The sequence below is a fragment of the Brachionichthys hirsutus genome, unplaced genomic scaffold (assembly GCF_040956055.1).
Source record: "Brachionichthys hirsutus isolate HB-005 unplaced genomic scaffold, CSIRO-AGI_Bhir_v1 contig_1035, whole genome shotgun sequence".
Taxonomy (NCBI): domain Eukaryota; kingdom Metazoa; phylum Chordata; class Actinopteri; order Lophiiformes; family Brachionichthyidae; genus Brachionichthys; species Brachionichthys hirsutus.
Genome location: NW_027180539.1, coordinates 229 through 51,366, shown reverse-complemented (window position 1 = coordinate 51,366; position 51,138 = coordinate 229). Strand labels below are relative to the sequence as shown.

Sequence of the window (51,138 nt, the reverse complement as noted above, 5' to 3'; positions counted from 1 at the left end):
AGTATGCAAACCGAAGCACGCTCGGCTTGTTTTTCTTGTTTTTCTACATAAACAGATACACGTGGAGCCAAGAGACGACGTGTAGGGTCATGATTGGTCCACTAAATCATGTGGGCGTATTAGACGGAAAGGTTTTTACCACCACCACGTCAAGCCCTGCTTGTGCTGTCTCTACTTGATCCCCTTTTTCAAACGTTCAATATATTCCTTTTCACCGTGACCTCGGTGATCTTCCTCTCTTTTTTCTTCCTTCTTTTCTGTGCACCAGATTTGTGGCAACTATGCAAATTCCCGCTGTGCACGTAGCCAGAGTTGCCAGAGAGGGATCAAACCATTTTCTTCTAAGACAGGGGTCGATGTGCAAAAAGGGAAAACATTTATATTTACAAAAAATAATGAGTTTTAATTGGCACGTATATTTTGAATAAAAAATTAAGTTAAATGTAATATTCAACAATTCCATTAAAAATAACGAGGGGAATATTAGGTAAAGTAAATTAAGGGTCCCTCATGGACCCCTATGATTCTGAGGCCTGGACAACATACCCGGTTGTCTTTCTAGTTTCAATTGTAAATGATAGTTTAGAGCAGGGGTGTCAAACTCAAATACACAAGGGGCCATAATTTAAAATTAATCAAAGCCACGGGCCAACGTTGAATAAATTAACCTTTAAATGGACTCAAACAAGTTTTGCTTTAACATTGAATTGAGTATGGAACAAGCAACGCTTTTGTCATTTAATCATGAAGACATGCAAAATCGAATTCCAAATTAAAAAATGGCAGTTTAAATTGAAATTGTATGTTGTTGGTTTTTTTGCAGCCTTCTGAGGTAAATATGAAAATTAACTTTTTCCAGCTTTGAGAAAATGTAGCGCCTGAAACAGCCTCAAACTAGAAAGACAGTCAGAGATTGCAGACCCCGCCTCCAATAGACTATTGGATCTTGTGAGACAGTAAACAGGGCTTCCGGATCAGAGGGGCCAAACCTGCTCTAGCTTTCTGCTCCGGAACGTACTACAAGACTCCTTCTGGACTCTTTTTCCCATCATGCCATTCGTGTCCCTCCCTCTTAAAGTGGCAGTTTACAGCAGAGGCACGATTCCAGATGTAAAAATAATTCTAGAATCTGGATCCAGATCCGGATCAACGCCATTCTCGGGGAGGACCGAGCCACGGACAGAACCTTGCTTGTGTAAACATTTCAAGTCGATTGGGTTACTAGTTTTTGAGTTATGCGCTCGGACAGACAGACAAACGGACCCAATTGCAATACCCTCGCCTCCCCTTCGGCGAGGGTAACTAGAAGGTTGCAACACTGAAATGGGCCCCGTGCCATTTTATAAGACTTTGAAGACAGGAACCTGGGAAGTAACTAGGCCTCCTGAATGCATGTCTCTATCTCCGCTGGAGTTTGGGATGCGGCTGTCTGACTCAGAGAGTGCTAAATTCTTACCTGTCCGTAATGCTTTACTCAATATCAGGTAAACACGCCTTGGCATCTGGCGAGAGCTCCCTGAATGAGATAAGAGGAGGGCCAGAGGAAACGAGAAACTATAAAGGTCTGCAGATCCGGACACAAGCGGAGATACATTTACATAATGGAGAAATTTCAGGTCAAAAAGAAAAAAAACCCAAATGAGTGGATTAATAGAGAAATGATTGGTTGGAAGAGGAGCTGAGGAATGTTAATCCACGTTCATGATGGGATACAGAGCAACTGCTGCATTAATACTGCTATCAGAGAGAAGTGGCTGCGTCGGTTGTCATGGGAGATGCACGATGCTGTAGGGTGGAAAGGAGTAGGGCAACTAACTGGAGGCGGAAATTTGTGACACACGCAGGCATACACACACTAGAGCGCACATGCAAGCATGCATGCAGTAGTTCCTTCCTCCAGTGATCGCTGCAGCCATGAGAAATGGGAAAATGACATCCTGCAAAATAAAATACAAACACTGGAAGTCTTGTCCTCTAAGGGAGCAATCTGCGTCTCTGCAAAAACACAGATGTCATGTTTTACAGCCGCAGAGATAATATTCTGTTCTCACTGCTCTCCGTACTTTCCTGGATTTTCAATGTGAGGACAAAATGCACACGACTGTCCAACCAACATTTGGTCACACATTTCAGCTGAGTGCCATTAAAGTTTAAATTAAAATCACAAATGGACCCCAGCGCTGTTTACAGCTGTGGCCACGTGATTTGTACCTTAAAGAGACGTAAATTAGGCTGTTGCTGAGAAACAGCATGGTTTCCATTTTGTTGAATGTGAAAGCAAGGACTTTATCTTCCGGCATCCGCTCAGTGAGGCGGAGTGCATGGAAAGACACCGTTTTCAGACCAAGCACCAAAATGGTGCTAAAACGAGGTGTGGTCAGGTGCTGGTGACACTAAAACAAGGTGTGGTCAGGTGCTGGTGACACTAAAACGAGTTGTGGTCAGGTGCTGGTGACACTAAAACGAGGTGTGGTCAGGTGCTGGTGACACTAAAACGAGTTGTGGTCAGGTGCTGGTGACACTAAAACGAGGTGTGGTCAGGTGCTGGTGACACTAAAACGAGGTGTGGTCAGCTGCTGTGTCACTAAAACGAGGTGTGGTCAGGTGCTGCAGACACTAAAACGAGGTGTGGTCAGGTGCTGCAGACACTAAAACAAGGTGTGGTCAGGTGCTGTGTCACTAAAACGAGGTGTGGTCAGGTGCTGTGACACTAAAACGAGGTGTGGTCAGGTGCTGGTGACACTAAAACGAGTTGTGGTCAGGTGCTGGTGACACTAAAACGAGGTGTGGTCAGCTGCTGTGTCACTAAAACGAGGTGTGGTCAGGTGCTGCAGACACTAAAATGAGGTGTGGTCAGGTGCTGCAGACACTAAAACAAGGTGTGGTCAGGTGTTGTGTCACTAAAACGAGGTGTGGTCAGGTGCTGTGACACTAAAACGAGGTGTGGTCAGGTGCTGATGACACTAAAACGAGGTGTGGTCAGGTGCTGTGTCACTAAAACGAGGTGTGGTCAGGTGCTGGTGACACTAAAACGAGGTGTGGTCAGGTGCTGGTGACACTAAAACAAGGTGTGGTCAGGTGCTGTGTCACTAAAACGAGGTGCGGTCAGGTGCTGGTGACACAAAACGAGGTATGGTCAGGTGCTGGTGACACTAAAACGAGGTGTGGTCAGGTGCTGTGACACTAAAACGAGGTGTGGCCAGGTGCTGTGTCACTAAAACGAGGTGTGGTCAGGTGCTGTGTCACTAAAACAAGGTGCGGTCAGGTGCTGTGTCACTAAAACAAGGTGTGGTCAGGTGCTGTGTCACTAAAACGACTGTAATACATTATATTGTTTGACTGTACTTGTACTTGTATGGTCTGGTAGACTGCTTAAACTGAATTGCCCCTTGGGATAAATAAAGTTGTCTGAATCTGAAGTAATACATGCTCCTGTTTGACTGTACTTGTACTTGTACTTGTTTTTCTCATCACCTACTCTGTTTTCTACTTCATGTAGTTCACGTCCTGTGTGGCAGACAGTCTTTTGCTTTCTTTGCTGACTGGCACAGATTCCTGCTTGTAATTTCAGTTGCTTTTCTCACAAATCAGGTTGCATTGCCCTGACATGAAAAAGAGATGCATGCAATAAAAGCAAACGAAGAACGGCATGTGGAATCAGTAATCTGTAGTGCAGTCCAATCCTATCCAATCCAATCTAGTCCGCTCCAGTGCATTGCAGTGCAGTCCAATCCAATCCAATCCAGTCAAGTCCAGTGCAGTCCATTCTAGTACAATTCAATCCGCTCCAGTCTAGTCTATTCTAGTCCAGTCCAGTGAATTCCAATTCAATCCAGTCCGCTCCAGTGCATTGCAGTGCAGTCCAATCCAATCCAATCCAGTCAAGTCCAGTGCAGTCCATTCTAGTACAATTCAATCCGCTCCAGTCTAGTCTATTCTAGTCCAGTCCAGTGAATTCCAATTCAATCCAGTCCGCTCCAGTGCATTGCAGTGCAGTCCAATCCAATCCAATCCAGTCAAGTCCAGTGCAGTCCATTCTAGTACAATTCAATCCGCTCCAGTCTAGTCTATTCTAGTCCAGTCCAGTGAATTCCAATTCAATCCAGTCCAGTCTAGTGTAGTCCAGTCCACTCCAGTGCAGTGCAGTCCAGTCCAATCCAATCCATTCAAGTCCAGTCCAGTGCAGTACAATTAAATCCAGTCCAGTAAAGTCCAGTCTTGTCTATTCCAGTCCAGTCCAGTCCAGTGTGGTACAATTCAATCCAGTCCAGTCTAGTGTAGTCCAGTCCAGACTGATCCAGTCCATTCAAGTCCAGCCCAGTCCCTTCCATTCCATTCCAATCACAAACCAAAACCAAAAGGTGGTGTTCCAGGATGGCGTGAGAGATTGATGCAGGTTATTTAAATGAGCACTGGAAAACAGGGCCCAGCTGATGAGTACAGCGTTGCTGTATTAAAAACCTCTTAGATTAAATGGTGTTTGTCTGCTGAAATGTGTAATTATTAACCAAATCCAACAAAGTAAACACTGACATTTATTGTGCTTTATACGGTGACTAATCTTTGCAGTCTTTGTCAAGGATATATTTTTTATTTTGTCCATCGCCTAATGTCTGCGATTCTGTGAATCCTCCATGATCTGTTATGCATCCAAGCTTTCTGCTCAGTGAGCCTGTTCTGCCTCGATGCATCACTGCACTCTCCGGAATGAAAGCAGGGTCATCTGAGGAAGACATTTTCTTTATTCATGTCCCAAAACTTCAAATGGCCGTTTCCATCAAAAACCAAAAAAGAGAAAGAAAAAACTACATGTATGCTATATATGGTTAATATAGCTGTATATTGCCACGTCATTCAGAGGACCCAGTGAGTGGGTGATGTTGGAGGTGGTCTGTTACCCAATCAGAAGGATGGTACTGATATATTCTGATATATTCTGGACTGTTTTTCCACTAAATGACCAAGACAGGAGCTGCATACTCATATTTCAGTTATGAAATACTTTATTGGCTCAATACAGAATGTAAAAAGAAAATGTTTTTCTAAAATAATTATGACTGCAGTACTCTGACAAGGATGGCGGGCGTGGTCTATCACTGTAGGACATTGGCCAACCTGTGCTAGGCTCTGTATCCTATAGACTTACAACCCAGATGAGACCCACATCTACCTCTACTCTTTTTCCATTTTAATATATCCTCAAAATTAAACATGAAATGCATTGCTACCTCCGGCAAGGCGGGGGTTATTTAATCACTGCCGTTTTTCCGTCTTTAGGAAGATAACTCAAAAAGTTCTGGACGGATCTGGTTGAAATTTTCAGGAAATGTTGGGAATGTTACCAGAAACAGGCGACTACATTTTGGTGATGATCAAGGAGACACCCTGGATTATTGATCAGTTTGAAATTTTAAGTAACATTGCAGCCAATGGAGCTTCAAAATGTGTTCCACAATATCTCAGTTGATTACTGACCGATATTTATGGAATTTGACACAGTCATGTAGGGTGGGGTTCTCTATCTCACCACCAAATTTCACACATGTATATATCAAGTTTACTGTGGAGGTGATTCATGATCTGTTATCCATCTATCTATTAATTTTGCACTCCCATGTTCCAATGCTCCAATTTTGACATTGCCCATGTGAGCAAGCACAGTGGGAGAGAATCCATGTGAATTCCGACGTGAACATTCACACCGGAATAACTTCAGCAGGTGTCAGACACATGTGATCAGTATCAGATGAGAAAATGGCCCAAATTTCAAATGAAAAGTTTACGTTTCGCGTCCCATTCAAGTTGTGTCGGAAAAAATAATTTCAGCATCACGTAGGACAGAAAAATAAAGAGAAAATTGTGTCTTTCTAAGACATGTAAGTGAAATGTTTGTAAAACAAACATTTTTTGTGTTGAAATTTGCTCACATGCCACCAAAGTCTTCCTGAGCCTCGACCAATGCAGGAATCAAACCAATTTACCCTGGCTACAAGCAATCATTGGTGTGCATTTTAGATCATTAGCAATGTGTTCATTGCTGTTGGGGAATCAGACGTCCACTGTGAACAGGCAGCAGAACAGACTGTGCAGGGTTTTAGATTTAATAATGAAACCTCCGCAGAGGAGCTGGACTTCAATCTAATACAAAATAAACCTACATCAAATGAGGCTGTGTGAAATCAATACTTCTTAATACTGGCAATGATATAGTCCATTAGTCAGGGTCAGGGTCAGCTTGAGGGTCAGGTCTTCAACAACCTATTGATTTTCTTTTATTAGTTGTGTCACGGCTGTGCCGCTCTCCACACCCATTCCCCGCCTCCACATTCCCGCTCTGCAATCAGCTGATTCCTGTCACCTGCTCCCGTCACCAGCTGCAGCGCATCACCACTCAGCCCCGGCCATTACATAAGCCCCGCCCAGACAACACACCGATGCAAGATTGTAGTGTCATGTATGTCCTCATTTCAGCAACCTTCCAACGCCTGCCTCCCCGTGTACCGACCTTGCCTGTCCCCGGAACCCTGTCTGCTCGCCTTCTGTCCCAGACCTCTCTGCCCGATGTGCCTGATCACCCGGTGCCTGACCCTCGCCTGCCTCTTGGACCTGTCTCTGTGCCGGCCCCTAACCTGCTCTGTCTGCTACTCTGGACTGACCTCCTGGTAACGAACAATAAAGCCGTTTCTGGACTCCTGCTCAAACCGCCGCGCATTTGGGTTCTAACCTGCCTTAGGCCTGACAAGTTTTGTGGCTTCTGAATTGAATTTCCTCTTAGCTGGATTGATAAATGTGTGATGTGTGTTCGCTGAGTATAAATAGTTTGGGACTGTCTTAAATCATAAGCTCAGGTGTGACAAATGCAAATAACCAGTCCGTGGAGAACAGTGCTGTGGATGAGCATCAACAGGGTCCATGGAGAGGGGGGGGGGGGGGAAGCAACACACTCTTTTCATAAAAGCGTCTGTGAGATTCACTCTAAAAACGTCCCCTCTCATTGTTGTGATTTGTTATGTCACCGTGTCAGCCCGGATGTTGCACAAGAACTGAAACTGTCGCTGGTAGAGCGGTCTAGAGTGAATCGGCTTGATTGCCCTTGCCACCGGTTTCATGCCATCATCTGAATGTTGGAGATGTTTGGTGCAGACAGCCTGCTGGCAAAGGGTGCGGTGCATTTTCAGAGCGTCTCCTGCTTCCTTGCTGACAATCCACTCCGGTCGACTACCATAGCGGACGCACCAATGGTAATGATCCTAGCTCCTCTTAAAAGCATCTGTAGCTGTGTAGGGTCGCGTCCCTATCCCCCAGAATATCTGACCACATGCCCTTCGCTTGCTGTGCCACAATGTAGAGTAGCAGGCAAACAATCATGAACTTGTTTATTTATCACAAGATCAGTCAAGAAAAAATGGATTTCCAACACAGAAAAGTGAAACTTCCTAGAGTATTTTTGATGAGCTGAATAGCTGATTGGGCCTCCTGTCCACTCCTTAACCATTTACTGCAGGGATTGTGGATTCCGGGGTTGCTCGTCTTTCCCGTGACGGGGTTCAGGTCAGAGGAGTTCCCTGCCAAGTCGAGCCCAGTGACCCCACGATGAACGAAGCAGTTCTGAGCGGTTTGGCACTCAAATCTCCTGGTAGCGGCTGCATTGACTATCGACTTGTGTGTAGCGCTGTTGCTTGTTCTTGCTCCTTGTGCTAGTTTATACCAAAACTTAGTGACAGGCCAAGGTAACAATTATGCATGCTACTTCTAAAATAAAAAAATAATCTAAATGAAAAAAAGTGTGTAACAACTGTCCAGGTCGTGTTGAAGACTGTCCTGGTCGTGTTGAAGACTGTCCTGGTCGTGTTGAAGACTCTCCTGGTCATTGTTGAAGACTCTCCTGGTCATTGTTGAAGACTGTCCAGGTCATTGTTGAAGACTGTCCAGGTCATTGTTGAAGACTGTCCAGGTCGTGCTGAAGACTGTCCAGGTCGTGCTGAAGACTGTCCAGGTCGTGTTGAAGACTGTCCAGGTCGTGTTGAAGACTCTCCAGGTCAATGTTGAAGACTCTCCAGGTCAATGTTGAAGACTCTCCAGGTCAATGTTGAAGACTCTCCAGGTCAATGTTGAAGACTCTCCAGGTCAATGTTGAAGACTCTCCAGGTCAATGTTGAAGACTGTCCTGGTCATGTTGAAGACTTTTGCCACTCCTCTATGAGGCTGACTCGGTTCTAAGCAGCTGCTGGGGACTTGTGATTCACAGAACGGACCTAATTCTCCTTGACAGGCTGAACTTTGTCCAATATTCTTGCCAAGCACACTGTTGTGAAATGAATGGCCTACGTGTGCAGCAGCGCCCATTTCTCCTCTAACATCCAAACTTTATTCTGTGCTACAACACAGAGGTCCCTAACCGCCGCAGCCCGGTGCCGGTCCGTGAGGCATTTGTTACCGGGCCGCACAGAAACAATAACTAATTTATGCAATTTCCTTTGTATCGTTTATTAGCGTCTAAAAGATCTTTTATTTTGAAAAATGACAAGATTTTCACCTGTGAATTTTCTTGGTCACGTGATATGTTGCGAAAAAAAAAACCCCAGCCGTAAACTAGTGAAAATTTATTTAAAGAAAACAAACTAACGTCTTTGGAGAGCTTCTTTGCTAAGCGGGAAAGTCCAACTGAGGAGGAAGGAGAGGCGCCAACGACCTCCAAGAAAATAAAAGTCTTTTAACAGACAAACCAGGAGTCAGACTTAAAACTCGGGTTCATCTCCAGATGACTGGCTTCGTTAACGAGGCACATAGAGACCAATAACCTGGGTTTAAAGAGAAGAATGTGGAATTTATGAAAGAAAAAAACATGAAGGACAGAAGCAATTATTGAGACCTCAACTTATGGTGAGTAGATATTGGTGTAATACTTGTTTAACAGTTATTGCAAGTGCATAATATAAAGTTTATTGGTAAGATTATATTCCTCTTTTTTTAACTTAATTACCCCCCTGGTCCGCGAAAACATTGTCCGCCATGAAACCGGTCGTGGCAGGAAAAAGGTTGGAGACCACTGCTATAACAGATGGTATTATGCGCTGGATGTAGTGTAATGGATTTTTTTTTTTGAATTCAATCTAAAATAATGATGTCCAAATCCAATGGGAACATTTTACTGCTAAAACTATTGAGTTTTTTTACTCCTTTTATACACTGGACACGTTGATCTACGACACGAACCTTTTCACATGAGTTTTGCATTGGCAGGTGAAATTTACATTCCAATTACAACAGTCCAGAGTCGGAGATACTTCTCTGTAGAGTTATTCCAGTGAGCGGTAGCACGCGTACATGCAGTAATATATAGTTCACTTATCCGTCGGTAAGACTAAACACAATGTACAGCAGCGGTCCCCAACCGTTTTCCTGCCACGGACCGGTTTCATGCCGTGAAATCTTTTTGCGGACCGGGGGGGTATATGTTAGGGATAAAGTCTCTAACATTGTTGTAATAATTTTTAAACGCATTGAAATGAATCAGGCAGAGGCAAGGATGCTTTTTCTCTGACGCAGCCAAGACCGACTGGTCTGGCGCGCTGCTCAAAACCAACCCTGTTCCGCTTACGGAACACCTTTATTTATCACCTTCATAGCTCCACCTCTTGACCCAGTGACATCACAATACCTTCAGGGCGCACAACATCACTGCCCACCAGATGGGACTGTTCTGCACCTAACAGTTACATTAAACAATTGAAAATGAGCAAATTAACAGTATACCGGTAATTAAATTTAAAAAGAGGAATATAATCTTACCAATAAACTTTATATTATGCACTTGCAATAACTATTAAATAAATAATTAATAGTGACACTATCTACTCACCATAAATTGTAGTCCCAATAATTGCTTCTGTCCTTCATGGTTTTTTGTTTCATAAATTGCACATTCTTGTCTTTTAATCCAGGTTCTTGTTTTTTAATCCGGGTTCTGGTCTCAATGTGTCGAAGCAGGTTTGAACCCTTCATTGCTTGTTAACGGAGCGAATCAGCTGTTAAAACCCGAGTTTTAAGTCTTAGTCCTGGTTTCTCTTCTCGGAGGTTGTCGGCGCCTCTTCTTCCTCCTCTTCTTCCTCCTCAGTTGGACTTTTATCCTTAGTAAAGAAGCTCGACAAAGACTTTTGTTTATTTTTATTAATTTTTGCGAGTTCATGGCTGTTTTTTAGCAACGTATCAAGACGCGATTGTTACGTTGGAGAAAATCCGGTCGTTTTTCAAAATAAAACACCTTTTAGACGCTAATAATCGATACAACGGAAATTGTATACATTAGTTGTTCTTTCTTTGCGGCCCGGTAACAAATGCCTCACGGACCGGTACCGGGCCGCGGCCCGGTGTTTGGGGACCCCTGCTCTACAGGACACCACCAAGGGCGGCTGTGGCTCAGTTGGTAGAGTGGGTATAGTCCAGTGATCGGGAAGTCGGTGGTTCAAATCCCACCTCTGCCGAAGTGTCCCCAAGATACTGTACCCCCATTTGGTCTGGCAGCACCTTGCATGGCAGCAGTCGCCCACTGGAGTGTGAATGCGTGTGTGAATGAGTGAATGTAAAGCGCTTGTGTTACGCCCCGTTACCGGGGAAAATAGAGTGAGAATCGCGTGAATGAAAACTCCGACATGTTTACTTTCATTCAATGTATTCGTCAAACTGACCGCGCACTCGATCAATGTGCAGTACATACACTGCAGATTCGCCACAGAAATTAAAGACACAGCATCACAGATTCAACACAGAAATTAAAGGACAAAATCAGGGCTTGAAACATAACTTCTGCAATGGTATAATTATAACTGATAAATAAAGGTTGATAAGAAAAATAATTGAACACTCCTTACCCTATGTAACGTGAACAAACATGAACCATATTTTAATCCATCATAACCATGACATACTCCCCTTCAACACAGATGTCGTCCCCGACATCACAACCAAGTGAGTAACCAATGAAAGCACGTAATGACCATAGAACGCCACAAAATCAATCACACAACAACCCCTATACCATCACTCAACTTATTTAAAGTTCAGGAGTGTGTGTGTCACATGTGTAGCGCCGATCTGCCCGTCCCTGTATGTCAACACTTGTGAAACCGTCCCTCTGTGTGCATCCTTCATTCAGCGATCTACTGACACACCAGGCTGATAATACCAGGTCCATGTACTCGTCGCCAGCATGGCTCCATACGGTGCCAGAGGATAGTAGTACATAATGGTATTTGGGGGTCCTGTACTACAGCAACTTGGATGGCCTAACTGGTCATACGTGAAGGTCCTAGGGGGGCGTCTCGCTCTAACTGGTCGCTGGCTCTCATTTCCACTGTGACCATCGCTCGAAACAGGTGATTGTGCTGCTGGCGGTCTCTCCTCCAGTGCAATCTCCTGTTGAAGTGGCCTGTCCTCTTCAGACAGTGGATCCCTTAAGTCCTGCTCCAGCTGGTGCATTTCCTGGTGCTCCGGTTCAACATCCCGCACAAGCTGTGTGACACCTTCGTCAGCATCCTCTCCATCAGCGTTAACGTGAGACCGTGTCCCAGGTTGAGATAGTGGCCATCTTCATCATCATCACTATCACTGTCATTTGTCTCTTGATCTAGTCGATCCCTTCCTCGGCTAACCTGATGCGACGGTTGTCCTCTCTTTTTGGCTGGTTTCAACTGAATTTCTAGAGGCAAATGGTCACATGGCAACAGAAGGTTACGGTGCAGGATTCTACGTCCTCTCGCCTTACCATGTTCAGGGATCACTTCATATATGGGCATATCTTTCCCCACCTGACAAACTACTTTGTGGATGCAATCTTCCCAATGATTCCTGAGCTTTCCTGTCCCCCCCCTTGGTGTCATATTTCTAACGAGAACACGGTCGCCCTCCTGCAACACAGAGCTCCTGACTTTGTTGTCATAAATCTGCTTGCTTTTCTCACATTTTTTCGCATTGGCTGTAGCGATCTCATATGCCTCCTGCATTTGTTGTTTCCACTTTTTCATGTACCCTCAATGATCAGCAGTGCCAGTCTCAGGGGTCAGACCAAACAACAAGTCAACAGGTAATCTCGGTGATCTGCCAAACAGTAGGAAAAAAGGTGAAAAACCTGTGACCTCACTTCTGGTGCTGTTATATGCGTAGATGATCTTGGGCAATGAGTCTTTCCAATTGGACTTCTGCCTGTCCGTGAGTGTTCTCAGCATTTGTAACAGTGTTCTGTTTAGCCGTTCCACTTGCCCGTTGCCTTGTGGGTGATATGGGGTAGTTCGGGAGCCTATCACACCACAGTTTGTTTTCAGCTGCGTGAACAATTGATTCTCAAATTCACCTCCTTGGTCATGGTGAATTCTCAAAGGGAATCCAAACTTCAGCGCATAATCATTAAATATTTTGTCAGCTACCGTCTTAGCAGATTTAGATGTTGTGGGATAGGCTTGTGCGAAGCGTGTGTAATGATTTATTATTAACAAGATGTATTCATAGCCACCTCGACACTTGTCTAGATGCAGAAAGTCAATGGATACAAGCTCGAGTGGCTGAGTTGTAACAATCGGTGTGAGTGGGGCTCTGGCCTCTCTACAAGGCTTCTTCTGTTTTATGCATGTGCAGATCTGTGTAACATAGCGCTCTACCTCTTGCTGCTTGTGTGGCCAGAAGAAGCGGTCTCGGATGAGCGATGTTGTGCGTTCCACACCTTGATGTCCCATCTCATTGTGGAGCTGTCTCAAAACTGTGGATTTGAATCTTTCAGGCAGAACAAGTTGGGTCCGGGTTGCAGTCTTTCTCTGGAGTATCCCCTCCCCATCAAAGGTCAATTTCTCCCAGTCGCGGAGCAAACACTTGGTCAGTGTACTGAATGACTTCAACTGCTGTCTGGTAGGCTTTTCTTTCGATAGTTTACAGACAATAACTGGGCCAATAGCTTGATCATCTCTCTGAGCTTGACGGATATCTGCTCTCAAAAATGGTGTAGGTGTGTCTTCACCCATTTCTGCGCACTCATAAGCCATCATGGACAGCACTGTGTGCGAAACTTCACTTTCGGTCACTTGTACAATGGCTTGCACTGCAGGGGAGGACATCTTCTCTGTGCATTCCTCCATCATCTCCTCTATGTCACAGGGCATTCTGGAGAGACCATCAGCATCACAATTTTCTTTACCTGGACGATACTTGAGAATCAGGTCAAAGTCAGCTATTTCTGCCACCCATCTATGCCCTGTTGCATTGAGTTTGGCTGTTGACAACACATAGGTGAGTGGATTATTGTCCGTATAAACGGTACAGGAAGATCCAATCAAATAGTCTCTGAATCGCTCAGTAACAGCCCATTTCAAAGCTAAAAATTCAAGTTTCCCTGAATGAAGATGATAGTTCTTTTCTGCTTTGGTTAGTGTCCGTGATGCATAGGCTATTACACGTAGCTTTCCCTCTTGTTCCTGATACAGTACAGCACCTAAACCTTGGTTTGAAGCGTCTGTATGTAAGATGAATGATTTCTCAAAGTCTGGGAATCCGAGAATCGGCGGTTCAACCAAACAATCAATCAGTCTCTCCAGTATCCTTTGATGTTCATTAGTCCAGGTGATTGCCTTGTGTGACGGTACCCCTTTAAACTTTCCTTTCCCTTTTCCTGTCCTGGTGTTACCGTCCTTGTGTTTGTCCAGTCTCGGATCTGATTCCGTCAAAACATAAAGTGGGCCAGCGATGCGAGAGAAGTCTCTGATGTACTGTCGGTAATAGCTCAGAAGTCCCATAACTGCTCTCAGTTCACCCACAGTCTGTGGCCGTTTCTCCTTTAACGCTGTCACAGCTGCAGTATCAGCAGGATCCATTTTATTTCCCTCAGCTGATACAACGCGTCCCAAATAGCGGACCTCGCGTCTGAACAGTTCACACTTTCTGGGTTTTAACTTTATACCATGTTGGCGTAGTCGCTGTAGCACTGTTCTCACATGTTCAACATGATCCTCAAAGCTTCTGCTGAAGACCAAAGTGTCGTCTAAATATGGAATACAAATTTCATCCCTCAACCCCTCCAAACATTCTTCCATACAGCACTGGAAGGCAGCTGGAGCATTCATCAGACCGAAGGGAATCCTGATCCACTCATAAAGACCCCATGGTGTCACAAAAGCAGTCAGTGGTCTGCTCTCCTTTGTCACAAAACCTTGATGGTAAGCCTTCCCTTGGTCTAGGAGAGAGAACCATGAATTTCCTCCTAGGCCATCCATTATATCTTGCACTCTGGGGATAGGCTGACAGTCAGGGAGTGTCTTCCTGTTCACCTCACGGTAGTCAATACACAGCCGCATACTGCCATCTTTTTTTCAAACACACACAACTGGTGAAGCATAAGGGGAGGTAGATTTCTCTACCCATCCCTGGACAATAAGGTCACTTAAGTAGTCCTTCATTTCCTGGTACAATGGCTTAGGCACAGAGATATATGTTTTTGCTACAGGCTCAGCGTCCCTCAACGATATGCTAAGTTGCAATCTTTCTATGCAGCCAATGTCATCATCTGATCTTGAAAAGGAAGCAGACTCCTCTCTTAACATTTGACAAACTATCTCCTGCTCCGGCTCATTCAGGTGACACAGGTTTACAGGAGGGTCCCACCCATTGTCAGCTCGATCCCTTCCGGTAGCGATGCGAGTCGTGACTGACGTTGGATGGTGGGTTCTCTCTAGCATAGAAGCTGGAAACAGCGCCTGAACATGCTGGACACCGATAACCGTTCCCCCTGCTAACCCTATGTCATGATCTGTTGGGTTCTGCACACTTACAGTAATAGAGGGTTTCTTCCTGGCTCGGTTCATCTCCACAAGCGTGTCGCACAATTGAAGTCCCTCTGCCCAACGAGGATTCACATCAGGCTCAAAAATCAGAATGGCATCCTCCTGTGGAGAATCCATGTGGATGTAACACTCAACTTGAACTGATAGGTGCTTGGGTATGTTGATTCTCTCCCTTTTGGTCTTAACTACATACTCATTCGCTTGTTTAACACCAACTTGCTCAACAACAGCAGCTACATGTCTTACAAAAGCATCTGTGTGCCCTGGGAATGCTGCCCTCACTGTTTCACTCAGCTGTTCTCCATGACCAACGTCTGCTCGTTTCAACTCACTGTCAATAATGATCTTAATTACATTAGATCCAATGATTGGATGAGCCAATTTATCACCCTTCATTACAAGTGTGGGAACAATCACTTCTGTGCTGGATGCATCCCCGGAAGCTAACCTGAATGCTATCTCAACCCAACCTGTATATGGCATGCTCTCTCCATTTGCTGCCTTAATATCGAGAGCCGGTGTCATGTCCAAAATTTCAGAAATGTCCCTCAGTCTTGTGTCTGATATGTGCATTTCTTTCCACAACTCATCAATTATTGTCACTTGGGAACCCGAGTCCCACAAAGCCTCCACCCTTTGGCCTTGGATGAAGCAGCTCACCACATGTTTCTGTCCCACCAATGGGGCCCTCTTAGTCTGATTTTTTTCTTTTGAGGTATCATTAGCACTCATGCATAAAGAAGGTTTACAACATATTTTATGTTTAGCCCAATTATTAATCTGACATGGCCTAGAACAATAAAACACATTTTTACAGGATGCACATTGTTTCAGCATTACGTCTTCTCCCTTCTGTCCACAGTGAGCGCATTGTTGGGACCTCGCTGTGTGGCTGGTCACTCCCCGTCCCGTGGGAGTGACCTTCCCCCGTTTAAAGGCTCACCTCCATATTGTCTCCGCTCCCTTGCTCGACAGCCAGCAAGGAAATGTTCGCTGCTGCCACACCTGTAACAGTGTGTGCAATAATCCTCAGCTCTGCTCTGCTGACAGACGAAACATCTCCTCAGTTGTCCACGATTTGACGTTGGGAAGTTGCGTTGTGGGGCGAATCTTTGCTGGTACTGGGCAGTTCCACTTCGGTGGTTGGGGCCCGCGTTGGCCCAGTAGTTCTGTGATGAATCTTGGCTCTGCTGACCCGGGAATTGAAGTCCTGATCTGCCATCGGCTCCCTCTGGTGGTGGTTGTGGCCTGGGCGCCTGCTGGGGCTGTAGTATGGACTCCTTGATTTGAGACACTTCCACTTTCAGATCTTTCAGCAGAGCTATCTCAGATTTAATCTCCTCCAGCTGGGAGAAAACAGGAGAAACGTTAGGACTTTGGTGAGTGGATGGTTTCCTATTTTCTGCGGTAGGAGGAGTATCACTTGACTGTGCTGAGTGAATAGAAATAGATTTCTGCTGCCCTGCGGTCTTCCTTTTCATTTGTCTCTCCGTCTCATGGGCACAGGCGGCGTTCAGTTGCTCAAGCAAAAGTTTGTCAGAGCTCTCAGGTTGCTCCAAATAAGGCTGCAGATCCCGCTTTATGTTGTCACTCTGTAATCCACTTAGCACAGTATGAAGAAACATTCTTTGTACAAGTCCAGGATCATACTAAAGGCCTGACTCCTGATTCCTGTGAGGCAAATAAGATTTTCTGTCTCAGGTCCAGAGTGCGGATGAGGAAGTTCTGAGGGGTTTCTTTAAATCCCTGCACCTCAGAAATCAACTGTGTGTAGAGATCAGTCGCGCTTTTCTCCTGGAAATGTGAACGGAGGATTTGCCTCAATGTAGATAAGGTCAAATCCACTTTCCCCTCCAAGTAGCTGCGAAGCTGCATAACAGGCGACATAGCCCTGATCACTGCATCCACAATCTCTAGTTCTGGAAAGCCCTTGCTTAGTCCATGTTCAATTTGCCGTGCTAAGCTTGAAAATGTAAATTTGTCCTTTTGACCAGGTTCACCAATCTGTTCAGCAATTTTAAAGTCTTTGTGCCAGTGATGAGGTGGAGAGTTAGGGGCTACATTCTCTGTTACAGGTCTGCTGAGTGTGTCTCTTTCCTCCTTTTTGTCGCTCCCATTCTGTGTGTTTGCTGGCCTGAGCTGCAAAGCTTCAATCTCTTTTATGATTTTCTTCTCATCATCTTGTTTTTTCTGCTGCTGCTCCTCTTGTTCTGCTGCACTAGAGCTACACACAACTTGTAGCTCGCGGATTTTATCCTTCAGATGACGTAAGCCAGCCATACCTTGATCTTCAAGATCCCCCAACTCCTCTCTGGATGTAGCTTGAGATTAGCGTGATAAGAGCTATCCGTCCTCCGACGCTAGGTAGCTCAAACTCTGCTCCGGTGCTGATTAAATAATCACACAACTCCAACAAACTTTCTTTGGGCAGCAGACACAGTTCTCTTATCAACCCAAGTTGTAGAATTTCCATCTTGTTTGACGCCATCCTTCGAGAACGCAGGTGCTAGTAGCCGGGTGCTAACAACTAATCTCCGTAGCAGTGCTTAGCTGGCTTTCCTGGTACGTAGCAATACCCCGGATCACTAGCCGCCGAAGACCGTCGGGCTCCCGCTGCGGCCCGCTCCTCGCCCGCTCCGATGGTCCGAATTGTTTTTAAAAAGGATGTGTGACGGCTCGGGACACCTCACATAGATGTTTAACAATGCTGCAGAACAACATCCCGGACGAGCCCCCAAATGTTACGCCCCGTTACCGGGGAAAATAGAGTGAGAATCGCGTGAATGAAAACTCTGACACGTTTACTTTCTTTCAATGTATTCGTCAAACTGACCGCGCACTCGATCACTGTGCAGTACATACATTGCAGATTCGCCACAGAAATTAAAGACACAGCATCACAGATTCGACGCAGAAATTAAAGGCTTGAAACATAACTTCTGCAATGGTATAATTATAACTGATAAATAAAGGTTGATAAGAAAAATAATTGAACACTCCTTATCCTATGTAACGTGAACAAACATGAACCATATTTTAATCCATCATAACCATGATACTTGGAGCACCGCTAAGGTGGAAAGAGCACTACATAAGTGCAGTCCATTTACAGCTTCTTCCCATGGGCCATACAGACACTGAACAACAATTAAACAATCATATTCACATGCGTCCAATATCATAAATGCTGTGTTTCTACCACAATAGCTGCATACCTGATCTGTCCTTTGTTTGGTACCTTTACTGTATACTGTTTTTTGTACTGTGCGGAGCCTGCTTAATTTCATTGTATCACCGTGTGAAATTACAATAAAGTGCTATTCTAGTAGTAGTAGTGGTAGCAGTCGTAGGAACAGTAGTAGCAGTAGGAACAGTAGTAGCAGTAGTAGTAGAAGTAGGTAGCAGTAATAGTAGCAATAGTAGTAGTAGTAGGAGCAGCAGTAGTAGTAGTAGCAGTAGTAGTAGCAGTAGTAGAAGCAGTGTAGTAGTGGCAGCAGTAGAAGCAGTGTAGTAGCAGTAGTAGAAGCAGTATAGTAGCAGTAGTAGAAGCAGTGTAGTAGCAGCAGTAGAAGCAGTGTAGTAGCAGTGTAGTAGCAGTAGTAGAAGCAGTGTAGTAGCAGTAGTAGAAGCAGTGTAGTAGCAGTAGTAGAAGCAGTGTAGTAGCAGTAGTAGTAGTGGCAGCAGTAGTAGCAGTAGTAGAAGCAGTGTAGTAGCAATAGTAATAGCAGTAGTAGTAGTGGCAGTAGTAGTAGCAGTAGTAGTAGTGGCAGTAGTAGTGGCAGTAGTGGTAGTAGTGGCAGTAGCAGTAGTAGTGGCAGTAGCAGTAGCAGTAGTAGTAGCAGTAGTAGTAGTAGTAGTAGTGGCAGTAGTAGTAGTGGCAGTAGTGGCAGTAGCAGTAGTCGTGGCAGTAGTAGTAGTGGCAGTAGTGGCAGTAGCAGTAGTAGTGGCAGTAGTAGTAGCAGTAGTAGCAGTAGCAGTAGTAGTAGCAGTAGTAGCAGTGGAAGTAGCAGTAGCAGTAGTAGTAGCAGTAGTAGTAGTGGCAGTAGTAGTAGCAGTAGTAGCAGCAGTAGTAGTAGCAGTAGTAGTAGCAGTACTGACCGCTGACCGAGCGGAGAAAACTAATCAAGCAGCTCAGGGGTGTGGAACTCATGTTCTCCGAGGGCCACATCAGCATTATTGTGACCCTCAAAGGGCCAGGAACACAGTGTAAATGTAACTAAATGTAATGTAATGTTAAATAAATGTAACTACTCCTCCACATGCTTATTACTTATCACTACTACACAATTAAGTTACAAACATTACTGTTGGCTCTTCTGCAGCAGCTCGCCGGTTATTTGCTTCTTCCATTTCTGGTGAAGACAGCTTCCAGTACTTCGCTTTGCCGTCTCAGCACATACGACACAGGAGAAACGTGAATCACTTTCTTTCGGTACACCCTCTCCTGTGCTCTGCTCATCCAGCACCAACTTACACAGGGAGGTTCCGCCTTTTATTCACACAACATAGAACACAGCGTAACCTTCCGCCCAACTCAGCCGTGGCAAGTAGTGCCAACCTAAGCACACATTAATAGTGGCAAACATCGCTCTCAACAATTACATATGCAAATACGTGGTGTAAAATTATACTGATAGCTTATTGCTGTATTTACCTCCGCCGAGGCGAGGCTACGTAATCGCCGGCGTCTGTCTTTGCACCTTTTAGCAAGATAACTCAAAATGTTCTGGGCGGATCCTGATGAACTTTTCATGAAATGTTGAGAATGTTACCAGAAACAGATGATTCCATTTTGGTGACAACCCAGAAGGGATCCTGGATTCTGGATTACTTTGAATCTCTAGCCAGCATTGCAGCCAATTGGAGCTTCAGAATGTGTTCCTCAATATCCCAGTTGATTATTAACTGATGTTTATGGAATGTGACACAGTTATGTAGGGCGGGCACCTCTATCGCACCCCCACATTTCCCCTGCATCCTGCACGAGCAGAGTGGATAAAGTTAATTCTTAGTTGTAAAGTTCCAGCAAAAATTGGCTAAAATGTTTTATCGCGGGCAGAAACGTCGCCTCACCGTTTACCATGGTAGCGTACAGTCAAACAGTAGCATGTACCACACTACAAGTACAGTCAAACATCCCGTCTAAGAGGAGCATTTCAAAAAAGCCCTTGCGGTCTCGTTTCCATTGAAAGTCCTGTTGCGTCGCGTAGGGCTAACGAGCAGAGAGGACCCAAAAATGCGGAGACAGCCGGGAAACAGAACAGAGTCTTTTATTGCTCTCAAACAAAAAACACTCAGCCTAAAACGGTACCGAGGGGCGGACGGCCTGGACGGGCTGGAACGTCCAGAAAGAAAACAACACAAAATCGCAGCCAAACAAAAGCGCAGAAACAACAGCTGGGCTGATAATTAACTCAGACAAACAAAATCCAAATACTCAGCTGGGTTCAGAACAGCAGAGAACGGAACGGCTTCACCAACGAGCAGGGACAGGAACGGGAAACAGGCACGGGAGACATGTGGGCGATCCGGTGATCGGAAGGCTGGTAACCGAGGGACTATCAGCAGTTGGGCGATTGGATGATTGGTCACAGGTGTGTCTGCTCTGCCGCTCCGTTCTCTGCCACGCCCACTGACAAGAGAGAGGGAGAGAGGAGAACGAATGAAAGTCAACCCAAGAAAAAAACCCTGAACCCCGACAAGTCCTTCATACATAATTCATCGACATGTAACATACCAATAAAAATAAAATAAATGACTCCATGCATGTGCGCGTGCTTGCTATGATCGTTCTTTTGCTTCCTTGTTTCTGATGGACCAAAGACTGGCACAGATATTTCACTTACGTGCCTGAGAACTGCGTTAACTTGTGTAAAAAGGGATTCTAAAATCAGTTAAAAATACACATCAACTCTGATTCCCTTTTAGTTGTCATGGTTGGTGTATAAAGGTACCAGAACAATATAGAACCTTTTGATGATGATCCAGATCACCATGTGGACGGTGTAAAACTAATTAGGAGGGGAACGAGCTGCTTGGAGGAGGTCTGTGCTCTCTGAGTGCTTTTCTAGTTATAACATTAATCCTTTTAATTTATCAGGTGAAGAAAATAAAATTAATCCATCAATCAACAGTCAAACATATTCAAATAATATTTTTCAAATAATAAATAAAGATAAATAATAAAATAAAGTTATGGCATTACCTTTGTTCAAAACTCTTTTGTCACACTTGAGAGGGGGAGACCTACAGAACAACCAACAGTGGCTAGCTGCTAAGAACATGTGACAGTTGCAGCATTTTCCAAAAACAAATGGTTGAACACAGCTCTTGAGGGCCAGAAAAAATTATGTGGTGGGCCACATTTGGCCCCCGGGCCTTGAGTTTGACACCTGTGAGCTAATGAGTCCTGTGCCCTCGCTCAAATGATTGACCCGAAACAAAGGCTCCATGCTGAGCAGATCTGGTAGTGGAGAGAGCAAATTGTCAATTTCAAAACATCCGTCGCCATGGCCCAGACGACATTATCTATAATAAACAAATACAACTAATAGTTCGCATTTAAACACAATCATCAGTCAAGCATTTCCACTCCACTTCCAGACTCCAATTTAGTGTTGGTTCCTCTGTCTCAGGCTCAGACTCCAACAAGCTAGTACCAATGAGAGATAATCATCAGAGCTGTCCTAGCGAATCGTCTCTCAGCTGCTGGCACGTCGCTCTGACCTAAGCCCGCACTTTGATGCACCAGTACACAGAAAGCAGACGTTGGAGCAGCTCCCTGCAAAGAGCTTCTTAACCCCTTTGTCCCGTTGTCTTTGCCCGGTTTTATGGTAATATGCTCCACCGTTACCGGGAACCGGCGCTGGTGCTCCGGTCACAGACGACTTTGACCAACAGGTGGTTGGTCAAAATCTGGAGACTGCTTTGCAAGGGACTGACTGGAGTGACTCATTACAAAGCACAGACAGAGAGATCCAGCAACTTGTTCATCACAAAGATCAATGAAGTAATGTCAAAGTTCACCAGAAAGGGGAATTCATTGCCTTGGTTAAACAATGAATGCAGGAAAATAATGAAGGACAGAGATGAACAACTTAAAAAAATCATTTAAAACTTGGTCTCATTACAGAAAGACAAAAATTTACATTTTTAAGAAATAAAGTAACAAAGTCTGCGAAAGGCTAAAGCAAAATTCTTCATGCATATCATTGTCTGCCTGTTAAAGGGAAGTTTTTCCTTGCCCCTGTCTCCAAAGTTCTTGCTCTTGTGGGTCAAGTTGGGTTCTGTGTTTCCCTGCTAATCCTGTAAAGTGCCTTGAGATGAATTCCTGTTGTGATCTGGCGCTATATAAATAAAACTGAATTGAATTGAATTGAATTGTCGAAGCAAAGGCAAATGCAAAAATGATCTGGCAAAATCGGAATCAATTACTTGGCAAAGACATTAACGAGTCAAACAAAAGTATTGAGCTTAAAATTAACAATACAATTGTAACTGGTCACGTCACTTCACTTTTATTGGTTTGTCCCTCGGAGGGCAATTTGGTTTACAGCAGTTACACACACATTCCACAACATTTAAGGGACACGTAAGAGAAGGGTTAAGAGCAGCATCGTTGTAAAGGTTTTAAATAGTATCCATGATAAAAACAGAGCAATCCGGTTACATCCGTGCAAGTACACAGGCAGGGTCACCTCCTTTCTGTGGCATTCAGGGCCCTGATGGAGAGTGGGACAAAAGAGAACTTGTATCTGTTTTTAGTGACCGGGGGTGCCAGTGGAACCCCCGATGGAAGCAGCTTATATTCACGATTCAAAAAAGTTTATTCGGAGTGGTCCAACTGTCCTAGCTTATAAATTTAACACATTTTATTTTCTATTTTAATTTCTATTTTAGGGCAGCTCGGTGGCGCAGTGGTAAGCACTGTTGCCTCGCAGCGAGATGGTCGCAGGTTCGTCTCCGGCTTGTGGCCATTCTGTGAGGAGTTTGCATGTTCTCCCCGTGTCTGTGTGGGTTCTCTCCAGGTTCTCCGGCTTCCTCCCGCCTCCAAAGACGTGCAGCCAAGGCCGATTGGTGACACTAAATTGCCCGTAGGTGTGAGTGTGTGGCTGATTGTCTGTCTCTGTGTTGCCCTGCGATAAACTGGCGGCTTGTCCAGGGTGTCCCCTGCCTCTCGCCCATTGACTGCTGGGATTGGCTCCAGCTTGGCCCGCGACCCGATAGTGGAATAAGCGGTGAGAAAATGAAAAAAAAAAAAAAAAAAAAAAAAATGAATTTCTATTTTAATTTCCTTAACTCAGTCAGGGAGATAACAGAAATGTTTTCACCGTCTATTCTTAGTTCTAGGGCAGGGGTCCCCAACCTTTGTGAAGCCGAGGGCTACTTCCTGGGCACCGATTCCAGTTTGATACACACTTCTGAAATAAAACGTTTGCTCAACGTACCATTAATCATTAATGATATTCATCTGTGTAAATACCCTGATCATGATTACTCACACTAATTATTAACAACGTTAGGGAACAGATTTGACTTGTTCAGAAGTCTTTTATTTTATACAAACTCTTGAGAAACCATGGAAATAAACATTCCACAAAGAATGGGGCTATCAATTATTAATTGTTCTAATCTTGTGTGGTTTTAACAGGTAAAAATATAAATAAAAACTAATCTAAACAGCAGGTCTCCAATCCCAGTCAGAACTGCTGCTGCAGGATGATTCCAGAACGGACTGAGAATCCTCCTGAGCTGCTTCTAGCAGGAATAAACTTGTTCCCGATCACCAGTTTAGGAGCAGCTGCGTTCTTTAGCGGATTGTTCCGTGTTTTTCTCTGATAAACGATCATTTCCTGCAGCGTTAGCATCTTCGTTTGGTTGTGGTAAAGTGGACCCGCATGCAGTGAACGATGACAGGCAGCTGTCAATCATACCGGAAGGACAGAGCATCCAATCAGAAACGACCTCCATGTTTTGCTTGGGTGAAGGACAGAAAGAGGCCGAGAGAGAAAAGCGAGGAGCAGCGAATCCCACGCTGGTGTCGCTAAGACTTTAAGTATTAAAGTAAAATATGTGGCGGTAACATTAAAATGCGGGACAGCTGCTCACAGGCTTTCTGTGCTTGCGGGGCGCTGCCCCGGGGGGGTAGTTAGCGGGGTAAAATGTGACACAGTTGGAAATGTCTCTCCACATTGAGCCGCTTTGTCATCGCCACAGTCGCCCCGCAAATGAAGCACAGAATCTTTGACTGGTAAAAAAGACTCCTCCTCCCGTTCACTGTGAGTGTTTGTCTTTTTTCAGCAATGTTTTCGGGGTTCTCTCCTTCACTGCGCCCAACTTTAAGCAACAAATATCAGCGGGGGTCGTCGTCAGCTGCCGCTGATCTCATACAAAACATTTTAGAGCCGTTTTTCAATATTAATTTAAATGTAACACCAATGCAAAAGTTAAATTATCCGTAGCGTGTGCGTAGCTGGTTCTCTGTCTGCACGTTGCTCTGACGACGCTCCAGGGGTGGAACCGCCTCTCACCCGTACTCCACTGGGATTGGCTCCAGTAACTCTCTGAACCCCGCCTCTCACCCGTACTCCACTGGGATTAGCTCCAGTAACTCCCGTGACCCGCCTCTCACCCGTACTCCACTGGGATTAGCTCCAGTAACTCCCGTGACCCGCCTCTCACCCGTACTCCACTGGGATTGGCTCCAGTAACTCTCTGAACCCCGCCTCTCACCCGTACTCCACTGGGATTGGCTCCAGTAACTCCTGTGACCCGCCTCTCACCCGTACTCCACTGGGATTGGCTCCAGTAACTCCTGTGACCCGCCTCTCACCCGTACTCCACTGGGATTGGCTCCAGTAACTCCCTGAACCCCGCCTCTCACCCGTACTCCACTGGGATTGGCTCCAGTAACTCCCGTGACCCGCCTCTCACCCGTACTCCACTGGGATTGGCTCCAGTAACTCCTGTGACCCGCCTCTCACCCGTACTCCACTGGGATTGGCTCCAGTAACTCCCTGAACCCCGCTTCTCACCCGTACTCCACTGGGATTGGTCCCGCCTCATGAAAACTAGCAATGTGTATTATTTATAGAGCAAACAAAGTTGTTGAAGATGGCGAGTATTTGACAGAGATAGACGACCGACTGACCGTGCTTAGCATCTTGAAGCCGCTTGCTACGCTGCAGTCTCCGAACCAAATGACTAAAGAATACCACAAATGGCATTACCCCTTCTCTCCTGCCCTCACCCGTCCATCTTCTCGTCGGCGGCTGGGACGAGTCCATCCATGGTTGCCTGCTCCGTTCCCTCGGCAGGTTCCATGCTGAATTATGCATGTGCCACATGTACGCCTCTCGAATCCCTCTCCTTTCTCTCTCTCTTCATTCCTCTGCCCTTTATCTCAAGCAGATGCATCACAGTCTATTTCTTCTCTTCTCCATCTGTCCCCCCCCCCCCCCCCTCCTCCATCTAATAGCCGTCGTCCTCCCAGGTGATCAGATTTGAACCAAATGCTCCCCCCCTCTCTTGTTCAAGAGCGGAGCGTGGTTGACTGAACTGAGCAAAACAGGCAACACTTCCCTCCCGCCAGTCGGCACAACAGAGGGAGGAGAAGGAAGAGAAGAAGAAGAAGATCTCTTTTTCTTTTTGCTGCCATCCGCCACTGCTGCAAACAGAGACAGAGAGGATGGCTTTCTGTGAAAGCAGGGAAATAGGGCAGGAGGGAGGTCTAGCAGGAAGCCCGTGCTCAGATAAGTTCTGCTGCTGACGAGGAGCCTTCCACCGATGAAGCCCTGCAGACGGCAGCTTGGTGGGAGCCCGTCCCCACATCCCTGCCTTAGCAACACGTGGAGCTGCTTCTTTTGGGAACACACAGATGGATCATCTCGACAGCATCCGGAGCCTGAGCAAGGCGCAAGGTAAGAGCAGCCATTCAGGATTCACACCGGCACACGGATGTGGAGAACTAGAGGAAGAGGAAGAAGACCTCCTCGTGCCTCTCAGAGGTGAAGGAGGATGAAGACTAGTAATCTCTGCTGGTTTCACGCCCCCCAACTCATCTTCTGGGAGTCGGCTTCTTGGTTGTCTTGTCTTGTCTTTGCTTAATCTTGCTCTCGGCTTTTTGCAGACCTTTACTGGCCTTTCATTGGATTCTGGCTTTTGGATAACTCCTTGGAAAAAGCGACAGAAAAACGCCCATCCCAGCCCAAGGGAACGCTTTAGCGTCGGCGTGGAACAGTCTTCCACTCAGGTCCTGGTTTTGCTCTCAACATTTGCAGTGCCAGAATTACAAAATGGTTGAGCAAAGACAGTGAAGAGGTAAAAGAGAGAGAGGGGGGGGGGGGGGGGGGGGGTGAAAGACAACGCATGGAAGATCTTTCACCTCACCGACAGAGCTTTGCTGTTCCTCCAGCCTGTCTCCTACTCCCTCTCATTCCGTCCAGCATTCCCCCGAGCCTCGGTAACCATAGAGCGAGTCATTAGCGCCGGATCGCCGGGACTCATGGGAGGAGATCAGCTGGGGAAACAGGAAGCAGCGCTCTGCTCTGCATGGCTGCCGGCGCTCCACGCGGTGCCGTCTGGCCTCCATCAGCTGCACATCCTGGAAGCAATACTTAACCTGAACACTAACAGATTTATTTTGGAGGGACCTGTAATTTCTGACAGTCCTGATCTAATTCTTAATATTTTTATTTTTACCTTCATTTAGCCTGGTCAGTTAATTCCCATGTTCAATAACAGCAACGCTGTATGTTGATGGTGGCGGGAGGCAGCCAGAGAACCCGGAGAGAACCCGAAGAGAACCCACTCATGGAGAGCATTCAAACTCCTCACAGAAAGGCCCCAGGTGGGATTTGAATCTGTGACCTGCTACTGCGCTATCCACTGTGCCGCTCCTTTATTGCAGGAGTTTCGGTGGCGCTCAGTTATTCTCCTTCTGATAGATGCTGTCCACATCGCCTGATGTGTTGTTGTTTTCATTTACATTGTACTTGTATATCCCCGCGCTAACGTGCAAGGAGGTCATTCTCCACAGCATTTTCTTTTTTTTAGGATTTTGCTCCTATCAGCTCCTACTGACAGAGACACTTTAAAACCTTTCATTAGAATGGACTTTCATTTGTTCTTCTTTAAAGGCTCATTAACTGTTTGAAACTGTTGGTGGCAGCAGTCCATGATGGAATCTGTAAACGACGCTTCCAGGCCACTCGTCATTGATACGCTGCTCCCCCTGCCATGAACGTGATCCTGCGTTAAGTCCTAGATATTAATTTGAGATGTGTTTTTTTTTGACAGGAATGATAATTCTATAATTTTAATGCATGGAGAATCTTCCCAGCAACCCCACATGCAGGAGCTGAAGTTTGAGTGTAGCATCTTAATACCACCTGGAAATGGCTGCAGGATATTCTGAGTGGTGTTTCAGCATAGAGTTAGAGGGATGCCTGTCGGCTACCTGGCTGTCGTTGATATTGAGCTTTCATGATTGCTAACCGGCAAAATATGAACTGTTTTTTTTTTTTGCTCAGAAGATGTCATTCCGCTTATGTCTGACAACATTTCCCTGCAAAATGTTTATTATTTTATTTCTTTTTTTTTTTTTTACCTCCCACATGAGGCTATAGAGTTAATAAAAGCGTCAGTGGCCTTTTATGGCCCGTACGCAGTCAATTTAAAGACAAGCTCAGCTGTCAAATAGAATAGAATAGAAATAGAATAGAATAAAAAGCCTTTATTGTCTTGGCATAGTGGCTATGCAAAGAGATTAGGAGCGCTGCTCCATCCGGTGCGTAGTACAACATAATAATAATATCAGAAAATGCAGGTAAATGTGACAGAAAATTCAAGTACGGTAGGTTCAAGCAGAATAAAAAAAGACACGTTTAAAGTGATCAGTGCATGCAGTGCGATTGGCCAGTACTTTGCATGAGGAAGTAGAGTACATGAGTTATTGCAGATAGTGAGTAGTTCTATTGTTTAGTACACATAGTGAGTAGTTCTATTGTTTAGTACACATAGTGAGTAGTTGTCCTGTTTAGTACACATAGTGAGTAGTTCTATTGTTTAGTACACATAGTGAGTAGTTGTCCTGTTTAGTACACATAGTGAGTAGTTGTCCTGTTTAGTACACATGGTGAGTAGTTATATTGTTTAGTACACAGAGTGAGTATTTGTCCTGTATAGTCCTGGTTGTTGGGCTGATGGCTCTCGGTATAAAACTGTCCCTGAGTCTGTTGGTCCTGCTCTTGTTCAACCTGTAGCGCCACCCTGAGGGCAACAGGTTGAACAAGGTGTGTCCAGGGTGGGAGGAGTCTCTGACGATGTTTGTAGCTCTGCTGAGGTAGCGAGAGCCGGCGATACAGTCCAGGGGGGGCAGAGAGCAGCCGGTGATACAGTCCAGGGGGGGGGGGGGGGGGCAGAGAGCAGCCGGAGATACAGTCCAGGGGGGGCAGAGAGCAGCTGGAGATACAGTCCAGGGGGGGCAGAGAGCAGCCGGAGATACAGTCCAGGGGGGGGCAGAGAGCAGCCGGAGATACAGTCCAGGGGGGGCAGAGAGCAGCCGGTGATACAGTCCAGGTGGGGGCAGAGAGCAGCCGGTGATCTTCTGGGCTGTGTTGATCACTCTCTGCAGGGTTTTCCTCTCCGCTGCTGTGCACGCGGCGTACCACACCGTGATGCATTACCCAGGATGCTCTCCAGGGGGCTCTGTAGAAGGCCACCAGCAGCTTCTCCTCCAGGTGGTTCCTCCTGAGCACCCTCAGGAAGTGGAGTCGCTGCTGGGCCTTCTTCACCACCGCCGTGGTGTTAGCAGACCAGGACAGGTCGTCGGTGATGTGGATCCCAGGAACCTGAATGAGGGGACCCTCTCCACGCCACGCAGCCCCCCATGATGGTCAGTGGACCCTCTCCACGCAGCCCCCCATGATGGTCAGGGGACCCTTTCCACGCAGCCCCCCATGATGGTCGGGGGACCCTTTCCACGCCACGCAGACCCCCATGATGGTCAGTGGACCCTCTCCACGCAGCCCCCCATGATGGTCAGGGGACCCTCTCCACGCCACGCAGCCCCCCATGATGGTCAGTGGACCCTCTCCACGCCACGCAGCCCCCCATGATGGTCAGTGGACCCTCTCCACGCAGCCTCCCATGATGGTCAGGGGACCCTTTCCATGCCACGCAGCCCCCCATGATGGTCAGTGGACCCTCTCCACGCAGCCCCCCATGATGGTCAGGGGACCCTTTCCACGCCACGCAGCCCCCCATGGTGGTCAGTGGAGCCGGGTCTGGGCTGCGCTTCCGGAAGTCCGGTGTTGAGTGTGACGGTGGGGGAGAGGTGGGAGCCGAGTCTGACCCTTTGTGTGCGGTCAGACAGGAAGTCCTTAATCCAGGTGCAGATGGAGGTGGAGAGTCCACGGTGGGAGAGTTTAACCGTTAAAATGTCCGGGATTATCGTGTTGAACGCTGAACTGTAATCCACAAAAAGCATCCTCACGTAGTGCCCCCGGTGGTCCAGGTGACTCGGTGCAGTGTGAAGCGCTGTGGCGATGGCATCATCAGTAGAGCGGTTTGCTCTGTAGGCGAATTGGTGGGGGTCCAGAGTGGGGGGGGGGGGTGTCTTTGATGTGGTTTACCATCAGCCTCTCAAAGATTCAAGATTCAAGATTCAAGATTCAAGATACTTTATTGTCATTATGAGAGCATAATAAAATCGTGAGAAGGCCCACGGCTTAAGGCACAAATCATAACAAACTAAATTCTCTCTCTTAAGAAACAATATATATACACACAGAGAGAGTGAGAATCACAGGCAGTCGTGCAAAATGGCAACAGCAGCAACAGGGCCGGCATAAAGTGCAAAATAGGAACAGCAGCAACAGGGCCGGCATAAAGCGTCCCAGATCGCTACAAGGGAACGACTGCTTTCACAGCTCGGGGGGAAGAAGCTGCTTCTGAGCCTCGTAGTGCTGCTTCTTATTGTCCTGAACCACTTCCCTGATGGAAGCGGGACAAACAGTCCGTGGCCCGGGTGGGTGGGGCCTGTGGAGATGCCTCTGGCCCTCCTCTGGACTCTGGAGATGTAAACAGAGTCCAAATCAGGCAGACGGTGACCCACAATCCCCTGAACTGTCCTCACCACCCGGGATAGGTCCTTCCTGTCCTGCGCCGTGCAGCTGCCGTACCACACGGTCGCACTGAGACACAGGATGCTCTCTATCGTGGCCCGGTAGAAGTTCTCAAGCAGCACAGAGGAGAGTCCAGCCCGCTTCAGCTTCCTGAGGAAGAAGAGCCGTTGCTGGGCCTTCTTCACCAGGTGTCTGGAGTTGAGTGTCCAGGATAGGTCAGAGGAGATGTGGATGCCCAGGAATTTAATGTTCTCCACACGCTCCACTGCTTCCCCTCGTATGCACAGGGGGGCGTGTTCAGTCTTCCTGGACCTCCTGTAGTCCACTATGACCTCCTTGGTCTTGCTGGTGTTCAGAACAAGGCTGTTACTCGAGCACCACAGCATCAGGTTCTGGACCTCCTCTCTGTAGTGGGTCTCATCGTTGTTGGAGATGTGACCCACCACGGTGGTGTCGTCCGCAAACTTCACAACCATGTTTGTGGAGTGGATGGCAGAGCAGTCGTGGGTGAAGAGAGCAGGGCTGAGAACGCAACCCTGGGGGGTCCCAGTGTTCAGAATCAGAGGGGAGGATGTGGTGTCTCCTATCCTCACCACCTGGGGCCGGTTGCTGAGGAAGTCTCCGACCCAGGAGCACAGCGGTGGAGACAGTCCCAGGCTGTGGAGCTTCAGAGCCAGCATGTCCGGCGGGACGGTGTTAAAAGCTGAACTGAAGTCCACAAACAGCATCCTGACGTAGGTGTTAGGCTGCTCCAGGTGAGTCAGGGCCGAGTGAAGTGTTAGCGAGATGGCGTCCTCCGTGGAGCGGTTCCCCCTGTAGGCGAACTGCAGGCTGTCCAAGCCAGCAGGGATGGCGTCTTTGATGTGTTTAAGGAGGATCCTCTCGAAGCACTTCATCACGACGGGAGTCAGAGCAACAGGGCGGTAATCGTTGAGGCAGGCGATGGATGATTTCTTAGGTACAGGCACAATGATGGAGGACTTAAGGCAGGCAGGGACGGTGGACAGCTGCAGGGACAGGTTGAAGATGTCCAGGAAAACCCCTGCCAGTTGGTCAGCACACGTCTTCAGTGTCCGGCCTGACACGCCATCTGGTCCCGCAGCCTTGTTGATGTTGATCCTCCTCAGGGCTGAGGAGACCTGGTGCAGCTGCAGGACGAGCGGCTGATGCTGCACCTCAGGCTGGGGCAGATCCACAGACCTTCTGCTGCTCGGAGAGTCAAAGCACGAGAAGAATCTGTTCAGGGTGTCAGGCAGGGTGGAGACATGGCTGGCGTGCTGGTCCCTGCGTTTGTAGTCCGTCACAGCCCTGATGCCTTTCCACATGTCACGTGGGTTATTGTTCTCAAAGTGCTCCTCAATGCGCTGCTTGTATCTGTGCTTTGCCTGCTTGATGCCTCTTTTTAGCTCACTCCGTGCCCTACTATAGGCCAGCCGGTCTCCTGCTCTGTAGGCTGCATCCCGGGCCCTCAGCAGAAGCCGCACCGTGCTGTCCACCCATGGTTTCTGGTTAGGAAAAACCGTGATCGTCTTTGTGGGAAGGACAGCATCAGTGCAGAAGTGAACATAGGAAAGCACAGATGACGTGTACTCCTCAAAATCTGCATCCTCTTTGAATACCTCCCAGTCCGTGTGCTCAAAACAGTCCTGCAGGACTGAGGAAGCCTCCTCAGTCCAGACCTGCACGGTCCTGGAGGTGGGTTTAGTCCTGCAGATCAGTGGTTTATATGCAGGGATCAGGTTCACTGAGATGTGGTCAGACATACCCAGGTGGGGGGCTGCTACAGCCTTGTAGGCCCCCGGGATGTTGCAGTAGACCTGATCCAGAATGTTGTGTTCTCTGGTGGGGAAGGTGATGAATCTGTGGAATTTGGGGAGCACAGCTTTCAGTTCCACGTGGTTAAAGTCCCCAGCTACAATCACAGCGGCCTCTGGATTAGCGTCCACCTGGCTGCTAACCAGGCAGTACAGCTCCTCCAGCGCTAGCTTAGCATTAGCACGCGGTGGTATGTAGGCCGCTACGATCACAGTGGAGCTGAGTTCTCTAGCCAGTTTAAACGGTCTGCATTTCACTGCAAGATATTCCAGGTCGGGGGAGCAGAATATTCCAATCACGTTCGTAGCAGAACACCACGAGTTGTGAATGTACAGCGCCAAACCTCCGCCTTTGGCCTTGCCTGAAGCTGCAGTCCGGTCGGCGCGGAACAGCGAGCGTACCGCTAGCTCCACCGCTGCGTCGGGGATGTTGGCGTCCAGCCAGGTCTCGGTGAAGATTGCCACGCAGCTATCGGTCCGCTTTGAGACGATCCTCAGCCGTATTTCGTCCATCTTGTTGACGAGCGACCTGGCGTTGGCGAGGACGATGCTGGGTAGCGCCGGTCTGTGTGGGTTAGCACGTAGCCTAGCACGCACGCCGCCCCGCTTTTGTTTACGGTATCTTATTCGCCTCCTCGGCCACAGCGGTGGGATAGTGGGGGGCTCCGATGTTCGCTGGAGCTCGGGAGGGATAAAATCCAAAATAGACGGTATTCCAACCTGGTTTTTCCCCAATTCCCACAGTTCAGCGCTTCCATACTAGATGAGGGCCTGGAGTCTCAGAATAGGAGAAAATATAAACAAAAATACAAAAACAAGTACAAAAAGCCGGGAGCCTCGGACCGCAACGTGTGTACGCTCTGCCATTCCGGAAACGGAATCCATCCATCCATCCATCCATCTATCCATCCTTCCATCCATCCATCCATCCATCCTTCCATCTATCCATCCATCCATCCATCCATCCATCTATCCATCCATCCATCCGTCCATCCATTCATCTATCTATCTATTTATCTATCTATCTATCTATCTATCTATCTATCTATCTATCCATCCATCTATCTATCTATCTCTATCAAAAAACATTCTAATGTGGTTAAGCAGCATTTAAAAATTAGTTTATAATTAAGTCAAATTAACTATTATAATGTTGTATTCATTTCATTATGTTACAAATAAGACATAAAGTCATTCAACGGGTTGAATTAGCATTTCTAATTTAAGATTATTCAATCAATCTATTTGTGCTGCTGCTGCGTTGCTATGGTGACGTTATAAAGGCTGTTCTCACGTACCGTCAGCTAATCTGTAAGGCGACGCTTCACAAAGTGCTCGTATGTTCAAAATGAAACGTGTTGCTATTTTTAGTTCCTGAACTGGCACGGAGTCGGATCCGACATATTTTTACTCTTCTTTTAACATTCTGGAACGTGTCTGTTCTATAATCGTGTTTTCGAGCACGGTCTGCCTGTCTGGTCCTTCCAGGTCCTTCCAGGTCCTTCCAGGTCCTTCAGCATCGGACTTGAACCTTTGCCGTTGACATTTTTGATCACCCCTCCCCCAACAGCGTCATTATTGCTTATCAGCTGATGCTAATCGCTCTTCTCAGAAGTGTTTCAGGCCAACACGGATGAGTTTATTTCAGGTCTCTTTCAATCAAATATATTTGAGTTGTGGGGGATGGAGAATACAGAAAGTGCTGAGTCATGGTACATTTGCTGTATGTTTTAAATTGAATGTCTTGCTACATTTAGTTTATGACTTTGCGGAACAGCAGCGTAGAAAACCTTTTTTCCTTTATTTGGGACAGCATGATCTGTTCAGAATATATAAGTGTGTACATAAAAGTACTTACGAAACCTGGCCGAAATGGCAGCTTTTTTGGGGTACTCGGTGAACTCTGACACGAGGCTATTGAAACGAACTACTTTTAGCAGCTAAGAATTCTACACGTTGCAGTCTGGCATAAGACGAGATTCAAATAGCTGCTGATGGCTGATCTCATTATCATCCTCACTTCATAGTGTTTATAACGGATTATCAGTAGATTTCATAAAACCCAGTTCCCTGGAAGTGTGTATTGATCGCAGCGAGAATGAACGGCAGCGACCGTCAGACTGTAAGACGTTGAATGATGACATATCGGATGCACCTTGAACAATGCCGGATCCCCGGGAACACGCCCACCCGCCGTGGAACTATGCAAATAACATGCAGCCAGGCAGCGATGACCTGCTGGGTACACCCTGGATGAGACGCCAGACACAGGGCTTTCTTGCTGTGATGCAACGGCGCTACCCCTTGCACCACCATGCTGAAATAACATTCGATGATCAACACATTCATTTCAGAGCATGGGTCTCAAACTACAATTACCTGGGGGGCAGGAGGAGGCGGAGTCTGGGTGAGGTTGGGTGGCTTCACAAAAACAATATTTGTTAGTTAAATCTATTCTTCTCAGACATCATGACTAACAGTTCTTTAACATCAGTGGGATCAAATCAACTCATTTCAAGTGATGGAAACAGAAACAATCCGTGATGCAGAATCCAACAACGGTGGCATGGATTTCATCCGACTCTTTTTAACGCAGTAATAATTCATAAAAGAGACGTGACACGGAGGCGACATAGTTGTGAAATGTTTCTCTGCTCGCACAAAAAAAAAGGAACCTTTTCGTTTTCTAGAAAAGTTTAAATGTAATCATTTTTAACAATGGAAAACTCTTAGGATGGCATTCATTGAATAAATTGTATATATATAAAACTAGCGAGCCTTATTAACATTAAAATGTCATTTTTTCCTGTGGGTTTCTGTCTGGGACATTTAGCAACGAGGAGATATTCAACTACGTTTCACCAAAGCTGAAAGTTTGTGGCTTCATCTGCCTGCTTCTCTCCTGCAGGGACCAAACTGGGCTCCAAGCGGCTTTGCATGGCTTAAGATGGTTCAGTTGTTCCTCCTTTGGATCACATTTGCCTGTGCTGATCAGCTGACCGGGGTCTACACCACCATCTTCGACCACTCCCTATCACGGTTCATCGCCCCCCCCCTGCCTGAAGTCTCCCACCATCATCCCGGTCCCCAAAAAGTCGGCCATTGACAGCCTGAATGATCACAGGCCTGTTGCTCTCACGCCTGTAATCATGAAGTGCTTTGCTAACCTGTCCCTGCAGCTGTCCACAGTCCCTGCCTGCCTCAAGTCCTCCATCATTGTGCCTGTACCCAAGAAATCATCCATCTCTTGCCTCAACGATTACCGCCCTGTTGCTCTGACTCCCGTCGTGATGAAGTGCTTCGAGAGGATCCTCCTTAAACACATCAAGGACGCCGTCCCTGCTGGCTTGGACAGCCTGCAGTTCGCCTACAGGGGGAACCGCTCCACGGAGGACGCCGTCTCGCTGACACTTCACTCGGCCCTGACTCACCTGGAGCAGCCTAACACCTACGTCAGGATGCTGTTTGTGGACTTCAGTTCAGCTTTTAACACCGTCCCACCGGACATGCTGGATCTGAAGCTCCACAGCCTGGGACTGTCTCTACCGCTCTGCTCCTGGGTCAGAGACTTCCTCAGCAACCGGCCCAAGGTGGTGAGGATAGGAGACACCACATCCTCCCCTCTGATCCTGAACACTGGGACCCCCCAGGGTTGCGTTCTCAGCCCTGCTCTCTTCACCCTCTTCACCCACGACTGCTCTGCATCCACTCCACAAACATGGTTGTGAAGTTTGCTGACGACACCACCGTGGTGGGTCACATCTCCAACAACGATGAGACCCACTACAGAGAGGAGGTCCAGAACCTGATGCTGTGGTGCTCGAGTAACAGCCTTGTTCTGAACACCAGCAAGACCAAGGAGGTCATGGTGGACTACAGAAGGTCCAGGAAGACTGAACACGCCCCCCTGTGCATACGAGGGGAAGCAGTGGAGCGTGTAGAGAACATTAAATTCCTGGGCATCCACATCTCCTCTGACCTCTCCTGGACACTCAACACCAGACACCTGGTGAAGAAGGCCCAGCAACGGCTCTTCTTCCTCAGGAAGCTGAAGCGGGCTGGACTCTCCTCTGTGCTGCTTGCAAACTTCTACCGGGCCACGATAGAGAGCATCCTGTGTCTCAGTGTGACCGTGTGGTACGGCAGCTGCACGACAGGAAGGACCTATCCCGGGTGGTGAGGACAGCTCAGGGGATTGTGGGTCACCGTCTGCCTGATTTGGACTCTGTTTACACCTCCAGAGTCCAGAGGAGGGCCAGACGCATCGCCACAGACCCCACCCACCCGGGCCATAAACTGTTTGTCCCGCTCCCATCAGGGAAGCGGTTCAGGACAATAAGAAGCAGCACAGCAAGGCTCAGGAACAGCTTCTTTCCCCGGGCTGTGAAAGCAGTCGTTCCCTTGTAGCGATCTGGGACACTTTATGCCGGCCCTGTTGCTGCTGTTGCTATTTTGCACTTTATGCCGGCCCTGTTGCTGCTGTTGCTATTTTGCACGACTGCCTGTGATTCTCACTCTCTCTGTGTATATATATATTGTTTCTTTAAGAGAGTGAATTTAGTTTTTGAAGAGAGAATTCAGTTTTTGATTTGACTATGTTATGATGTGTGCCTTAAGCCGTGGGCTTTCTCACAATTTTATTATGTTCGCATAATGACAATAAAGTATCTTGAATCTTGAATGGATGGATGGATGGATGGCTGGGCCAGAGGTGTGAGTAATGCCTCTGGTTCAAATGCTTGTTTTTGCCAGACGTTCTACCCTAAACCTCATGTCCTCCTCCGTGGGGGGGGCTTCAGTCAAGCCTCACCCCTCCATTTGCTAAGAAGAAATGCGTAAGAAGTCCCCCGAGTTGTCCCCTCAATAACAGACAGGAGGTGGACTTCCTGTCCCAAGAGGCCACTGGAGGAGGCTCTTTCTTCTGGGCAGCCCCACAGGAAGGAGAAGATGAACAGGCACAGTTGTTCCCCCGCGAGCCTCTGGCTCTCTGCCGCGTGCCCTTTTTGAATCTTTTTTTTGACAGCCACATTTATATGGAGAGTAAGGAAAAGCCTAAAACAAGTACTGCACAGATTTTTGCAGGTTTAGCTGACAGTGTAATACTGCGATCTCCCAATCCAGACTTTCTATAAACTATAAACCCAATGAAACGGTTGAGTTGTCCCGCCCCTCCCACAAGCAAAGTGAGCTGGAGGTGGTGTTTTGACCAATTTCCTTTTTTTTAAAACAACATACTGAATGTGCTTCTTAAACGACAAGTGGTCGTCAAGTATTTAAAAGAAAATACAAACCCAATTTGTTGACCGTTGCTCCATCACGCCGTTGGGCCTCCCATCACGCCGCTGGGCCTCCCATCACGCCGCTGGGCCTCCCATCACGCCGTTGGGCCTCCCATCACGCCGCTGGGCCTCCCATCACGCCGCTGGGCCTCCCATCACGCCGTTGGGCCTCCCATCATGGCGTTGACAGGGGGATGCCAGCGGGGGAGGAGGCTTCCGGCCTGTTCGGTGCTGCTTCCCATGTCACAGACCTGCCACGCTGTTCCACTCCCATCGCCGTTGCACCGCTTGCTCGTAGGCGATGTGAACGCGCTGAGCGGCGCTCGGTGAGAGAACGTGCCAAAATGGACGTTTTACTGGTTTAAAATTGCAGCTTCTGAGTGGAGCTTTTCTCCACCTGCTTGTAGCCCATCTTGGACCCCCGGCTCGCTTCCAGCAGGGGCTCCACTGGGGGGTCAGTGATGTGTGAGGAACCCGTTACCGGGTCACAATGAGCATCTTGAGTCATATGTGTTGAAGAGATGGGATAACTTTTAGTGTGTGTGTGTGTGTATGTGCACGCATACACATGGCAGGGACATTTGCCAGACCGAAAACAGGATTTGAAAGAAAAGCCATCCATGAATGAACATGTACTTTGGTGTACACATTCGAGTATTTAAAGGGATTATGGTGCAGCGAATCTTCTTCTTCTCCTACATACACTCTCTCTCTCTCTCTCTCTCCCTCTCTCACTCACACACACACACACACAGCGATGCCATCTGGCAGCTTCAGATGGTTTGGTAAATTCACACTAGGATCTTGCTCTGCGGACCAGAAGGGGCACGTTGTCACGGCGATGACGGAGCTTGACGACAGGGCGGGGATTTAAATATGGCGAGGAGATGTTTGGTGATGACGAATGAAGCTGGCAGTTCGCTGCGAACGTTTCCCAGCCTCTCTTCTCCAGTCGCTATTCCTTCTGGACTTTACCTGTGGTTGGACGGTTCTCCTTTCGGCCTGCGAGGGCCACACTTACAAACCACAGGGGGCGCACTTATCCATCCAGTCGCCTTCATCAATGGAAAACAGCAAGCAAAGTGGGTGCCCCTCGAAACAGAGCCGCATCCGGGCTGCTGAAGCCCTTCCTACAACGAACTGTAACACTTTAGTGCACGAGGGCATGCATGAAGCGCGCAGACTGCGCTGCCCTGCACCCTGCAGAGCTGGATGTAATATCCTGTCGCTGTTATTTATAGCCACCAAGAGGAATTTGATTGCTCTTGTCTCTCTGCCTCTCTCTCTCACACACACACACTCACACACACACGGTTGTGACTGAGGGTTGGCGGTTACCTCTCTCTCCGGGCTCTCTCTGAGAGGCGGGGTACAGTCCATCGCAGGGCAACGCAGAGACATACAATCAGCCCCACACACACTCACACCTACGGGGAATTAGCGTCACCAATCAGCCTAAGCTGATGGTGGGAGGAAGCCGGAGAACCCGGAGAGAACCCACGCAGACACGGGGAGAACATGCAAACTCCTCACAGAATGGCCACAAGTTGGAGACGAACCAGTGACCATCTCGCTGTGAGGCAACAGCGCTTACCACTGCGCCACCGGGCCGCTGTGGCATTTCACAGAATGCAAAATTTTAACATTACTTTATTCAACCGGCGCCACCTCAAATACAAAATTTACTCGTACTCTCATGGATGACCAAACAAACTATCTGACAGAATTTATAAAAAGGTTTCTGCTCACCTCATTATGCGCTGATCAGATACAGCCAGGCCCCACAGAGCGTACGACACCCACTGGAGAATCCTGGTCACGGCACCAAAACCGTTAGAGTCTCCTAAAGTTTCCCCGGTCCTTTAATCCCTTTCGTAGGTGTGTACTCAATGAAGAGAATGTTGATAAGGCTTACACATTTATATAAACAACAATTCAGTAACAAGTTGGTGAGGAAAATCAGCGCTGAGGTTCAGCCATGTTCCTTGTGAGTGTCCCAGTGGAATGTCTTCTTGTCGCCTCCTTTTTAACACATCCGTTTCAGTCCGTCCCCTGAGGGTGGGGCTTCGCCCCAGCCAATCTGAAATCCCTGTCAATCAATCTATCTGTTATTTCTGATGAGACTTGATGTGATCAGTATAGTCAATTTAACTAAATGTTAAAGCTCAGTGTCACAATAAGAATCCAAACATATAAACTTAACCTTGGCTGGAGCTGGTTCTGGTGGCCCGGAGGCCCTGAGGCCAGGCGGGCCTGTGTCATGGAGAGGCAATTATAATACTGTGTCACTCTCCTTTATACTATCCTAAAAACAGCACATCTCCAACACAGCACAGCACATCACCACCCGACACACAGGACCGGCGGGTCCCGTAACAATGGGTACTGGCTACAATGGTCTCTAATATGATATGAATGCCACGACAGTGTGAATGTTAGCATGAAAGGGTGAATGCTAACGCAGTGTGTGCTAAAAGCTTTTCCTTTGATCTTTGTCTAATGATTACATTAGATTAAACTCTAAAGAAACATCTTCAATGGGGCCTTAGACATCAAAGACAACTCTTTTATAAATATAACTTGTTCATGAGCCAAAGGCATCCATGTGTTCTTTGTTTTAGCAGTGGATCACACACAATCATCACTTAAGATGAGTATATACAATGCTGGATCTCTTTGCTTTGAGTTAAATCCGATGGATTATCATTTTGTCGACGAGAAGCCCGATGGCATGTCTTTGTGGAAGAACACTTTTGATTCTCAGACTGTAGCTGTAAAGCAGAGTGAGAACAAGGACAGTTTTGACAATGAGGTAGGCTTCATGCTCACATCTTTAATATTGAGAGCATTAGTCAGTTACAGATTTCCTTATATTAATGCTTATCTGTGCCTGCAGCTTTCCATCCTGGTGGAGTTGATGTGTCGAAACTTTGACGCATACCATATTCTCAAGTTTCATGGCTGTTTTCCTGACAGTCAGGAGCTGGCATTTGAGACGTACGACATCAACTTGGTGGAGTACATGCTCAGAAACAAGGACACTCTGACCCTGACTGACGTCAGGGAAATCATTCAACAGGTAGGAACACATTCAATTCAAACAGAGACAAGGAACTCACATTTAAACTGTGGAAAAGTATAACAAATGCCTTGTCTTCTGCAGGTGGTCACAGCATTGGCTGTCTTGAAGTCTGTCGGGGTGATCCATGGCAAAGTATCACCAAAAAATATTTTTGTAGTAGATCAATGGGCAAAACCGATCAGGGTCAAGCTGGGAAATTTCAGTTCGGCCCACCTGCGATTGGATACACGGAATGCTCCAGAGCTGGAAGCAGATGAATTTACGTAAGGATGATAAAATAATTATATCAATTTACTCTGTTGAATTTTTCTTTCCTTTTTTTCTATATTTTCATATTTTATTAGGTGTTGTTTTTATGTCGCCTTGGTGGAGGTTGCCGCTCTGTTGAGGAACAAGTTAATCTTTAAAATGTTTGTTTCTTCTAATTGCAGGGCCCCAGAAAGATCTTCAGGGTTACCGTTTTCTGCGGCTGCTGATATCTGGTCTCTGGGCCATGTCATGGTCTTCTTAGTGGCTACCTGTGCTTACAGCGAGGAAGAGTTTCACCAACTACTGGTAAGACCTCTACTGTAATGAGTTTATCTCCTTTAGACTGAGGAGGAGGCTGCTCCTCGCACGCATTATAGACAAAAAAGCCACAGCGTTATGTTGTTGCTTAGCTTTGGCCATTTAACAGGCAAGTTGAGAAATTAAAAGTTGAAAATTCAAGTAAGCAGCCATTATTGGTGTTTTCTCCAGAGGAGAATCTCCACTCCTCTTAGGCTGCTGGGCCTGCGACCCACACTGGATAAGCGGTTTGAAAATAGATGGATGATTCAAAGAATTTTTATTCCATCCTGATAATATTATCGTCCTCGCGCCACGTTTATGTGCGTGCAATGACGCACACACACAAACGCGGCGCGATGTGTGTGTGTAGAGACACTTGACACCTTGATTGCGCACTGCCTCCCTCTCTCTTGCATGAGTAGAAGAAGGGGCGAGTGGATGATGTTTCTTTTTTGTGGTAATGTTGCAGCAAAAGTTGCCAAAAATGTTTTTGTGTGTGTCGTAAACTGCACACTCCCGTCCCTCACGGGTTACCATGGTAGCATGCATACTTTCATGCGTGCCACTATGAAAGTACTTTTTCTGACGGGTTTAGAGTGTTTCTGGCAGAGCGGCTTGATAAAGAAATGACGGACACCGTCCTGCAGCATCTGTTTGCTACTTAGACCATATAAGTGTTTGGGAACTGCATTAACTTGTGGAGAAAGGGTATATATGTCACCTTTAAATGTTAGTTTGGGGGTGTAAGAGTTCACCAAACCCTCTTCCGGTTCTTTGTTCTCCTTCGTGGGTGCGTAGTCATGAGGAGAATGTGGGTTAAGATTAAGATATTTATATAATTAACCATCAGTACAGTTCGTTTGGATTATCAGGGCTGAGATTCCAACATGGCTCTCATGCCCGCGCTTCGTTGGAATGAAGACACTTCCCGCTTTGTCATCAAGTCATTCTATCCCCTGATTTTGCCCCAGCCAATCTTCAAGGTTCAAGGTTACTTTATTTGTACCCGAAAGTCCAATATAAATATCAATTCCAATATCGCTATTGTAATGTCAAATTTACAGGGCTAGTGCTTCTTCTTCTACGCTTCTAAAGTCTGATTAATATAAGACATTTGCGGTTGCAAAAGATTTTCTGATGATGACTGATTGGTGGATTTGACCATTGCTTCCTAGAATCATCCCGAGGATAACGATGAAGGTGCGGAGTTTCAGGAGTTCATGCAGCTTCTGGCGGCCATGAAGATAAAGGATCCCAAGAAAAGAATCACAGAATATGGCGTCTTGAATCATCCCTTCATCTTGCGTGGGTCCTACCCATGGAAAGATCAGTATCCTCCATCTGTCAACGATGACTTCTCCTTAGATCTCTTAAATTTTGAGATGATGCAGATGCTGGGAAATGGCTGTTTCGGAGAATTAAGGAAATGCTGGAATGCCGAAACCGGCGAGCTTGTGGCGGTGAAACGACAGGTGACTCAAGTCAGTCATGACATGGAGGTAAGTGGACATTTGTTGAGTTTTCTGTTCACTCTATCATTTTGTTTGTTTAGTCAGTGAGCACAGAGAACTAGATTGTATAACTAGGAGTGTAAAAAACGATTCCCCTTTAAGGTAATGCCAGTCGCACATTAATAGTACATGCATTGACAATGCGAACACAATGCTTTTCTGCCTTCCATTGAGCTGAATTATTTTACGTGACATTCATGAACATATTAAATATCAGAAACTAATCTCATCAAACTTGTCATGTTTTTCCAGATTCAAATTTTACAAGAGTTGATGGATGTAAAAGCAGACCAGCATAACATCATCAAATGTCATGGCTGGCTCAATTTCAAGATTAGAAGGGCGCCAGTGTTCGAGTTGCTGGACAAGACATTATTTGACATCATACTTGAAATGAATAAGCCAATGGCTCTGGGTGACGTCAGAGCCATAATTCAACAGGTAAGTTCAATAGATGGAGCACATTGTGAACCGTTTGGCTCTGACCTGTAAGAAACTGAAACACATTTCTCCGTGTTCTACAGATGGCTGATGCTTTGGAGTTTCTGAAGAAATATGGGCTAATCCACACCGACATAAAGCTGGATAATATAATGACTGTAGATCAACAGAGACCCTTACGTGTCAAGCTCATAGACTTTGGCTTGGCCATGCACCGGTCTCAAGCAGAGCTTGGCATGATGATTCAACCACGTTTGTACAGGTAAAGTCTATTAGAATACTGATTATTAGAATATTCATGTAAATTGATACTTTCCAGATTTATCATTAAGTAGTACTAGACTTCCTGTCGATACATTTCTGTTATTTAATTTGGGACATGTTCTATTAAAAAAATAATAATATTTATAATACGTAAATATCGCTTCTTTTTTCTACATTTAGGGCTCCAGAAGTTTTTTTCGGACTGCCAATTTCTGAGGCCGTTGATATGTGGTCTCTGGGCTGTGTGATGATCTTCTTGATCAGGTTCATTTGTGGATTTATTGGCGACTCAGATGAAGATGTGGTAAGTTATCTGTAGTAATCAGTCTACTTGTCGATTGTTCAGTTGGTCCGGCTTTCTGAAGTGACCCCATCCAGCACCGACAGATGCCTCACTTTATTATAGCTGCTGGAAACAAGAGATTTATCTAGCTGCTAAGAGCACACCACATTTCATAGTCTTGAAATATTTACTGCATTTATTGACTTGTAAATGTACTGACTTCACTTCTGAATGATGGACTTAATGGGTACCGATCTGAAAGGATGTATTAGCAGGACAGGTCAGTGGACGGAATTGGTGACGCAGTAAAAAATAACTGTTCTGTGTTTTATCTTCAGGTTTTCGAAATTGTTAGGTTCTGTGGAATGCCACCTGACCATCTTCTTAACATGGGGATTTATTCCACAACGTTTTTCATGAAGACTGAGTCCAACAAGTGGAGACACAATGTACACCTTTAAACTTCTCAACAATGAATATAATGTTTAAAGCTGCAAAGGATTTTCTGACAGTCATGCAAACACAAATACATTCCTTCAGAAAGCATTTCCCACTAAATTATTATTTTTTCCTTCTTCTTCTACTTCATACGCTTGAGCAGGAAGTCCATCCTCTTCCTACGGCTAATCACCAGCTTTTCCTGAATGATCTGAAAATAGTAAGTATTAAAAATTATTTTTTTTAAATTGACTGATCTTTTCATGGATCATAAGGATAAAGTTCTGATTTTGGTTTTACCATTGTTTCTTTAACTAGATACAGCTGAAAGAAAACAATCAGACAGAAGAAGCTGAAACGGAACAATGCTTTGAGCTTCTAAAGGCTATGTTGGAGATGGATGTTATAAGAAGGATAACACCACAGGAAGTCCTGAAGCATCCCTTTATTACACCTGCTTCCTGCAGTAAAACTGCCAACAGCCCCGCAGATCACTGCAGTCCACCTCCAACAACCTTTCAGCCTGACGCTGAGAACGAAGGAACCAAGAAGAAAAAGAAAAAGAACTTGTTTATTAAGAGGGTCTTACCATCAGGAATATGCAAGTGTTTCCTATCAACAACTAACAACTCACCGCAAGCCGATGTGAAGAGTCAAGAAAGGTAAGGAGATTTCCGAGTATAAGCATTTGTAAGAGAAAGGGGTTCAGTGTGCAGAAATGGAACCAGTCAGTTTATGTCTTAGGTCCCGTTTCCATGATGACGGTTTTACAATGAAACCTTTTCCTTTGTATTTTATAAAGTTCTACACTTACATGACAGTAGCGGGAATGTAGCCAGTACGGTGAGGTAGTGAGTCACAGCAAGAAGGCTTCCGGTTCGGTTCCTTTCTGTGTGGAGTTTGTATGTTCTCCCTGTGTCTGTGTGGGTTCTCTCTGAGTTTTCTCTGGGTTGTCCGGCTTCCTCCCACTGCTTGAAATATCCACCTTAGGTTAATTGGACAGCATGTCCAATTGTCCGTATGAGTGAGCATGAGTGTAAATGTTTGTTTGTCTACGCGTGCACCTGCAATGCACTGGCGACTCATCCAGGGTGTACCCTCTCACTCGCCCGTAACCCAGTTGGGATAGGCTCCAGCAACACCAGCCATTGTACTCAAAGTAGATTTAACCTTAGTTAATTTTAAAGCATCTTCAAAGAAATGACAACTTGAACAGCCCTCTGTCTGTTTAGTTTGCAGAATCACGCTGCAACCATGATGCCAGGAACATGCATCAAATCCACACCAGAGAAGGATGTGTCTGAACCTGCTGCTGGTGCTAAGAAGGACCTGGACAGCAAAAAGCTCCATCCAGAACACTCCAGTCCACCTACGACCTTACAAGGTGTGATCATTGTTCAACCTGCTCCACCTGACAAAAGACTGAGTACAGTAGACAACGAGAGACCAGACAGGTAAGAAAACTTCATCTGTGTATGTCAACCATCATCACCTCTGAGTGAGGTTCATGGGGTGCTTTTTTCAATGTCTTGATAACAGGAATATATTTCTATCTGTGTTTAGTTTGCAGAATTTCCCAGAAAAGATGGCAAAGTCTGCAGTGGACGTCCTTGAAAGCACCACACAGGCGGATTCCATCCATGAAGACTCCTGCAGTAAGACTGGCAACCCTCATCCAGACCAATGCAGTCCACCTCCACCAACCTCAGGAGGTGACGCGATCCTAGTTCAGCCTGATGTTGAGACTGAGGGAGCAGAGAAGAACAAGAAGAAGAACAAGAAGAAGAGGAACGTGTTCTTGCGGTTCATAAAGTGGGTCTTACCATCAAGAGGATGGAAGGTTTGCCAATCATCAGCGACCAACTCACCACAAACCAATGTGAAGAGTCCAGAAAGGTAAAGAGATTTCCTCAGAGTATAAGCATTTGTAAGAGAAAGGGGTTCAGTGTGCAGAAATGGAACCAGTCAGTTCATCTCTTAGGTCCCGTTTCTATGATGATGGTTTTACAATGAAAGCTTTTCTTTTGTGTTTTATAAAGTTCTCCATTTACATGACAGTGACGTAAATGTAGCCAGTACGGTGAGGTAGTGAGTCACAGCAAGAAGGCTTCCGGTTTGGTTCCTTTCTGTGTGGAGTTTGTATGCTCTCCCCGTGTCTGTGTGGGTTTTCTCTGGGTTGTCCGGCTTCCTCCCACCGCTTGAAATATCCACCTTAGGTTAATTGGACAGCATGTCCAATTGTCCGTATGAGTGAGCATGAGTGTAAATGTTTGTTTGTCTACGCGTGCACCTGCAATGCACTGGCGACTCATCCAGGGTGTACCCTCTCACTCGCCCGTAACCCAGTTGGGATAGGCTCCAGCAACACCAGCCATTGTACTCAAAGTAGATTTAACCTTAGTTAATTTTAAAGCCTCTTCAAAGAAATGACAACTTGAACAGCCCTCTGTCTGTTTAGTTTGCAGAATCACGCTGCAACCATGATGCCAGGAACATGCATCAAATCCACACCAGAGAAGGATGTGTCTGAACCTGCTGCTGGTGCTAAGAAGGACCTGGACAGCAAAAAGCTCCATCCAGAACACTCCAGTCCACCTACGACCTTACAAGGTGTGATCATTGTTCAACCTGCTCCACCTGACAAAAGACTGAGTACAGTAGACAACGAGAGACCAGACAGGTAAGAAAACTTCATCTGTGTATGTCAACCATCATCACCTCTGAGTGAGGTTCATGGGGTGCTTTTTTCAATGTCTTGATAACAGGAATATATTTCTATCTGTGTTTAGTTTGCAGAATTTCCCAGAAAAGATGGCAAAGTCTGCAGTGGACGTCCTTGAAAGCACCACACAGGCGGATTCCATCCATGAAGACTCCTGCAGTAAGACTGGCAACCCTCATCCAGACCAATGCAGTCCACCTCCACCAACCTCAGGAGGTGACGCGATCCTAGTTCAGCCTGATGTTGAGACTGAGGGAGCAGAGAAGAACAACAAGAAGAAGAACAAGAAGAAGAGGAACGTGTTCTTGCGGTTCATAAAGTGGGTCTTACCATCAAGAGGATGGAAGGTTTGCCAATCATCACCGACGAACTCACCGCAAACGTGAATGTAGCCATAAACCTCTGAGAGAAAAGAAAAAAAATGCGGGGAAAAAAATCACTTAAAATGGTTTAATTAAGCAAAAAATAGAACATGCATAAATAAACAAAAGCAGACAAGTCCCTGAGCTGCTACCTTATCGTGGTGGAGGGGTTTGTGTGTCCCAATGAGCCTAGGAGCTCAGTTGTGCAGTGTGAGCTGGGTGGCAGCCAAAGGCTGCCACCCGAGGGTCAGACCTTGGCGGTCTGACCCTCGGCTCCACAAACTAGCTCTAGGGACGTGGAACATCACCTCTCTGGCGGGGAAGGAGCCTGAGCTGGTGTGCGAGGTTGAGAAGTTCCGACTGGATATAGTTGGCCTCACCTCGACACACAGCAAGGACTCTGGAACCACTCTTCTTGAGAGGGGTTGGACTTTCTTCCACTCTGGAGTTGCCACTGGTGAGAGGCGCCGGGCAGGGGTGGCAATACTTATTGCCCCCTGGCTCAGTGCCTGTATGTTGGAGTTTACCCCAATAAACGAGAGGGTAGCCTCCCTCCGCCTTCAGGTGGGGTGACGGATCCTGACTGTTGTTTGTGCCTATGGTCCAAACAGCAGTTAAGAGTATCCACCCTTTTTGGAGTCCTTGGGGGGGGTACTGGAGAGTGCTCCTTCTGGGGATTCCCTCGTTCTGTTGGGGGACTTCAACGCCCATGTTGGCAATGACAGTGAAACCTGGAGGGGTGTGATTTGGAGGAATGGCCCCTCTGATCGGAACCCGAGCGGTGTTTTGTTATTGGACGTCTGTGCTAGTCACAGATTGTCCATAACGAACACCATGTTCAAGCATAAGGGTGTCCATATGTGCATTTGGCACCAGGACACCCTAGGCCGCAGTTCGATGATCGACTTTGTAGTCGTCTCACCGGACTTGCGGCCGCATGTCTTGGACACTCGGGTGAAGAGAGGGGCGGCGCTGTCAACCGATCATCACCTGGTGTTGAGTCAACTCCGATGGTGGGGGAGGATGCCGGACAGACCTGGCAGGCCCAAACGTATTGTGAGGGTCTGTTGGGAACGTCTGGCAGAATCGCCTGTCAGAAGGAGTTTTAACTCCCACCTCCGGGAGAGCTTCGACCATGTGCCGGGGGAGGCAGGGGACATTGAGTCCGAGTGGACTATGTTTCGTGCCTCCATTGTCGAAGCGGCCAATCGGTGCTGTGGCCGTAAGGTGGTCGGTGCCTGTCGTGGCGGCAATTCCCGAACCTCTTGGTGGACACCGGTGGTGAGGGATGCCGTCAAGCTGAAGAAGGAATCCTATCAGGCCTTTTTGGCCTGTGGGACTTTGGAGACAGCAGACAGGTACCAACAGACCAAACGGACCGCAGCTACCGTGGTTGCTGAGGCAAAAACCCGGACATGGGAGGAGTTCGGTGAGGCCATGGAAAACGACTTCCGGATGGCTTCGAAGAGGTTCTGGACCACCATCCGGCATCTCAGGAGGGGGAAGCAGTGCACGGTCAACACTGTGTATGGTGGGGGTGGTGCGCTGCTGACCTCGACTCGAGACGCTGTAGATCGGTGGAGGGACTACTTCGAAGAGCTCCTCAATCCCACCGACATGCCTTCCAGTGAGGAAGCAGAACCTGGGGACTCGGGGGTGAGCTCCTCTATCTCTGGGGCCGAGGTTGCTGAGGTAGTTAAAAAGCTCCTCGGTGGCAAGGCCCCATGGGTGGATGAGATCCGCCCAGAGTTCCTTAAGGCTCTGGATGTTGTCGGGCTGTCATGGTTGACACGACTCTGCAACATCGCATGGACATCGGGGGCAGTGCCTTTGGATTGGCAGACCGGGGTGGTGGTCCCTCTTTATAAGAAGGGGGACCGGAGGGTGTGTTCCAACTATAGAGGGATCACACTCCTCAGCCTCCCCGGGAAGGTCTATTCAGGGGTACTGGAGAGGAGGGTCCGCCGGATAGTCGAACCTCGGATTCAGGAGGAGCAATGTGGTTTTCGTCCTGGCCGTGGAACTGTGGACCAGCTCTACACCCTCGGCAGGGTCCTTGAGGGTGCATGGGAGTTTGCCCAACCAGTCCACATGTGTTTTGTGGATTTGGAGAAGGCATTTGACCGTGTCCCTCGGGGATTCCTGTGGGGGGGGGGTGCTCCGGGAGTATGGGGTGTCTGATTAATATTATAAGTAAGTTAAAACTGTATCCACCTGAAATGAGCTCCTTCCTCTATCTGATTATTCATGTTGTAAATATGTTAGTAATCCCTCCCTCTTCCCCATAGTCTTGTGCTCTCTCCCCCTCTGTTTGTCCCTCTTTCTGTCTCTGTCTGCAGGTCCTTCTGTCCGTGGTGCTGCAGAACCTGGACCTGTGGCCCTCAACACTGATAACCATATCAGTAGCATTAGCATTTATAGCTTTATACATTTTGTTTTTGTCTGCTCCTGCTCTGTCCTGCAATTGCTCATCCTCCTCCTACCTGTCATTCTCTCTCTCTCTCTCTCAACCCAGCCGGTCAGACAGATGGCCGTCCACCATGAGCCTAGGTTCTGTCCAAGGTTTCTGCCTGTTAAAGGGAAGTTTTTCCTTGCCTCCGTTGCCAAAGTGCTTGCTCTTGTGGGTCAAGTTGGGTTCTGTCTTTCCCTGCAGGTCTTTTCCTGCTAATCCTGTAAAGTGCCTTGAGATGACTTTCTGTTGTGAATTGAATTAAATTGAATAGTTGTTCATTACTGCATTACTGTTTTTTATTTATTTATGTTCTTCATTTCACTTTTTTATTTGATTCAACTGGTCGTGTGTTCTTTTATAATTTGTTCTTGTGCAGACATTTCTCATAGTTGTTTGTCGGTTTAGGGAAGTGAATAAACCGGACACCTTGTTCCAGTCGTTCGGGGTACCGGTCGTCATGGTTACACAAGCAGAGACTGCAATGTTTCACCATTTTGGATTTTTTTTTTACCCTTTGTATAGTATGCAAACCGAAGCACGCTCGGCTTGTTTTTCTTGTTTTTCTACATAAACAGATACACGTGGAGCCAAGAGACGACGTGTAGGGTCATGATTGGTCCACTAAATCATGTGGGCGTATTAGACGGAAAGGTTTTTACCACCACCACGTCAAGCCCTGCTTGTGCTGTCTCTACTTGATCCCCTTTTTCAAACGTTCAATATATTCCTTTTCACCGTGACCTCGGTGATCTTCCTCTCTTTTTTCTTCCTTCTTTTCTGTGCACCAGATTTGTGGCAACTATGCAAATTCCCGCTGTGCACGTAGCCAGAGTTGCCAGAGAGGGATCAAACCATTTTCTTCTAAGACAGGGGTCGATGTGCAAAAAGGGAAAACATTTATATTTACAAAAAATAATGAGTTTTAATTGGCACGTATATTTTGAATAAAAAATTAAGTTAAATGTAATATTCAACAATTCCATTAAAAATAACGAGGGGAATATTAGGTAAAGTAAATTAAGGGTCCCTCATGGACCCCTATGATTCTGAGGCCTGGACAACATACCCGGTTGTCTTTCTAGTTTCAATTGTAAATGATAGTTTAGAGCAGGGGTGTCAAACTCAAATACACAAGGGGCCATAATTTAAAATTAATCAAAGCCACGGGCCAACGTTGAATAAATTAACCTTTAAATGGACTCAAACAAGTTTTGCTTTAACATTGAATTGAGTATGGAACAAGCAACGCTTTTGTCATTTAATCATGAAGACATGCAAAATCGAATTCCAAATTAAAAAATGGCAGTTTAAATTGAAATTGTATGTTGTTGGTTTTTTTGCAGCCTTCTGAGGTAAATATGAAAATTAACTTTTTCCAGCTTTGAGAAAATGTAGCGCCTGAAACAGCCTCAAACTAGAAAGACAGTCAGAGATTGCAGACCCCGCCTCCAATAGACTATTGGATCTTGTGAGACAGTAAACAGGGCTTCCGGATCAGAGGGGCCAAACCTGCTCTAGCTTTCTGCTCCGGAACGTACTACAAGACTCCTTCTGGACTCTTTTTCCCATCATGCCATTCGTGTCCCTCCCTCTTAAAGTGGCAGTTTACAGCAGAGGCACGATTCCAGATGTAAAAATAATTCTAGAATCTGGATCCAGATCCGGATCAACGCCATTCTCGGGGAGGACCGAGCCACGGACAGAACCTTGCTTGTGTAAACATTTCAAGTCGATTGGGTTACTAGTTTTTGAGTTATGCGCTCGGACAGACAGACAAACAGACAAACAGACAAACGGACCCAATTGCAATACCCTCGCCTCCCCTTCGGCGAGGGTAACTAGAAGGTTGCAACACTGAAATGGGCCCCGTGCCATTTTATAAGACTTTGAAGACAGGAACCTGGGAAGTAACTAGGCCTCCTGAATGCATGTCTCTATCTCCGCTGGAGTTTGGGATGCGGCTGTCTGACTCAGAGAGTGCTAAATTCTTACCT

General features: G+C 46.7%; 1 protein-coding gene across 1 annotated transcript; it reads left to right on the top strand.

The window, feature by feature from the left end:
- Positions 1-39,735: 39,735 nt before the first annotated feature.
- Positions 39,736-49,227, top strand: LOC137915870 (homeodomain-interacting protein kinase 2-like). Its single transcript, XM_068758990.1, has 16 exons — positions 39,736-39,852; positions 39,937-40,119; positions 40,204-40,385; positions 40,554-40,677; positions 41,847-42,170; positions 42,435-42,623; positions 42,707-42,885; positions 43,068-43,191; positions 43,509-43,619; positions 43,772-43,828; positions 43,927-44,270; positions 44,841-45,062; positions 45,172-45,504; positions 46,067-46,288; positions 46,398-46,649; positions 49,032-49,227. The coding sequence occupies exons 1-16, from the start codon at positions 39,736-39,738 to the stop codon at positions 49,081-49,083; spliced, it is 3,015 nt and encodes a 1,004-aa protein (XP_068615091.1). The 3' UTR covers positions 49,084-49,227.
- Positions 49,228-51,138: the final 1,911 nt, after the last annotated feature.

Coding starts and splice junctions, on each gene's coding strand:
- LOC137915870 (XM_068758990.1), top strand. CDS start 39,736: ATGGATTATCATTTTGTCGACGAGAAGCCCGATGGCATGTCTTTGTGG. Junction 43,192..43,508: donor GCGACTCAGATGAAGATGTG/GTAAGTTATCTG, acceptor TTTTATCTTCAG/GTTTTCGAAATTGTTAGGTT. Junction 45,505..46,066: donor AATGTGAAGAGTCCAGAAAG/GTAAAGAGATTT, acceptor CTGTCTGTTTAG/TTTGCAGAATCACGCTGCAA.